Here is a 72,089-nt window from a genome sequence, read left to right on the forward strand (position 1 = left end):
GACCTGAAGAAAAATAGGAACTGGGCCGAATCTGGCCGGCCCAACAAGAGAAAAAAAACAAGAGGAGGGGGCGCTTGGGGGCTGCTCACCCTGGGCCTGGCCCAGTCGGTGGAAGGAGGGAGGCTTGGCGCTGGCTGGATCGAATCGAGGAGGTGGAAGGGGGCGCAGTCAACGGCGAAGCGGGACTTGTCGCTGGGTCTTTCTCCTCGCGCAAGGGCGAAGTAGAGGATTGGCACGGCGAGGGATGCGGGGCACAGGGAGGTGCGGCTCCGGCAAGTAAACAACGACGCAGCAGGGACACGGCGGGAACGGCGCATGAATGGAAGGCAGGGCACGGATCCGAGGCGCTCGTCCATCTCTGCTTGAACTGCAGCTTCCCGATGCAGCAGAAGCAGGGGCCGACAATGGGGACTGAGCGAAGGCGCGGCAGCGGGGACACGGCGCAGGTCTTGGGGCCCCGGCAAGGCTAACGGAGGCCGAACAGACCTGGTCGTTCCAAGGACAGGCGACGGAGCTTGCCTCCTGCAGGAACAAGGCAGCGGCGACGCTGCTCCTGTGGCTTGTACGACTGCACATCAAAACGGGAGAGAGAGAGGGAAATGAGCACGGGCAGCAGGTAAAAGAAAGAAGGAAGGAACGAGAGAGGAGGCGCGAGGTTGGCTCCGGTGCTGCTGCTGGTGGCCGGTGGAGATGACTCGGTGGTCGGCCTGCGTGAGGGAGACGAGGTGAGGAGGAGGCGCTCGGCTGCAGTCTCGATCCCATCTGGATTGAGCGCTGGGAGATGGCGCGCTGTGGGGGTTGGCTTGGGGTTCAGGCAGGATTGGTGGGGATGGATTTTTGGATCGGTTTGGTGGTTGGTTGGGTGAAGAGCTCGAGGTGGATTGGAAGGATGGCGGAGGCCGAGAGGGATCGATGGGACATGTCCAGATTAGGTTAGGGGTCTATATATAGTAAGTGGATTTTTGATAGGGGCATTTGGTCCCTTCGATCGGAATCGGACGATCGTGAAAAAATATGTTAGGTAGTCCAATTAACAAAACGGAGACGTTTTGTAGATGTTTGGGGATGATCCGGACACAACAGTGACGACTGCCCGGGTCGGGTCCGGGACAGCTTTCGGACGCGCGCGCGAGGAGGTCCGCGGGCTGACGAGAGAGGTTAGGTTGGGCCTGGCAGTGAGTAGTGGACTGTGTAGAGGGTCTCGAGCTGAGAGAAGAGAAGAGAGAGAGGCCCGGCGACTGTTTTCGGAGACCGAAAACGTCCGACGTGTGCCCGGCTATAATGCCGCTATAGTTTAACGGTTGGGCTATCAAACGAACTCCGAATGCGATGAAACTTGGCAGGCGGTCTATCTACACTATAATAAGACTGCACGCCAACTTTCAACCCATTCCGAGAACATTTTCCGGCCACTGATAAAATAATATTTCGGACATGCCATGGGCGCGTGCAAGTGTGTCTGCGCTCAGTACGGACAACGAAAAGAACGAGGAGACCGGGATAGATGCAAGTTTTGAAAACATGATGATGCAATGCACATGATGACATGATAAGATGCAACACGCAAGAAAATGACATGACAACGGCCACGAATAACTGGAAGACACCTGGCACATCGGTCTCGGGGCGTTACAGAGAGAGCCCCCCTCCTTCTTCTTCTTCCTTGACCTCCTCCCTAGATGGGAGAAGGGTTTCCCCTCTGGTCCATGGCCTCCATGGCACGGGAGGGGCGAGAGCCCCTCCGAGATTGGATCTGTCTCTCTATCTCTCTCTATTTCTGCGTTCTCAGATTCTTCCCTTTCACCGTTTCTTATATTCCCGGAGATCCGTAACTCCGATTGGGCTGAAATTTTAACACGATCTCTATCCAGATATTAGCTTTCCCACGGTGAAAGAAGGGCATCAACCGCCTTACAGGTGGCCCACGAGGGTCAGGGGCGCGCCCAGGGGGGCAGGCGCGCCCCCCTACCTCGTGGCCACCTCGGGCACCGTCTCGCATGGATTTTTCTTCCCAAAAATCTTATATATTCCAAAAAAATCTCAGTTAGTTTTTATTCCGTTTGGACTCCGTTTGATATGGATATTCTGCGAAACAAAAAAACATGCAACAAACAGGAACTGGCACTGGGCACTGGATCAATATGTTAGTCCCAAAAATAGTATAAAAAATTGCCAAAAGTATGTGAAAGTTGTAGAATATTGGCATGGAACAATAAAAAATTATAGATACGACGGAGACGTAAAATTTGGTTCTCTTGTGAAATCTGGATTCCTTCGCTAAAGCAATTGCTCCAGTATTGTCACAAAAGATTTTCATTGGACCCGATGCACTAGGTATGACGCCTAGATCATATATGAACTCCTTCATCCAGACTCCTTCATTTGCTGCTTCCAAAGTAGCTACTCCGCTTCACACGTTGATCTTGCCACGACGCTTAGCTTGTAACTGCACCAACTGACAGCTCCACCATTCAATATAAATACGTATCTGTTGGGGAACGTAGTAATTCAAAATTTTCCTATGATCACGCAAGATCTAACTAGGAGATGCATAGCAACGAGAGGGGAGAGTGTGTCCACGTACCCTCATAGGCCGAAAGCGGAAGCGTCTAGTAACGCAGTTGATGTAATCGAACGTCTTCACGATTCAACCGATCCTAGCACCGAGCGTACGGCAACTCCGTGTTCAGCACATGTTCAACATGATGACGTCCCTCGAGCTCTTGATCCAGTTGAGGACGAGGGAGAGTTCCGTCAGCACGATGACGTGGCGACGATGATGATGAAGTTACCGGCGCAGGGCTTCGCCTAAGCACTATGACGATATGACCGAGGTGGTAAATTGTGGAGGGGGGCACCGCACATGGCTAAGAGATGTCTGTTGTGCCTTTGGGGTGCCCCCCGCCTCCGTATATAAAGGGGGGAGGATGAGGTGGCCGACCAAGGGGGCATTCCATAAGGGGGAGTCCTACTTGGACTCCTAGTCCAAGTAGGATTCAACCCCCCTCCTTCCTTCCACCAGAGAGGGAAAAGGGGAAGGGGGAGAGAGGGAGAAGGAAAGAGGGGGGCTGGCCCCCTCCCCTAGTCCAATTCGGTTTGGGCAAGGGGGGCGCCCCTCTCACGCGGCCTTTCTTCTCTCCTCCAATAAGGCCCAATAGGCCTAATACTTCTCCCGGGGGGTTCCGGTAACCTCCCGGTACTCCGGAAAAATGCCCGAACCACTCGGAACCATTCCGATGTCCAAATACAACCTTCCAATATATGAATCTTTACCTCTCGACCATTTCGAGACTCCTCGTCATGTCCGCGATCTCATACGGGACCCCGAATAAACTTCGGTCATCAAATTACATAACTCATAATACAAATCGTCATCGAACGTTAAGCGCGCGAACCCTATGGGTTTGAGTACTATGTAGACATGACCGAAAAAACATCTCTAGTCAATAACCAATAATGGAACCTGGATGCTCATATTGGCTCCTACATATTCTACGAAGATCTTTATCGGTCAAACCGCATAACAACATACGTCATTCCCTTTGTCACTGGTATGTTACTTCCCCGACATTCGATCATCGGTATCATCATACCTAGTTCAATCTCGTTACCGGCAAGTCTCTTTACTCATTCCTTAATGCATCATCCAGTAACTAACTCATTAGTCACATTGCTTGCAAGGCTCATAGTGATGTGCATTACCGAGAGGGCCCATAGATACCTCTCCGATATACGGAGTGACAAATCCTAATCTCGATTTATGCCAACTCAACAAACACCATCGGAGACACCTGTAGAGCATCTTTATAATCATCCAGTTATGTTGTGACGTTTGATAGCACACAAGGTGTTCCTCCGGTATTCGGGAGTTGCATAATCTCATAGTTAGAGGAACATGTATAAGTCATGATGAAAGCAATAGCAATGAAACTAAACAATCATAATGCTAAGCTAATGGATGGGTCTTGTCCATCACATCAGTCTCTAATGATGTGATCCCGTTCATCAAATGACAACACATGTCTATGGTCAGGAAACTTAACCATCTTTGATTAACGAGCTAGTCTGGTAGAGGCATACTAGGGACACTCTGTTTGTCTATGTATTCACAAATGTACTAAGTTTCTGGTTAATACAATTCTAGCATGAATAATAAACATTTATCATGATATAAGGAAATATAAATAATAACTTTATTATTGCCTCTAGGGCATATTTCTTTCAGTCTCTCACTTGCACTAGAGTCAAGAATCTAGATTACATAGTAATGATTCTAACACCCATGGAGTCTTGGTGCTGATCATGTTTTGCTCATGAGAGAGGCTTAGTCAATGGTTCTGCAACATTCAGATCCGTATGTATCTTGAAAATCTCTATGTCTCTCTCCTTGACACTTTGCTTAGATCCCACCACGATGCTTTGCTTAGAACTGCACCAACTGACAACTCCACTGTTCAATAAAAACATCTATCCAGTTTGTGACTTAGAGTCATCCGGATCAGTGTCAAAGCTTGCATCAACGTAACCAGTTATGAAGAGGTCTTTGTCACCTCCATAAACGTGAAGCATATCCTTAGTCCTTTTCAGCTATTTCAGGATATTCTTGACCGCTGTCCAGTGATCCACTCCTGGCTTACCTTGGTACCTCACTGCTAAACTTATAGCAAGGCACACATTAGGTCTGGTACACAACATTGCATACATGATAGAACCTATGGCTGAGGGATAGGGAATGACTTTCATTTTCTCTCTATCTTCTGCAGTGGTCGGGCATTGAGTTTGACTTAACTTCACACCTTATAACACAGGCAAGAACCCTTTCTTTGACCGATCCATTTTGAACTTCTTCAAAACTTTATCAAGGTATGTTCTTTGTGAAAGTCCAATTAAGCGTCTTGATCTATCTCTATAGATCTTGATGCCCAATATATAAGCAGCTTCACCGAGGTATTTCATTGAAAAATTCTTATTCGAGTATCCTTTTATACTATTCAGAAATTTTGTATTACTTCCAATCAACAATATGTCATCCACATTTAATATTAGAAATGCTACAGAGCTCCCACTCACTTTCTTATAAATAAGGCTTCTCCAAAAGTCCGTATAAAACCATATGCTTTGATCACACTATCAAAGCGTATATTCCAACTCTGAGAGGCTTGCACCAGTCCATAAATGGATCACTGGAGCTTGCACACTTTGTTAGCACCTTTAGGATCGACAAAACATTCTGGTTGCATCATATACAACTCTTCTTTAAGATATCCATTAAGGAATGCAGTTTTGACATCCATTTGCCAAATTTCATAATCATGAAATGTGGCAATTGCTAACAAGATTCGGACAAACTTAAGCATCGGTACGGGTGAGAAGGTCTCATCATAGTCAACTCCTTGAACTTGTCGAAAACCTTTCGCAACAAGTCGAGCTTTGTAGACAGTAACATTACCGTCAGCGTCAGTCTTCTTCTTGAAGATCCATTTATTCTCTTTGGCTTGCCGATCATCGACCAAGTCAACCTAAGTCCACACTTTGTTCTCATACATGGATCACATCTCAGATTTCATGGCCTCAAGCCATTTCGTGGAATCTGGGCTCATCATCGCTTCCTCACAGTTTGTAGGTTTGTCATGGTCAAGTAACATGACCTCTAGAACAGGATTACAGTACCGCTCTGGTGCGAATCATACTCTGGTTGACCTACGAGGTTCGGTAGTAACTTGATCAGACGTTTCATGATCATAATAATTAGCTTCCTCACTTATTGGTGTAGGAATCACTGGAACTGATTTCGGTGATGAGGTACTTTCCAATAAGGGATAAGGTACAATTACCTTATCAAGTTCTACTTTCCTCCCACTCACTTCTTTCGAGAGAAACTCCTTCTCTAGAAAGGATCCATTCTTAGCAACGAATATCTTTCCTTCTGATCTGTGATAGAAGGTGTACCCAACAGTCTCCTTTGGGTATCCTATGAAGACACATTTCTCTGATTTGGGTTCGAGCCTATCAGGTTGAAGCTTTTTCACATAAGCATCGCAGCCCCAAACTTTGAGAAATGACAGCTTAGGTTTCTTGCCAAACCACAGTTCATATGGTGCGTCTCAACAGATTTTAGATGGTGCCCTATTTAACGTGAATGTGGTCGTCTCTAAAGCATAACTCCAAAACGATAGCGGTAAATTAGTAACAGACATCATAGATCGCACCATATCTAATAAAGTACAGTTACGACGTTCGGAAACACCATTGCACTGTGGTGTTCCAGGTGGCGTGAGTTGCAAAACTATTCCACATTGTTTCAAATGAAGACAAACTCAGAACTCAAATATTTACCTCCACGTTCAGATCGTAGAAACTTTAACTTTATTTTCTTATTACGATGATTTTCCATTTCACTCTGAAATTCTTCGAACTTTTGAAATGTTTCAGACTTATGTTTCATCAAGCAGATATACCCATATCTGCTCAAATCATCTGTGAAGGTTAGAAAATAATGATACCCGCAGCGAGCCTCAACACTGATCGGACTGCATACATCAGTATGTATTATTTACAATAAGTCAGTTGCTCGCTCCATTGTTCTGGAGAACGGAGTCTTAGTCATCTTGCCCATGAGGCATGGTTCGCAAGCATCAAGTGATTCATAATAAAGTGATTCCAAAAGCCCATCAACATGGAGTTTCTTCATGCGCTTTACAATAATATGACCTAAACGGCAGTGCCACAAATAAGTTGCACTATCATTATTAACCTTGGATCTTTTGGCTTCAATATTATGAATATGTGTATCACTACAATCGAGATTCAACAAAAATAGACCACTCATCAAGGGTGCATGACCATAAAAGATATTACTCATATAAATAGAACAACCATTATTCTCTAATTTAAATGAATAACCGTCTCACATTAAACAAGATTCAGATATAATGTTCATGCTCAACGCTGGCATGAAATAACAATTATTTAGGTCTAAAACTAATCCCGATGGTATATGTAGAGGTAGCATGCCGACGGAGATCACATCGGATTTGGAACCATTTCCCACGCGCATCGTCACCTCATCCTCAGCCAATCTTCGTTTAATCTGTAGCCCCTATTTCGAGTTGCAAATATGAGCAACAGAACCAGTATCAAATACCCACGCGCTACTACGAGCATTAGTAAGGTACACATCAATAACATGTATATCGAATATACCTTTCACTTTGCCATCCTTCTTATCCGCCAAATACTTAGGGCAGTTCCACTTCCAGTGACCAGTCCATTTGCAGTGGAAGCACTCAGTCTCAGGCTTAGGTCCAAACTTGGGCTTCTTCACTTGAGCAGCAACTTGCTTGCCGTTCTTCTTGAAGTTCCCCTTCTTCCCTTTGTCTTGTTTTTTGATACTAGTGGTCTTGTTAATGTAGGATCAAAAGTATGTCTAGAGGGGGGGTGATTAGACTACTTGACCAAATAAGAATCTATCCTTTTCCCAATTTTAATCTTTGGCAGATTTTAGCTATCTTTGCACAAGTCAAGCAATATTAACACAATTCAAGCAAGCATGCAAAGAGTCTATGAGCAGCGGAAAGTAAAGCATGCAACTTGCAAGAATGTAAAGGGAAGGGTTTGGAGAATTCAAACGCAATTGGAGACACGGATGTTTTTGTCGTGGTTCTGATAGGTGGTGTTATCGTACATCCACGTTGATGGAGACTTCAACCCACGGAGGGTAACGGTTGCGCGAGTCCACGGAGGGCTCCACCCACGAAGGTCCACGAAGAAGCAACCTTGTCTATCCCATCATGGCGACCGCCCACGAAGGACTTGCCTCACTAGCGGTAGATCTTCACGAAGTAGGTGATCTCCTTGCCCTTACAAACTCCTTGGTTCAACTCCACAATCTTTGTCGGAGGCTCCCAAGTGACACCTAGCCAATCTAGGAGACACCACTCTCCAAGAAGTAACAAATGGTGTGGTGATGATGAACTCCTTGCTCTTGTGCTTCAAATGATAGTCTCCCCAACACTCAACTCTCTATCACAGGATATGGATTTGGTGGAAATAAGATTTGAGTGGAAATAAACTTGGGAAGGCTAGAGATCAAGATTCATATGGTAGGAATGGAATATCTTGGCCTCAACACATGAGTAGGTGGTTCTCTCTCAGAAAATGTGTATTGGAAGTGTAGGTATGTTCTGATGGCTCTCTCCACGAATGAAGAGTGGGTGGAGGGGTATATATAGCCTCCACACAAAAACTAACCGTTACACACAATTTACCAATCTCGGTGAGACCGAATTGAGAAACTCGGTCAGACCGATTCAGCAAACCTAGTGGCCGTTAGGATTTTCGGTGGGACTGAGATGCAACTCGGTAGGACCGATATGGTTAGGGTTAGGGCATGACGTAATCTCAGTGTGGCCGATTACACAAACTCGGTGAGACCGATTTTGGTAATAAGCTAACCAGAGAGTTGGTCAGGTAAACTCGGTGGGACCGATCGCTCATTTCGGTGGGACCGAAATGTTACAAAAGGGAAACAGAGAGTTTACATTGCAATCTCGGTGGGACCGATCGCTCATCTCGGTAGGACCGAAACGTTACGAAGGGAAACAGAGAGATTACAACCCCATCTCGGTGTGACCGAAATCCCTATCGGTGATACCGATTTGCCTAGGGTTTGTGGCAGTGGCTATGACATCTGAACTCGGTGGCACCGGATAGAAAGAATCATTGGGGCCGAGTTTGACTTTGGGTTTAGGTCATATGTGGATGTGGGAAGGTAGTTGAGGGTTTTGGAGCATATCACTAAGCACTATGAAGCAAGAACCTCATTAAACAACACCTCATCCCTCCTTGATAGTATTGGCTTTTCCTATAGACTCAATGTGATCTTGGATCACTAAAATATAAAATGTAGAGTATTGAGCTTTGAGATTGAGCCAATCTTTTTGTCCTTAGTATTTTGAGGGGTCCACATTCCTCATCCATGCCATGCCATTTATTGAGCTATTCCTGAAATATTAATCTTGGAATATCATTAGCTCAATGAGCTATATGTTGTTAGGAATTACCAAAACCACCTAGGGATAGCTGCACTTTCAGTTAACCATCAACACTGGATGCCCCTTTGTAACGCCCCGAGACCGATGTGCCAGGTGTCGTTCAGTTGTTCGCTGTTGTTGCTTTGTCATTGCTTGCGTGTCATGCATTGCATATCATGTCATCATGCGCATTTCATTTGCATACGTTCGCCTCATGAATCCGAGCATTTCCCCCGTTGTCTGTTTTGCAATCCGGCGCTTCATTCTCCTCCAGTGGTCATTTCTACCTTTCTTTTCTGTGTGGGGATTAAACATTTCCGGATTGGACCGAGACTTGCCAAGCGGCCTTGGTTTACTACCGGTAGACCGCCTGTCAAGTTTCGTACCATTTGGACTTCGTTTGATACTCCAACGGTTAACCGAGGGACCGAGAAGGCCTCGTGTATGTTGCAGCCCAACACCCCTCCAATTTGGCCCAAAACCCACCTAACTCTGCTCCATCATCTCGGTCGTTCGATCACGATCGCATGGCCGAAAACCGCACCTCGTTTGGACTCTCCTAACTCCTTATGCCTATAAATACGTGATCCCTTCCAAAATTTCACGGTGCAACCCTAATCCTCTCCCCTCTGCCTCGTTTTCCGCGCCCGACCACATCGCCTCCGCCACTTGGCGCCGCCTGTGCGGCCAGCGCCGCCGCAGCCGCCGCCCTCCACCACCAAGCCGCCACGTCGCCCCTGTCCTCCCCCAACCTCCCGCGGCCCTGCCAGGCCCGAGAGGGGCCCGCGGAGCCCATCTGCAGCGCCGTCGCAGCCCACGCGCGCCCGCCTCCCCTTCGCCTTGCCGGATCTGCGCAGCGCCGCTGCCCCTTTGCCGGTCATCACCGGAGTTCCCCGCCGCCACCTTGTTCGTCGCCGGATCTTCACCACCGCGGCCAGATCCGGGCTCCCCGTGCCCGGATCCGTCCATTCCCGCAGGCCCCGCCATGCCCGCCTGCCGGATCTGCCTCGCCCCACCGCCTCAGGCCATCACCGGACTCTGCCGCCGCCACCATGGGTCGCCTCGGCCTCGGCGGGAGGTCGGGGAACAGATCCCCCTCGCACAGCCCGCCTCCCCTTCGCCAAATCCAGCCTGCCAGCTTCGTCCGGCCCAGCTCCCCTTCGTCCAGGCCCAACTCCCCTTCGTCTAGGCCCAGCTCCCCTACGTCCGACCCAGTGCGCCGCCCGCGCCTGGCCTGCCTCCTACGCGTCCCGGTCCGCGCCTCAAGGCCCAGCGCCTCCCAAGGCCATCTCCAGCTCCTGCCTCCTCCTCTCTGCTAACGGGCCGAGGCCCAGGGTGAGCCGCCCCAGCGCCCCCTCCTCTTGCTATTTTTTTCCCTGCTGCTGGGCTAAGCCAGATTTGCCTCGTGATGTTTTTTTTCCAGCGTCTGGACGATTTTTCTATTATCCTGAGACAGCAGTTTTGCAGTTTAGACCCTCATGTTCATGCATTTAATAACTCATGAACCGTGCATCGGATTAAAATGTTTTATATAGGAAACTTGCTTAAAATTTTGTGTAGATTAATAATATCCAACTTTCATCCATGTTTAAAATGTCTAAAATGTTGTTTGTTTAAATTTTGCTCCTATGCCATGTTAAAATGATTTATTTCATAACTAAATAACCGTAACTCCGATTTTAATAAACTTTATATGTAAATGGGGTAGAAAAATGCCTAGTTTAACATGGTGCACTCATATTGCATGTTTAACAACTCTAAAATAATGTTTAGGGCAGAACAGTACCAAACCTTAAATTATGCATATGAGGATTTTACGGAATTGTTGTTCGTTGCTTCCGGCCTCATTTAAACTTGTCTAGATAGGTAGTTTTGTTGTGCTTCACCTCTTGCCATGTTAATCAACATTTAATATTGTTGGGTACATAAACGAGATCAAACTAAATAATTGATGTGGTGTTCCGCCAATATGCAACTCGTGGCATATTGAGCTCCACTTAACTTGTAGTGTTGTTTGTGCTCTTTGCCATGCCATGCATACTTAAACCGGGCATGCATCATACTTGTTTGCGCATCATGCCATGATTATGTGGTGGTCGTTTACTATGATTGTTTGCTTCTTTCCGGTGTTGCTTCTTCGGGTTGATTCCGGTAACGTCGTGTTGTGAGGATCCGTTCATCTACGTCCGTTTGTCTTCTTCATGGACTCGTTCTTCTTCCTTGCGGGATTTCAGGCAAGATGATCATACCCTCGAAATCACTACTATCTTTGCTATGCTAGTTTGCTCGCTCTTTGCTATGCCAATGCTACGATGCCTACCTTTTGCTTGTCAGCCTCCCAATTGCCATGTCAAACCTCTAACCCACCATGTCCTAGCAAACCGTTGATTGGCTATGTTACCGCTTTGCTCAGCCCCTCTTATAGCGTTGTTAGTTGCAGGTGAAGATTGAAGTTTGTTCCTTGTTGGAACATGGAGTTCGTTCCTTGTTGGGACATTTACTTACTTGTTGGGATATCACTATATATCTTATTTAATTAATGCATCTATATACTTGGTAAAGGGTGGAAGGCTCGGCCTTATGCCTGGTGTTTTGTTCCACTCTTGCCGCCCTAGTTTCCGTCATATCGGTGTTATGTTCCCGGATTTTGCGTCCCTTACGCGGTTGGGCTATAATGGGAACCCCTTGACAGTTCGCCTTAAGTAAAGCTCCTCCAGCAATGCCCAACCTTGGTTTTACCTTTTGCCTCACCACCACCTACTTTTCCCTTGGGAGTCGCTCTCTCGAGGGTCATCTTATTTTAACCCCCCCGGGCCAGTGCTTGTCTAAGTGTTGGTCCGAACTGAGTAGACTGCGGGGCCACCTCGGGGAAACTTGAGGGCTGGTTTTACTCGTAGGATGTCTCATCCGGTGTTGCCCTGAGAAAGAGATATGTGCAGCTCCCATCAGGATGTCGGCGCATCGGGCGGTGTTGCTGGTTTAGTTTTACCCTGTCGAAATGTCTTGTTGTACCGGGATACCGAGTCTGATCGGAACGTCTCGGGTGGAGGTCTATTCCTTCGTTGACTGTGAGAGCTTGTGATGGGCTAAGTTGGGACACCCTGCAGGGATTTGAACTTTCGAAAGCCGTGCCCACGGTTATGGGCAGATGGGAATTTGTTAATGTCCGGTTGTAGAAAACCTGAAGTCAACCTTAATTAAAATGAATCAACCGCGTGTGTAACCGTGATGGTCTCTTTCCGGCGGTGTCCGGGAAGTGAACACGGTTGTTGGAGTTATGCTTGACGTAGGTAGTCTAGGATCACTTCTTGATCATACTTTTATCGACCGTGCTTTGCCTTCTCTTCTCGCTCCCATTTGCGAATGTTAGCCACCATATATGCTAGTCGCTTGCTGCAGCTCCACCTCATACCTTTACCTTACCCATAAGCTTAAATAGTCTTGATCGCGAGGGTGTGAGATTGCTGAGTCCCCGTGGCTCACAGATACTTCCAAAACCAGCTTGCAGGTGCCGATGAGTCCGTACAGATGACGCAACCAAGATCAGGAGGAGCTCGATGAAGATTTTGTCCTTTGTGTGGTTTCGTTCTAGTTGATCAGTAGTGGAGCCCAGTCGGGGTCGATCGGGGACCTTTGTCGCATTTGGGGTTCTTCTTTTATTTTGGTTCCGTAGTCGGACCATGAGTGTATTTGATTGATGTAATGTTTAATCATGTAATTGTGTGAAGTGGCGATTGTAAGCCAACTATGTACCTCTTTCCCTTATGTATTACATGGGTTGTGTGAAATTACCTCACTTGCGACATATGCCTTCAATGCGGTTATGTCTCTAAGTCGTGCCTCGACACGTGGGAGCTATAGTCGCATCGAGGGTGTTACAAGTTGGTATCAGAGCCTTCCCCGACCTTAGGAGCCCCATTGCTTGATCGTTATTAGTGGCCGAGTTGTGTCTAGAAAAATGTTTTGAGTCAATTAGGAATTATATATCGGAGAGTTTAGGAATTCTTTTTACTTCCCAGTCTCCTCATCGCTCTGGTAAGGCATCCTGACGTAGAGTTTTGTCTCTTCTCTTCTCAAATTTCACTAAATTTTTTTTTAGGATCACGCGGGTATCTTGGAATCGTTCTGATGGTTTTATGATGAGAACATTGTCTTGGTGCCTCCTGTCAGGGGTTTTGTGGAAGTGTCCCGGGGAGTTGAGCTCTGAGGTGTTGTCATCATAATTTTATCGTTGCAATTCTGGAATACCTGAGTTTAGTTCGCCGACATCGAAAATCTCTTTTATGCAGTTCGTTGGTGAGATAACCTCGACGCCACCCAGTACTGGGGCGGGAGTTCGGGAGTATCGCCATAACTTGTATAACGGATGCTTTTCGAAGGTTGAGGTACATGGTTTCCGAAGGTTTCTTGGTTATGTGTTGAAGGATGGATACAGCTGGATGTAGGATTTGCTAGTTTGGGTGAGATATTATGCTTCCCCTGTATCCCCAACACCTGATTGCATAACCGGAAAATTTCGGGAGTTTCCTAGGTGGGAATTCAAGTAGCTCTTAGGATATCTTTCCGAGAGATGTATGATATGAAATTGGGGTTCGACGTCTAGTGGTCCGCCTATTCACGGTCGGTTTTACAGTGGTCTCGTTGTGTCTTAAAGAGTCCTTGGCTATGCCGACTCGGGGACGCTTCGTATGTCGTGTGCACTGCCTTGTACATGATGGTGCTGTATGATCGAGCCCGTGTAGGCCCCACCACGAAAACTTCGGACGAAATCTCTATCATATGTTTGTTCCAGGTTATTCTGCAAGCCAATCCTTTGTTTTGTTTTGAGTTGTGGTATTCGAGTTGCTTCGAAGTCAAATGTTGATTCCATACCTTTCCTAAGTGGTGCTCTCATATTTCTATGTGGATACCAATCCTTCTTGATCATCGAGATGGTCATGTCAATTCTTTTTCCAACCGGCGCGTTTTCTCTTCAAGTGGATCCGATCATTTCAACATCAGCAAGATCAATTATCATTTTTCTCAACGGTGTTTGTTTCATCCGTCTCCAAGTTGCCTTTGTTTTTCCCGCCCTCCCTCCCTTGTTTTTCTTTAAGGACTCAAATTTCTTGATCAAGTATCCTTTTATTCATGTGAAGTCTCTTCTTTCTTTTCAATCAATGTTCTTACTCGGTGATTCTCATGAAGATCCTAACGGAGCCTCAAGTTCATCATTCTTCATTCTTTTTCTTCTCCGGTGGAACCAATTCAAGCTTTCGGTGTTGATCATATTCTTTTCCGTATTTCAATGTTTTTCTCATACCGTTGCACCTCATAATCATCCACCTCTTGCTATTTAATTGTTCCGGAGTTCTCAAGATATCTTGAAGATTCGTGTTTCCACTCTGCATTCGTTCAAGCTATTTCGAGATTGGTATCTCATTCAAGTCATTTAATCTTACCGGTGCAACCTCTCTTCTTAATCATTTCAACGGTGTTTCTCTTGAGTGGGCCCTAACCCACAGGTCTTTTCCCAGGATCTTACCTGACTCTTCTTATTTTACCGGAGGTATTCTCAAATTCTTTTCGAAGTTCGACGTAAGAATGATTTATCATCAGTCAAATGTCTTTCTCCAAGATCTTCCAAATTTTATTTCATCATTCGTTCAACTTTTCTATTCTTCTTTATTTCGGAGTGTCTAAATAATTCATGGTGGTGTTTCTCGTCATCATTCTCAACATTTAAAGACCAAGGAATAATTTTCTCTTCAATCATATCCATTCTCGTGAAGATTCGTGATTCTAGCTTTATATCATCCTCTCATAATTGTTTCTATTGTGAGAATTTTTTTACCCATCCGGAGTAATTCAAGAGTCTTCTCAGTTTTGTTATCCGGAGTCCATCAATTGAGGTTTATTCATTCTCAGCTGTCAGTTATCATTCTCCTATCTTACCGGCGCTTCATTCAAGTGATCTCTAATCAGTTCGTGATCCCTCCGTTCTCATGGATCTGAATTCTCTCATGTATCTGCGCTCATTTGTCAATTCTTACCCGGTGATTCATCCCTTTATTCCGTTCATCTCCAATTCTTACGGTGGTTCGTGCAAGACTCCTCTTCTTTCATTATCATATCAATTTATTCGTGTTTCAACCCTTCCGGTGGTTCGTTCAATACCTTCTCAAGTTTGTGCTATATCCATCTTAATCCTTTCTATGAGAATAAGTAGTATGCCAAATCCATGGTTTGTCATCAATTTAATTGGCGAAGGACAAGCATAATGTAATTCTTATTCTTGTTTCATCCAAGTGGTTAATTCTTTATTTCGGAGGCTCATCAAATTATCGGTTTCACTTGATTCATTTTTCTTTCCCGGAGTTCCAAGCTCTAAATATCACGGAGATCCATCTAAATCATTACAAGGTTTGACCTTGTGTTTTCAACTTCTCTTTCCTTTCGTTCGATGATTCTTTTCTGACCGGAGTTCTTCGTGGAGGCTCAACTTGGTGGTTCATCAAGGATTCATATTCCTTCTCGAAACGTTCATCAACTTTCTTTTCAGAGGAACTCAAGCTTTCTTCTTCTTGCAATCCGGAGTGCAATTCTTTCTTCCGTATCTTTGGAGGTGGTATCATGCCATTCTTCATAATTTGAGTTCATGTTTCATGATTCACATGTTATTAAGTATGTTGTATTTTAAATCCATCAATCTCTTTGTTGGAATTATCTTGGGTTATACTTCACCTAAAGCTTTCCCCTAAGGAGTAATGCTATTAATGGGGATAATATATGATCCAAGTTTTCATTTATCCTCCCGGTGAAATAAGTTTCTCGTATTTTTGTTCTTATCAATCCAATTCTTTTCCCATGAGTGGCAGGTTTTTCATCTCTTAATTTGAGAGGTATTCCGTAAGACCATATCAAGCTTATTATTTTCGTTGTGGGTTTTCCAACAACTCCGTTCTAGATTCTGTTGTAAGCGTGCTCTCTCAAGATCGTGTTTCCCTTAGTTCATTCTATTCTTACTTTTGTTCCGGAGGCATGGTGATGTTCATCTTTTCAACCCATCATATCGTTTGGCTAAGATCATGTTCTTTTCATGATTGCCCATTTAACCGGAGTGTCGTGCCCTCTTTTCAAGTTATATCACCTTATCAAGTTCTTATTCAATTCCTCTCTTTTCAACCGGAGTGCTACCCGAATTTTGGTCTTCCTTGATCCCCTTCCTTAACCGGCGTGTTTTTCTATATATATCTTCCCTTCAACCTCAAGGTTTCGCAATGCTCTTTGTCCCCCTTTTCTAACGGAGTGCTTTCGACTTTGTTCTCCTTCGTTGTATTCTTTTCTCGAATTTGTTAAAACTCTCAAGGTTCGTGGATTCACTCGTTTGTCAATGAAGCAACTTAGTTTTACCTCTTCTCTTTTCTCTTCCGTTTGTCCCTCCGGTGCCATTCTAGATCTCGGGACGAGATCCTCTCGTAGTGGTGGAGTGTTGTAACGCCCCGAGACCGATGTGCCAGGTGTCGTTCAGTTATTCGCTGTTGTTGCTTTGTCATTGCTTGCGTGTCATGCATTGCATATCATGTGATCATGCGCATTTCATTTGCATACGTGTTCGCCTCATGCATCCGAGCATTTTCCCCGTTGTCCGTTTTGCAATCCGGCGCTTCATTCTCCTCCAGTGGTCATTTCTACCTTTCTTTTCTGTGTGGGGATTAAACATTTCCGGATTGGACCGAGACTTGCCAAGCGGCCTTGGTTTACTACCGGTAGACCGCCTGTCAAGTTTCGTACCATTTGGACTTCGTTTGATACTCCAACGGTTAACCGAGGGACCGAGAAGGCCTCGTGTGTGTTGCAGCCCAACACCCCTCCAATTTGGCCCAAAACTCACCTAACTCTGCTCCATCATCTCGGTCGTTCGATCACGATCGCGTGGCCGAAAACCGCACCTCGTTTGAACTCTCCTAACTCCTTATGTCTATAAATATGTGATCCCTTCCAAAATTTCACGGTGCAACCCTAATCCTCTCCCCTCTGCCTCGTTTTCCGCGCCCGACCACATCGCCTCCGCCACTTGGCGCCGCCTGTGCGGCCAGCGCCGCCGCAGCCGCCGCCCTCCACCACCAAGCCGCCACGTCGCCCCTGTCCTCCCCCAACCTCCCGCGGCCCTGCCAGGCCCGAGAGGGGCCCGCGGAGCCCATCTGCAGCGCCGTCGCAGCCCACGCGCGCCCGCCTCCCCTTCGCCTTGCCGGATCTGCGCAGCGCCGCCGCCCCTTTGCCGGTCATCACCGGAGTTCCCCGCCGCCACCTCGTTCGTCGCCGGATCTTCACCACCGCGGCCAGATCCGGGCTCCCCGTGCCCGGATCCGTCCATTCCCGTAGGCCCCGCCATGCCCGCCTGCCGGATCTGCCTCGCCCCACCGCCTCAGGCCATCACCGGACTCTGCCGCCGCCACCATGGGTCGCCTCGGCCTCGGCGGGAGGTCGGGGAAGAGATCCCCCTCGCACAGCCCGCCTCCCCTTCGCCAGATCCAGCCTGCCAGCTTCGTCCGGCCCAGCTCCCCTTCGTCCAGGCCCAACTCCCCTTCGTCCAGGCCCAGCTCCCCTACGTCCGACCCAGTGCGCCGCCCGCGCCTGGCCTGCCTCCTACGCGTCCCGGTCCGCACCTCAAGGCCCAGCGCCTCCCAAGGCCATCTCCAGCTCCTGCCTCCTCCTCTTTGCTAACGGGCCGAGGCCCAGGGTGAGCCGCCCCAACGCCCCCTCCTCTTGCTATTTTTTCCCTGCTGCTGGGCTAAGCCAGATTTGCCCCGTGATGTTTTTTTTTCAGCGTCTGGACGATTTGTCTATTATCCTGAGACAGCAGTTTTGCAGTTTAGACCCTCATGTTCATGCATTTAATAACTCATGAACCGTGCATCGGATTAAAATGTTTTATATAGGAAACTTGCTTAAAATTTTGTGTAGATTAATAATATCCAACTTTCATCCATGTTTAAAATGTCTAAAATGCTGTTTGTTTAAATTTTGCTCCTATGCCATGTTAAAATGATTTATTTCATAACTAAATAACCGTAACTCCGATTTTAATAAACTTTATATGTAAATGGGGTAGAAAAATGCCTAGTTTAACATGGTGCACTCATATTGCATGTTTAACAACTCTAAAATAATGTTTAGGGCAGAACAGTACCAAACCTTAAATTATGCATATGAGGATTTTACGGAATTGTTGTTCGTTGCTTCCGGCCTCATTTAAACTTGTCTAGATAGGTAGTTTTGTTGTGCTTCACCTCTTGCCATGTTAATCAACATTTAATATTGTTGGGTACATAAACGAGATCAAACTAAATAATTGATGTGGTGTTCCGCCAATATGCAACTCGTGGCATATTGAGCTCCACTTAACTTGTAGTGTTGTTTGTGCTCTTTGCCATGCCATGCATACTTAAACCGGACATGCATCATACTTGTTTGCGCATCATGCCATGATTATGTGGTGGTCGTTTACTATGATTGTTTGCTTCTTTCCGGTGTTGCTTCTTCGGGTTGATTCCGGTAACGTCGTGTTGTGAGGATCCGTTCATCTACGTCCGTTTGTCTTCTTCGTGGACTCGTTCTTCTTCCTTGCGGGATTTCAGGCAAGATGATCATACCCTCGAAATCACTACTATCTTTGCTATGCTAGTTTGCTCGCTCTTTGCTATGCCAATGCTACGATGCCTACCTTTTGCTTGTCAGCCTCCCAATTGCCATGTCAAACCTCTAACCCACCATGTCCTAGCAAACCGTTGATTGGCTATGTTACCGCTTTGCTCAGCCCCTCTTATAGCGTTGTTAGTTGCAGGTGAAGATTGAAGTTTGTTCCTTGTTGGAACATGGAGTTCGTTCCTTGTTGGGACATTTACTTACTTGTTGGGATATCACTATATATCTTATTTAATTAATGCATCTATATACTTGGTAAAGGGTGGAAGGCTCGGCCTTATGCCTGGTGTTTTGTTCCACTCTTGCCGCCCTAGTTTCCGTCATATCGGTGTTATGTTCCCGGATTTTGCGTCCCTTACGCGGTTGGGCTATAATGGGAACCCCTTGACAGTTCGCCTTAAGTAAAGCTCCTCCAGCAATGCCCAACCTTGGTTTTACCTTTTGCCTCACCACCACCTACTTTTCCCTTGGGAGTCGCTCTCTCGAGGGTCATCTTATTTTAACCCCCCCCCCCCGGGCCAGTGCTTGTCTAAGTGTTGGTCCGAACTGAGTAGACTGCGGGGCCACCTCGGGGGAACTTGAGGGCTGGTTTTACTCGTAGGATGTCTCATCCGGTGTTGCCCTGAGAACGAGATATGTGCAGCTCCCATCAGGATGTCGGCGCATCGGGCAGTGTTGCTGGTTTAGTTTTACCCTGTCGAAATGTCTTGTTGTACCGGGATACCGAGTCTGATCGGAACGTCTCGGGTGGAGGTCTATTCCTTCGTTGACCGTGAGAGCTTGTGATGGGCTAAGTTGGGACACCCTGCAGGGATTTGAACTTTCGAAAGCCGTGCCCACGGTTATGGGCAGATGGGAATTTGTTAACGTCCGGTTGTAGAAAACCTGAAGTCGACCTTAATTAAAATGAATCAACCATGTGTGTAACCGTGATGGTCTCTTTCCGGCGGTGTCCGGGAAGTGAACACGGTTGTTGGAGTTATGCTTGACGTAGGTAGTCTAGGATCACTTCTTGATCATACTTTTATCGACCGTGCTTTGCCTTCTCTTCTCGCTCTCATTTGCGAATGTTAGCCACCATATATGCTAGTCGCTTGCTACAGCTCCACCTCATACCTTTACCTTACCCATAAGCTTAAATAGTCTTGATCGCGAGGGTGTGAGATTGCTGAGTCCCCGTGGCTCACAGATACTTCCAAAACCAGCTTGCAGGTGCCGATGAGTCCGTACAGATGACGCAACCAAGCTCAGGAGGAGCTCGATGAAGATCTTGTCCTTTGTGTGGTTTCGTTCTAGTTGATCAGTAGTGGAGCCCAGTCGGGGTCGATCGGGGACCTTTGTCGCATTTGGGGTTCTTCTTTTATTTTGGTTCCGTAGTCGGACCATGAGTGTATTTGATTGATGTAATGTTTAATCATGTAATTGTGTGAAGTGGCGATTGTAAGCCAACTATGTACCTCTTTCCCTTATGTATTACATGGGTTGTGTGAAGATTACCTCACTTGCGACATATGCCTTCAATGCGATTATGTCTCTAAGTCGTGCCTCGACACGTGGGAGCTATAGTCGCATCGAGGGTGTTACACCCTTCTTGATTTCTACCTCCATAGCCTTTAACATCGTGAAGAGCTCGGGAATTGAATTATCCATCCCTTGCATATTATAGTTCATCACGAAGCTTTTGTAGCTTAGTGGCAGTGATTGAAGAACTCTATCAATGACACTATCATCAAGAAGATTAACTCCCAATTGAATCAAGTGGTTGTGTTAGCCAGACATTCTGAGTATATGTTCACTGACAGAACTATTCTACTCCATTTTGCAGCTATAGAACTTATTGGAGACTTCATATCTCTCAATTCAGGCATTTGCTTGAAATATTAACTTCAACTCCTGGAACATCTCATATGCTCCACGACATTCAAACCGTCCTTGAAGTCCCGATTCTAAGCCGTAAAGCATGGCACACTAAACTATCGAGTAGTCATCAGCTTTGCTCTTCCAGATGTTCATAACATCTGGAGTTGCTCCTGCAGGGGGTCTTGCACCTAGCGGTGCTTCCAGGACGTAATTCTTCTATGTAGCAATGAGGATAATCCTCAAGTTACGCACCCAGTCTGTGCAGTTGCTACCATGATCTTTCAACTTAGCTTTCTCTAGGAACACATTAAAATTCAAGGGAATGGTAGCACATGCCGGTGATCTACAACAACATAGAGATGCAAATACTATCAGGTACTAAGTTCATGATAAATTAAAGTTCAATTAATCATATTACTTAAGAACTCCCACTTAGATAGACATCCCTCTAGTCATCTAAATGATCATGTGATCCATATAACCTAAACCATGTCCGATCATCACGTGAGATGGAGTAGTTTTCAATGGTGAACATCACTATGTTGATCATATCTACTATATGATTCACGTTCGACCTTTTGGTCTCAGTATTCCGAGGCCATATGCTAGGCTCGTCAAGTTTAACCCAAGTATTCTGCATGTGCAAAACTGGCTTGCACCCGTTGTACGTGGATGTAGAGCTTATCATACCCGATCATCACATGTTGTCTCGGCACGACGAACTGTAGCTACGGTGCATACTCAGGGAGAACAATTGTTCCTTGAAATTTAGTGAGGGATCATTTTATAATGCTGATACGTCTCCAACGTATCTACAATTTTTGATTCTTCCATGCTGTTATATTATCAATCTTGGATGTTTTATAATCATTTTATAGTCATTTTATGTCATTTTTTGGTACTAACCTATTGACATAGTGCCATGTGCCAGTTCCTATTTTTTCGTGTTTTTTACATCATAGAAAATCAATATCAGACAGATTTCAAATGCCCCGAAACTTTACAGAGATTTATTATGGACAAGAAGGAATGTGTTTGCGCCCTGGTTGCACCTAGGGGGGAGTCCCGAGGAGGGGACAACCCACCAGGGCACGCCAGGAGGCCCAGGCGCGCCCTGGTGGGTTGTGCCCACCCTGGGTGCCCCGGACCGCCTCTTTGCTCTATAAATACCCCAAAAATCTCGGAACCCTAGGGGAGTCGACGAAATATTCATCCAGCCGCCGCAGAGTCCAGAACCACCAGATCCAATCTAGACACCATCTCGGATGGGGTTCACCACCTCCATTTGTGCCTCTCCGATGATGCGTGAGTAGTTCTTTTTAGACCTTCAGGTCCGTAGTTAGTATCTAGAAGGCTTCATTATTCTCTTGATTCTCAATACAATGGTCTCTTGGAGATCCATATGATGTAACTCTTTTGTGGTGTGTTTGTTGGGATCGATGAACTTTGAGTTTATGATTAGATCTATCTTTTTATATCCATGAAAGTTATTTGAGTTTCTTTGATATCTTATATGCATGATTTCTTATAGCCTCGTATTTCTTCTCGGATATTTGGGTTTTGTTTGGCCAACTTGATCTATTTATCTTGCAATGGGAAGAGGTGCTTTGTAGTGAGTTTGATCTTACGGTGCTTGATCCCAGTGACAGAAAGGAAACGACGCGTATCTATCGATTCTACTAGGGATAAAACGATGGGGTTTACCTCTACATAGATAGATCCTGTCTATATCATGTGATCGTTCTTATTGCATTACTCCATTTCTCCATGAACTTAATACACTAGATGCATGCTGGATAGCGGTCGGTGTGTGGAGTAATAGTAGTAGATGCAGGCAGGAGTCGGTCTACTAATCTTGGACGTGATGCCTATATAATGATCATTGCCTGGATATCGTCATAATTATTTGAGGTTCTATCAATTGCCCAACAGTAATTTTTTTACCCACCGTTTGCTATTTTTCTCGAGAGAAGCCACTAGTGAAACCTACGGCCCCGGGTCTTCTTTTTCATATATTTGCCTTTGTGATCTACTTTTCTCTTGCATTTATTTTCAGATCTATTAATCCAAAAACCCAAAAATACTTTGCTGCACTTTATTTTATTTGTGATCTATTTATTTAATCTATTACAACTTTCTCCCGTCACGCACCAATTTCTGGCACCGTTACTCGAAAGGGGTTGACAACCCTTTAACATGTCGGGTTGCAAGGATTTGTTATCTGTGTGCAGGGGCTGTTTATGTTGTGTTTCTTGGTTCTCCTACTGGTTCGATAACCTTGGTTTCATATGTGAGGGAAATACCTACCGCCACTGTGCTGCATCATCCCTTCTTCTTTGGGGAAATACCGATGTAGCTTCAAGTGACATCAAAAGGAATTTCTGGCGCCGTTGCGGGGGAGGATCTTCAACATATACCAGGTTCCTAATCACAAATCTCATCTCCTTGCAATTTACATTATTTGCCATTTGCCTCTCATTTTCCTCTCCCCCACTTCACAAAAATTTGCCGTTTTATTCGCCTCTCTTTTTCGTTTGCCGTTCTCTTGTTTTCTAGTTTCGATGGCTAGCGTCCCTACTCCTCCTTTGTCACCAGATTTTGAAGTCCTTTACTTCAAGCAAGGACAAGGAGAAAATTTGAAAGATGCATGGTATAGGCTTATGGAATTGTATCATATTTACAACTTAAAGGGGGATGCTAAAGTTTTGCTTCGAAATTTTTACATAGGATTGGCTTTGCATCATAGACAACTTCTCAATTTTGCCGCTAAAGGAAACTTCATTGATTTTCATGCCAATGCTGCCTATGAAATCTCAGAGGGAATTTTGGGAATTCCACCTCAAAAGAAGGGGTTTCCTTTTACCCCCGAGGGAGCTCAAATGTTGGACAAACTTGGTGATTTGCATAAGCATATGGTTGAAATACAAAAATATAATGAACCCCTCAAACACCTCAATGGTAGTATCAATCGCATGAATGCCCTGATTACTCTTTGTAATAAGCGATTGGATATTTTAGATCTTAAGATGGTTTCTTTTCCGGGGAATTTAGGGAAGCATAAAGAGCCTCCCGGGTTTGAGAAAACCCTTACAAAAGTTTCCAAAACTTCAGAAGACAAAACTTAGATCCTTGCTTTATGCCTAGCTAAGGGCGTAAAACTATAACGCTTGTTGGGAGGCAACCCAATGAATAAAATTTATTTTTGCTTTTTGCTTCATGTTCTTGAGTGTTAGCAAAATTATGCTATTTTTATGATTGTGTTTTTGTTTTCATTAGTGTTTGTGCCAAAAAAAGCCTTTAGGATCTTCTTGGGTGATAGTTGTTTGATCTTGCTGAAAAAACAGAAAATTTTACGCTCACGAAATTAATTTTAATTTTTTACCAGAGAGCGATGAAATACCTATTCCACTTGCAGTAGATCAATATACAAATTTCTCAGGCTGTCCTAAATTTCCAGAATTTTTGGAGTTACATAAGTATTTGAAATAGTCAGATTGCTACAAACTATTCTGTTTTGACAGATTCTGTTTTCTTTGTGTTGCGTGCTTATTTTGATGGCTCTATGGTTTTATTTGATGAGTTTTTTCCATAGAAAAGTTGGAATACATTAGATATAATACAAAAACAAAATATGAATTGGTTTTATACAGTACTTATAGTAGTGATTTATTATTTTCTTACACTAACGGATCTCACGAAGGTTTTGTTAAGTTTTGTGTGATTGAAGTTTTCAAGTTTTGGGTTATCTTACGATGGATGGAGGAAGGATGGAAGAGCATAAGCTTGGGGATGCCCCGACATCCCAAGCTATTATCCCAAAATGAGCAACCAACTAAGCTTGGGGATGCCCCCGAGTGGCATCCCCGCTTTCTTCCAACGATCATCGGTATTTTACTCAAAACTATATTTTTATTCGTCACATGATATGTTTCTTGCTTGGAGCATCTTGTATGATATGAGTCTTTGCTTGTTTTCTTTTGTGTTTTAAGTTATCAATCCTTGCTGAACACACCTATTTGAGAGAGCCAAAATTATGTCATGACTTGTTAGAATTGCTCTATATGCTTCACTTAAATTTTTATGAGCAATGGACTTGCTCTAGTGGTTAACTTATATCTTTTTGAGCACGGTGTGCTTTCGTATTTTTGAAGAAATTCTCTCTTGATTCACTTAGATTTATTTGAGTGTTAGTAAAATTTTCAAGAAATTCTCTCTTACTTCACTTAAATTAATTTGAGAGAAAGAAAAATTATTATGCTCATGATCTTCACTTATATTTATTGGAGCTTGTCAAAAGCAATACATGAAAATTAGTCCCAAAGTGATAGATATCCAGGAAGGATATAATAAAAACTTTCATGAAGATCATTGGACAAAATAAACTTGATTCTTAGTAATAGTTTTGAGATATGATGATGTGATATGTGAGTCATCTTGATAACTAATTATGCTTTAGTAAGAATATTGGTGTTAAGGTTTGTGATTCCCTATGCAAGTATGAAAGTCAATAGTCATGCAATGAAATTATATCCTACTTATGGTGTATTATTCGATGTCATTTATGCTTAATGCTTGCTTATGAGATTATTCGTTTCTTAGTTGGTCGCTTCCCAATCTTTTGCTAGCCTTCATTTTGCACTAAGTATGATCACTACTTGTGCATCCAAAATCCTTTAACCCAATTTTGCCACATGAGTTCACTATATCTACCTATATGCGGTATTCTTTGCCATTCTAAGCATATTTGCATATGCCATCTCTAATTTTCAAAATAAACTTCTCTTTTGTGTGTTTGTTTCACTCACGGAGCAGTGAGGGGTGGCTAATATTTTCCATGCTAGATGTGTTATTCTCAAGATGAGTGTTTATTCACTCGTCATTGCACGAGAGTAAGGCAAAGGTATTAGGGATGCCCAGTCCCGAAATGCAAAAATGAATTTACTTTATGTTGCCAAATAATAAATTCCTTGGAAAGTGTTGGTATGGAGGGCACCCGTGGATACGGTTAGCCATGGAAAGTGAAAGTTATGGTGGAAAAAGGAATAAGCTTTATTTTCTATTTGGGAACCGCCTATGATATATCTATGCATGGAAAGTATTGGGAACTCGAAGTCGTTTTCGTTGGTGGGATGGATACACCTCTCAAAATGTTTTTATCTCTAAGTTTTTCGCTTTGAGCTCTGGCACCTCTACAAATCCCTACTTCCCTCTGCGAAGGGCCTTTCTTTTACTTTATGCAATTTTTATTTTGAGTCTCCATCTTCTCTTATAAACGCACCAACTAGGAGGCAATATGATCGTACTTAAGCATTGGGTGTAGCTAATATTCGAGTGTGTTTCATGAATGGATCAATGTTTGAGCATGATGGGCTAGGGATAACTTATTTTAGCGTTGATACTTTGAAAGACATGGTTGCTTGTTGATATGCTTGAGTATCTAAATAATCATGTCAAAACTAGACTATTGCTTTGAACAACTAAAAGTCCAATTGTCCTTGCTATAAAGAAAAGAATATGATATGACATGATAGGCAGCATTCCACATCAATTTTTTTATCACTTACCTACTCGAGGACGAGTAGGAGTTAAGCTTGGGGATGTTAATACGTCTCCTACGTATCTGTAATTTTTGATTGTTCCATGTTGTTATATTATCAATCTTGGATGTTTTGTAATCATTTTATATAATTTTTTGGTACTAACCTATTGACGTAGTGCCAAGTGCCAGTTCCTGTTTTTGCCGTATTTTTTACATCACAGAAAATCAATATCAGACGGAGTCCAAATGCCACAAAACTTTACGGAGATTTTTTATTGACCAGAAGGAACATGTTGGGCCCTGGTTGCACCTGGGGGGAGTCCCGAGGAGGGGACAACCCACCAGGGCGCTCCAGTAGGCCCAGGCACGCCCTGGTGGGTTGTGCCCACCTTGGGTGCCCACTGGACCGCCTCTTTGCTCTATAAATACCCCCAAAATTCCAGAACCCTAGGGGAGTCGACGGAATATTCATCCAGCCGCGCCGCAGAGTCCAGAACCACCAGATCCAATCTAGACACCATCTCGGATGGGGTTCACCGCCTCCATAGGTGCCACTCCGATGATGCGTGCGTAGTTCTTTGTAGACCTTCGGGTCCGTAGTTAGTAGCTAGATGGCTTCATGTCTCTGTCTTGATTCCCAATACAATGGTCTCTTGGAGATCCATATGATGTAACTCTTTTGCGGTGTGTTTGTTGGGATCGATGAACTTTGAGTTTATGATCAGATCTATCTTTTATATCGATGAAAGTTATTTGAGTTTCTTTGATCTCTTATATGCATGATTGCTTATAGCCTCGTATTTCTTACCCAATATTTGGGTTTTGTTTGGCCAACTTGATCTATTTATCTTGCAATAGCAAGAGGTGCTTTATAGTGGGTTCGATCTTATGGTGCTTGATCCGAGTGACAGAAAGGGAACGACACGTATGTATCGTTACTACTAAGGATAAAACGATGGGGTCTATTGTTGGGGATCGTAGCAGAAATTTAAAATTTTCTACGCATCACCAAGATCAATCTATGGAGTAATCTAGCAACGAGGGGAAGGGGAGTGCATCTACATACCCTTGTAGATCGCTAAGCGGAAGCGTTGCAAGAACGCGGATGAAGGAGTCGTACTCGCAGCGATTCAGATCGTGGTTGATTCCGATCTAGCGCCGAACGGACGGCGCCTCTGCGTTCAACACACGTACAGCCCGGGGATGTCTCCTCCTTCTTGATCCAGCAAGGGGAGAGGAGAAGTTGAGGGAGAACTCCAGCATCACGACGGCATGGTGGTGGAGCTTGTGGTATTCCTGCAGGGCTTCGCCAAGCTCTACGGAGGAGGAGGAAGAGTTGGAGGAGGGAGGGTTGCACCAGGGAAGAGGTCACGGCTGCCCTCCCACCCCTCCACTATATATAGGGTCAAGGGGAGAGGGGGAGGCGCCCTAGGGTTTCCCCTTGGGGGCGGCGGCTAGGCAGATTGGATCTCCCTAGGGAAAATCCTAGGGAGACTTGCCGCCCAAGCCAAGCAGGTGGAGGCTTGCCACCCAAGCCAGGTGGAGGCGCCCCAACCCCCCAAGTAACGTGGGAAAGGGTGTGGGGGGCGCACCACCCCTTAGTGGGCTGGTTTGCCCCTTCCCCTTTGGCCCATGAGGCCCTCCCACACTTGCCGGGGCTCCCGAAACACCTTTCGGTCATGCTGGCCATAGCCTGATACCCCCGGAACACTTCCGGACTCCAATACCCTTCGTCCAATATACCGATCTCACCTCCGGACCATTCTGGAGCTCCTCGTCATGTCCGGGATCTCATCCGGGACTCCGAACAACCTTCGGTAACCACATACTATTTCCCATAACAACTCTAGCGTCACCGAACCTTAAGTGTGTAGACCCTATGGGTTTGGGAACCATGCAGACATGACCGAGACAACTCTCCGACCAATAACCAACAGCGGGATCTGGATACCCATGTTGGCTCCCACATGTTCCACGATGATCTCATCGGATGAACCACGATGTCGAGGATTCAATCAATCCTGTATACAATTCCCTTTGTCCAGCGGTATTGTAGTTGCCCGAGATTCGATCATCGGTATCCCGATACCTTGTTCAATCTCGTTACCGGCAAGTCTCTTTACTCGTTCCGTAACACATCATCCCATGATCAACTCCTTGGTCACATTGTGCACATTATGATGATGTCCTACCGAGTGGGCCCAGAGATACCTCTCCGTTTACACGGAGTGACAAATCCCAGTCTCGATTCGTGCCAACCCAACAGACACTTTCGGAGATACCTGTAGTGTACCTTTATAGCCACCCAGTTACATTGTGACGTTTGGCACACCCAAAGCACTCCTACGGTATTCGGGAGTTGCACAATCTCATGGTCTAAGGAAATGATACTTGACATTAGAAAAGCTTTAGCAAACGAACTACACGATCTTGTGCTAGGCTTAGGATTGGGTCTTGTCCATCACATCATTCTCCTAATGATGTGATCCCGTTATCAACGACATCCAATGTCCATGGTCAGGAAACTGTAACCATCTATTGATCAACGAGCTAGTCAACTAGAGGCTTACTAGGGACATGGTGTTGTCTATGTATCCACACATGTATCTGAGTTTCCTATCAATACAATTCTAGCATGGATAATAAACGATTATCATGAACAAGGAAATATAATAATAACCAATTTATTATTGCCTCTAGGGCATATTTCCAACAGTCTCCCACTTGCACTAGAGTCAATAATCTAGTTCACATCGCCATGTGACCAACATCCAAGAGTCTACTAGACTCAATGATCTAGTTCACATCACTATGTGATAAACACTCAAACAGTTCTGGGTTTGATCATGTTATGCTTGTGAGAGAGGTTGTAGTCAACGGGTCTTGCCATATTCAGATCCCTATGTATTTCGCAAAACTTTATATCGTAGATGCTGCTACCACGTTCCACTTGGAGCTATTCCAAATTATTGCTCCATTGTACGTATCCGGTATCTCTACTCAGAGCTATCCGGATAGGTGTTAAGCTTGCATCGACGTAACTCTTTATGTCGAACTCTTTATCACCTCCATAACCGAGAAACATTTCCTTATTCCTCTAAGGATAATTTTGAATGCTATCTAGTGATCCAGTCCTAGATCACCTTTGTACCTTCTTGCCAGACATGTGGCAAGGCACACATCAGGTGCGGTACTCAGCATGGCATACCGTATAGAGCCTATGACAAGAGCATAGGGGACGACCTTCGTCCTTCCTCTTTCTTCTGCCGTGGTCAATCTTTGAGTGTTACTCAACTTCACACCATACAACTCAGGTAAGAACCCCTTCTTTGACTGATCTATTTTGAACTCCTTCAAAAACATGTCAAGGTGTGCGTTCTTTGAAAGTATCATCAGGCGTCTTGATCTATCTCTATAGATCTTGATGCCCAATTTGTAAGCAGCTTTATCCAGGTCTTCCTTTGAAAAACACTCTTCAAACAACCGTTTATGCTTTCTAGAAATTCTACATTATTTCGGATCTTACAATATGTCATCCACATATACTTATCAGAAATGTTGTAGTGCTCCCACTCACTTTCTTGTAAATACAAGTTTCTAGCAAACATTGTATAAACCTAAAAGCTTTGATCACTCCATCAAAGCATGTATTCTGACTCTGAGATGCTTGCTCTATTCCATAGAAGGATTGCTGGAGCAAGCATACCTTTTAGCATCCTTAGGATCGACAAAACCTTTTATTGTATCGCATACAAACTTTTCTTACGAAAACTGGTAAGAAAACTTGTGTTGGCATCCATCTGTCAGATTTCATAATCGAAAAATACAGTTAATGCTAACATGATTCCGACAGACTTAAGCATCGCTACGGGTGAGAAATTCTCATCGTAGTCAACTCCTTGAACTTGTGAAAAGACTCTTTCCCACAAGTCGCACTTCATAGACGGTAACATTACCGTCCATGTCCGTCTTCTTCTTAAAGATCCATTTATTCTCAATGGCTTGCCGATCATCGGCCAAGTCCACCAAAGTCCATACTTTGTTCTGATACATGGATCCTATCTCGGATTTCATGGCTTCTAACCATTTGTCGGAATACGGGCCCACCATTGCTTCTCCATAGCTCGTAGGTTCACTGTTGTCTAACAACATGATATCTAAGACAGGATTACCATACCACTCAGGAGTAGTACATATCCTTGTCGACCTACGAGGTTCGGTAGCAACTTGATCCGAAGCTTCATGATCACTATCATTAACTTCCTCTTCAACAGACGTAGGCGCCACAGAAAACATCTTTCTGTGTTGCATCACTCTCTGGTTGAAGTAAACGTTCGACAACCTCATCAAGTTCTATCTTCCTCCCACTCAATTCTTTCGAGAGAAACTCCTTCTCGAGAAAGGACCCGTTCTTAGTGACAAACAATTTGCCCTCGGATCTGAGATAGAAGGTATACCCTACTGTCACCTTTGGGTGTCCTAGGAAGATATGTTTGTCCGCTTTGGGTTCGAGCTTCTCCGGCTGAAGCCTTAAGCATCGCAGCCCCAAACATTAAGAAACGACAACTTTGGTTTCTTGCCAAACCAATGTTCATACGACGTCGTCTCAACGGACTTAGATGGTGTCCTATCTAAAGTGAATGCAGCTGTCTCTAACGCATAACCTCAAAATGAAAACGGTAGATTGGTAAGAGACATCATAGATCGCACCATATCTCATAGTGTTCGATTACGACGTCCGGGTACACCATTTATCTGTGGTGTTCCAGGTGGCTTCAACTGTGAAACGATTCCACAATGTCTTAAGTGTTTGCCAAACTCATAACTCAGAAATTCTCATCGATCAGATCATAGGAATTTGATCTTCTTGTTATGATGGTTCTTAACTTCACTCTGAAATCGCTTGAACTTTTCAAATGTTTTAGACTTGTTTCATTAAGTAAATATACCTATATCTACCCAAATCATCAGTGAAGATGAGAAAATAGCGATATCCACTGCATGCTTCAATTCTCATTGGATCACACGCATCAGCATGCATGATTTCCAACAAGTCATTTGCCCGTTTCATTGTACCTGAAAACGGGGTCTTAGTCATCCTGCCCATGAGGCATGGCTCGCATGTGTCAAGTGATTCAAAATCAAGTGACTCCAAACATCCATCGATATGGAGTTTCTTCATGCATCTTACGCCAATATGACCTGAGTGGCAGTGCCACAAAAAAAGTGGTACTATCATTATTAACTCTACATCTTTTGGCATGAACATGTGTATTACCATGACCGAGATTCAATGAACCATTCACATAGGGTGCATGACCATGAAAGGTATTATTCATGTAAACAGAATAACCATTATTCTCTAACTTAAATGAATAATCGTATTGCAATGAACATGATCTAATCATATTCATGCTCAACGTAGACACCTGATAACATTTATCTAGGTTCAATACTAATCCTGAAGGTTGATGGAGCGTGCGATGGTGATCTCATCAACTTTGGAAACACTTCCAACACACATCGTCACCTCGCCCTCAGCCAGTCTCCGTTTAGTCCGTAGCTTTTGCTTCAAGTCACCAATAATAGTAACTGAACCGGTATCCAATACCCAGGTGCTACCAGGAGTACTAGTGAGGTACACATTAATAACACGTATAAATTTTGTTGAAGTTGCCAGCCTTCTTATCTACCATGCATTTGGGGTAATTCCGCTACCAGTGACCGTTCCCTTTACAATAGAAGCACTTAGTCTCGGGTTTGAGTTCAACCTTGGGTTCCTTCACTGGAGCGGCAACTGGTTTGCCATCCATGAAGTTTCCCTTCTAGCCCTTGCCCTTCTTGAAACCAGTGGTCTTGTTAAACACTTGATGCTCCTTCTTGATTTCTACCTTTTGCGGTCTTAAGCACTGCGAACAGCTCCGGGATCAACTCCATCCCTTGCATGTCATAGTTCATCACGAAGATCTAGTAGCTTAGTGATAGTGGCTAGAGAACTCTATCAATCACTATCTTATCTGGAAGTTTAACTCCCACTTGATTTAAGTGATTGTAGCACCCAGACATTCTGAGCACATGCTCACTAGCTGAGCTATTCTCCTCCATCTTGTTGGCAAAAGAACTTGTCAGAGGTCTCACACCTCTCAACACGGGCATGAGCCTGAAATCCCAATTTCAGCTCTTGGAACATCTCATATGTTCTATGGCGTTCAAAACGTCATTGGAATACCGATTCTAAGCCGTAAAGTATGGTGCACTAAATATCAAGTAGTCATCAGGATGTGTCTGTCAGGTGTTCACAACATCCACAGACGACGTTGTAGGGGTTTGCACATCGAGAGGTGCATCAAAGACGTAAGCCTTCTATGTAGCAGTGAGGACACTCCTCGGACTACGGACCCAGTCCGCATCATTGCTTACAATATCTTTCAAATTAATCTTTCTCTAGGAACGTATTGAAACAGGGAGCTACAACGTGAGCTATTTATCTACAACATATTTGCAAAGACAATTTAGACTATGTTCATGATAATTGAGTTCATCTAATAAAATTATTTAATGAACTCCCACTCAGATAGACATCCCTCTAGTCATCTAAGTGAAACATGATCCGAATCGACTAGGCCGTGTCCGATCATCACGTGAGACGGACTAGTCATCAACGGTGAACATCTCATGTTGATCGTATCTTCTATACGACTCATGTTCGACCTTTCGGTCTTCCGTGTTCCGAGGCCATGTCTGTACATGCTAGGCTCGTCAAGTCAACCTAAGTGTATTGCGTGTGTAAATCTGGCTTACACCCGTTGTATTCGAACGTTAGAATCTATCACACCCGATCATCACGTGGTGCTTCGAAACAACGAACCTTCGCAACGGTGCATAGTTAGGGGGAACACTTTCTTGAAATTTTAGTGAGGGATCATCTTATTTAAGCTACTGTCGTTCTAAGCAAATAAGATGTAAAACATGATAAACATCACATGCAATCAAATAGTGACATGATATGGCCAATATCATTTTGCTCCTTATGATCTCCATCTTCGGGGCTCCATGATCATCGTTTTCACCGGCATGACACCATGATCTCCATCATCGTGTCTTCTTGAAGTTGTCTCATCATCTATTACTTCTACTACTATGGCTAACGCTTTAGCAATAAAGTAAAGTAATTACATGACGTTTATGTTGACACGCAGGTCATAAATAAATTAAGACAACTCCTATGGCTCCTGCCGGTTGTCATACTCATCGACATGCAAGTCGTGATTCCTATTACAAGAACATGATCAATCTCATACATCACATATATCATTCATCACATCCTTTTGGCCATATCACGTCACAAGGCATATGCTGCAAAAACAAGTTAGACGTCCTCTAATTGTTGTTGCAAGTTTTTACGTGGTTGCTATAGGTTTCTAGCAAGAACGTTTCTTACCTACGCCAAAACCACAACATGATATGCCAATTTCTACTTACCCTTCATAAGGCTTTTCATCGAATCAGATCCAACTAAAGTGGGAGAGACAGACACCCGCTAGCCACCTTATGCAACTAGTGCATGTCAGTCGGTGGAACCAGTCTCACGTAAGCGTACATGTAAGGTCGGTCCGGGCCGCTTCATCCCACGATGCCGCCGAATCAAGATAAGACTAGTAACGGCAACCAAATTGGCAATATCGACGCCCACAACTGCTTTGTGTTCTACTCGTGCATAGAAACTACGCATAGACCTAGCTCATGATGCCACTGTTGGGGATCGTAGCAGAAATTTAAAATTTTCTATGCATCACCAAGATCAATCTATGGAGTAATCTAGCAACGAGGGTAAGGGGAGTGCATCTACATACCCTTGTAGATCGCTAAGCGGAAGCGTTGCAAGAACGCGGATGAAGGAGTCGTACTCGCAGCGATTCAGATCGCGGTTGATTCCGATCTAGCGCCAAACGGACGGCGCCTCTGCGTTCAACACACGTACAGCCCGGGGACGTCTTCTCCTTCTTGATCCAGCAAGGGGAGAGTAGAAGTTGAGGGAGAACTCCAGCATCACGACGGCGTGGTGGTGGAGCTTGTGGTATTCCTGCAGGGCTTCGCCAAGCTCTACGGAGGAGGAGGAAGAGTTGGAGGAGGGAGGGTTGCACCAGGGAAGAGGTCACGGCTGCCCTCCCACCCCTCCACTATATATAGGGGAAAGGGGAGAGGGGGAGGCGCCCTAGGGTTTCCCCTAGGGGGCGGCGGCTAGGCAGATTGGATCTCCCTAGGGAAAATCCTAGGGAGACTTGCCCCCCAAGCCAAGCAGGTGGAGGCTTGCCACCCAAGCCAAGTGGAGGTGCCCCAACCCCCCAAGTAACGTGGGAAAGGGTGTGGGGGGCGCACCACCCCTTAGTGGGCTGGTTTTCCCCTTCCCCTTTGGCCCATGAGGCCCTCCCACACTTGCCGGGGCTCCCGAAACACCTTTCGGTCATGCTGGCCATAGCCTGATACCCCCGAAACACTTCCGGACTCCAATACCCTTCGTCCAATATACCGATCTTCACCTCCGGACCATTCCAGAGCTCCTCTTCATGTCTGGGATCTCATCCGGGACTCCGAACAACCTTCGGTAACCACATACTATTTCCCATAACAACTCTAGCGTCACCGAACCTTAAGTGTGTAGACCCTATGGGTTCGGGAACCATGCAGACATGACTGAGACAACTCTCCGACCAATAACCAACAGCGGGATCTGGATACCCATGTTGGCTCCCACATGTTCCACGATGATCTCATTGGATGAACCACGATGTCGAGGATTCAATCAATCCCGTATACAATTCCCTTTGTCCAGCGGTATTGTACTTGCCTGAGATTCGATCGTCGGTATCCCGATACCTTGTTCAATCTCGTTACCGGCAAGTCTGTCTACTCGTTCCGTAACACATCATCCCATGATCAACTCCTTGGTCACATTGTGCATGTTATGATGATGTCCTACCGAGTGGGCCCAGAGATACCTCTCCGTTTACACAGAGTGACAAATCCCAGTCTCGATTCGTGCCAACCCAACAAACACTTTCGGAGATACCTGTAGTGTACCTTTATAGACACCCAGTTACGTTGTGACGTTTGGCACACCCAAAGCACTCCTACGGTATCCGGGAGTTGCACAATCTCATGGTCTAAGGAAATGATACTTGACATTAGAAAAGCTTTAGCAAACGAACTACATGTGCTAGGCTTAGGATTGGGTCTTGTCCATCACATCATTCTCCTAATGATGTGATCCCGTTATCAACGACATCCAATGTCCATGGTTAGGAAACTGTAACCATCTATTGATCAACGAGCTAGTCAACTAGAGGCTTACTAGGGACATGGTGTTGTCTATGTATCCACACATGTATCTGAGTTTCCTATCAATACAATTCTAGCATGGATAATAAACGATTATCATGAACAAGGAAATATAATAATAACCAATTTATTATTGCCTCTAGGGCATATTTCCAACATCTATCTCTACATAGATAGATCTTGTCTACATAATGCCATCGTTCTTATTGCATTACTCCGTTTCTCCATGAACTTAATACACTAGATGCATGCTGGATAGTGGTCGATGTGTGGAGTAATAGTAGTAGATGCAGGCAGGAGTCGGTCTACTAATCTTGGACGTGATGCCTATATAATGATCATTGCCTGGATATCGTCATAATTATTTGAGAGGTTCTATCAATTGCCCAACAGTAATATTTTTACCCACTGTTTGCTATTTTTCTCGAGAGAAGCCACTAGTGAAACCTACGGCCCCCGGGTCTTCTTTTTCATATATTTGCATTTGCGATCTACTTTTCTCTTGCATTTATTTTCAGATCTATTAATCCAAAAACCCCAAAATACTTTGTTGCACTTTATTTTATTTGCAATCTATTTATTTAATCTATTACAACTTTATCATGTCACGCACTAATTTCTGGCACCGTTACCTGAAAGGGATTGACAACCCCTTTAGCACGTCAGGTTACGAGGATTTGTTATCTGTGTGCAAGGGCTGTTTACGTTGTGTTGCTTGGTTCTCCTACTGGTTCGACAACCTTGGTTTCATATCTGAGGGAAGTACCTACCCCGCCGTGCTGCATCATCCCTTCCTCTTTGGGGAAATACCGACGTAGCTTCAAGCGACATCAAATGCTACTGCCATACTAAGCAAAATAAGATTCATAAAGGATAAACATCACATGCAATCAAAATATGTGACATGATATGGCCATCATCATCTTGTGCCTTTGATCTCCATCTCCAAAGCACCGTCATGATCTCCATCGTCACCGGCTTGACACCTTGATCTCCATCGTAGCATCGTTGTCGTCTCGCCAACTATTGTTTCTATGACTATCGCTAGCGCTTAGTGATAAAGTAAAGCAATTACATGGCGATTGCATTTCATACAATAAAGCGACAACCATATGGCTCATGCCAGTTACTGATAACTTTTACAAAACATGATCATCTCATACAACAATTTATATCTCATCACGTCTTGACCATATCACATCACAACATGCTCTACAAAAACAAGTTAGACGTCCTCTACTTTGTTGTTGCAAGTTTTACGTGGTTGCTACGGGCTTCTAGCAAGAACCGTTCTTACCTACGCATCAAAACCACAACGATTTTTCATCAAGTTTGCTGTTTTAACCTTCAACAAGGATCGGCCGTAGTCAAACTTGATTCAACTAAAGTTGGAGAAACAGACACTCGCCAGCCACCTCTGTGCGAAGCACGTCGGCAGAACCCGTCTCATGAACGCAATCATGTAATGTTGGTCTGGGCCGCTTCATCCAACAATAGTGCCGAATCAAATTAAGGTGGTGGTGGTAAGCAGTATGACTATTATCGCCCACAACTCTTTGTGTTCTACTCGTGCATATAACATCTATGCATAGACCTGCACTACCGCAGGATGCTGCTAATGCGACACTACGATCAAAGACCCTTCGAAAAACTGTGTGCGATGAAATAATCGCAAACAGTGTTGTATGAAAACCGTCAGAAATGTATAAAACATTTGCGATGACAGATGCATCAAACACGGTTCAGGTTTTATTTGTGTGTGCTATGAAGGTCATACGGTTCAGTTCAATGAACTGTTTGCGATGAGGAGGAACAAAAGAAACGGGCAGCCAGATGAAGCCGTGTGCGATACACAGCATACGGTTCACTCGGATGAACTGTTTGTGATTAGGCAACATAAAAGAAACGATCAGCCAGATCAAAGGTGTGTGCGATATACGGCATGCGGTTCACACAGATGAACTGTTTGCATTGAGACATGAGAACAGAAATGGTTCAAATGAACAAGATGTGTGTGATACAAGGCAAACAGGTCTGTAATCGGAGACGTGTGCGAAGACCGATAACAACACAGACGATTACTGCTAATAAGTCGTGTGTGTTGTGAGACAACGATTGCTGGTATACAATTGTGAGTGATTTATGAAAACATCACCGACGGGTTCCATTACTTAGTCCATGTGCGATGTGATTTTCTTTGTCCGCACAACATCTATGCTCTGTCTACAGCATCAACATATATACTTAAAAAGACAACATTGCATAACCAAATTAAGCATACAATTACACAAGTGACTACACACATAACATTTCCACACACCAAAGAAATCAATTACATGCATACTAAAGTAGGAGAAACGAGGACCTAATTATCTACTTATTGTTGCGACGACGCTTGCCATTGCTCTGCTTCCGGCTGGATCCCTGGCCGTTTTGGGGAAGGAGGGACTTCCCCATGTCAACGATCCGCCTGTACATGTAGTAGCTCATGTATGCCTCCTTGGCCGCGTACATGACGTGAGCTTTGTCGAATTTCTCCATCCAGGCTGAGTGCCAGGCACGCTTGTCCTTGTTGCACGAATCCTTCATGTCTCTGTAGTAGGGGTCGATGATGGCCTCGGCGAGGTGAACCAGTCAGTCCTTATCATGCTCCTTGCTGCCCCTGATCTTGTATTAGCCCTGGATGTCGACAAGATCCTCGAGCGCCTTAACATCATTGGTGATGTCCACTGTAGCGAACATGTAGTGAGGGCTGTCGACAAACCTGGCGAAACGCTCGCAAGGCCTTGTGGCCAGGCAATAGTGGTAGACGAGGACGTGTTGGCGCACACACATCTGGGCGATAGCGACCTTAGGACGAGACACGACACGAGCGCGGGTGTACTCGAGGTCGAACCCGACCACCTTGTACTTCTCCTCGGCAAGCAACAGCTCCATGATATGGATGGAGTGCTCTGCCCAGACCGGGTCGTTGGTGTACACCACCGAGAGGTCCATGAACCTTCTGTGGGTGTCCACCATGGCACACATGGTGAACTGTTGCTCATCGTCGTCGACAGCCGCTCGGAGTGCCATTTGAGATGCGCAGGATACCCTCTAAGAATTTCTTGTGGTGGGTGTGCTTCTTGCAATGGTGGGGTGCGATCGAAAGGTTGAAGAGACACAAGGGTAGGTTAAATGGCCGCGGTAATAAATGGGGGCTGGCCGACCTGTAATCGTCACGTCTTGTCGCTACGTTCATAGCGGAGGATTCCAGAATCCAGTGCACGCTTGACAACACCGCACCCTAGGCGTGGGCTCGAAGAGCCTGTTTACCGTGCAAGCTTCCCACCCAGCTAGTTTGGCCATGCGTCGGCTAGAAGAGGGACAAATCGTGGGCGTTTACTGGCAAAAAGCTTTGTAAAATCGAAGTGTGTGGAATGATTTCGGTCATAAGTTTACCCTTGGGTGATGAGGTCAAAGTTACATAGAAGGGCGATGATGGACACTCGAGTGCGATAATTAATTCTACGCTCTACAGTGCACACGGTGGAAGAAACCTACTATGTGCAATATTGTCGAAGATCGCAGTCGAGTTAGCTATACAGATCCTGTGCTGTGAGATCGACAAGGTAAACTGATTTGAGAATGGTTAATAAAATCTAAGACCATTGCATATTAAGGTCAAAATAGTGCTAGCAATATACGAGTCTCATACGATGCTATTTCAACGATTGTACCACAAAAGCTCGAAATGTTACAAGGTTCAAATTCCAGAGTTATATGCCTCAAATTCGAAGATTACAAGGTTCAAACTGATATTAGAAATGAAATTCAGCTCATCAGCTGCAAATTCTCACACTAATGCGCTGAACATGCATGGATATCAGAGAGGTTTAAACTAATATCACCGCTTCTAAGTCTGGCTTCGAAACCTCACAATTTTTGCAAAGGGGTCAGCCACTGAGAAGTCATGTATGGGGTTGACCTGATGACTTCCGATTACTCTGTCATCTGAAGTTCCAAAATGAAATGAAGCATTTTTGGAGCCTACTCCATTCTGCCGCAGGTGCCAGCGCTGATCAACAGACCATTCATTTTTGCGAAATAAATGTAGGGCAAACCTCATTTCCTTCAGCACCCTTGCTCCGAGAACAAAGAACCTGGCGAATATAATCTCTGGTAAGGTCCCTCGGTAGGAGTTCAAAGTAACTTCTGAGAGATGCAAATCTAGGCATTTGACGTGATTGTTATATTGTATCACATTATCCACCACTGGGCCTAATATTATCTGCAAAAAAAGAAAACGTGTTAGTGCCTACATCCAGTTTTGAACATTACTACAGGACTAGCTATTTGGCTTGCAGGATTTGTAAAATGCACTAACATGCCATCTTCGATCTGACATGATTAACATGGGCATTTTATTACATTCTAGAAAAATGTAGCCTTCTTCACAAGAGGTTGGAGTGGATGAAAAGTTCCCTAAGAAAACTAGTACAAATGAATCCAAAGGAGAAATGCTTATTTAATGTAACCATATGGATCAAGCAACCAATATGGGGGGGCATGTATGTACTGAAACCTTCAAAAAGAACCTTGAGAAATTGTAGTACATTGTCATTGTAAACTTGGAAAAAGGTGTCACAAATTGAACTCCCTTATGGGTAACATTTAACAGGAAAGGAACATCACCTCGATATATAGCTTCTCTAGGCACAGAAAGCATCTCAGGAAACTGACAACTTGCTCCACGTTGGGCCCGATAGATTCTAGTGCCAAGACCTTCACTGTGCCCAATTTCAGGGTCAAGCTTGTCGAAATCATTTTCTGAATGATAGACGAACAAACATCTTCAAAATTAGAAATAATGTTAATTTGTAGAAGGATAGGTAGAAGGCGGTTGTTGTACCTGAACGGCTGTGGATCCAATAACAAGTTCAGAGTATTTGTCAGACGAGTAGCCCACCACTTTCAATTTTGATGCAGAAATGACATTGATTCTTGTTGGACCTTCTTGCTAAACTACAAGTAATCTCTCAAGTGCAGGTGTGTCTTGGATGACCATACCGTGGTCCACCTTTTGTGATGTCTTCCTGCCGCACCAGCAACACACATAAATAGTCCAGAGAGTCATGGAGGTGACGTGGAAGGTACTCAACCCATTGATCGCCTGAAGACGAAGGTACTCGAGTGCAGTACAGCCACGGAGCAGGCGATCCATGTCACCCTTCGAGAGGCAGACGACGACGAGCTCGAGGTGCTTCAGTCGTGGTAGAATAAGAACGGGCGCATCATTAAGGGGCGGGAAATGGCAGTTCCTGAACTTGGCGACGCACAGCATGGGCGCGAGGCGGAGTGCGGACGTTGGCAGCGACCTCATATGCCCATCATCAAAAGTGAGCTCCTTGAGCTGATCTCTAGGGCGGGGGATCGAAACCAGTCGTCAAGCTTGGCTCGGTCCTTGTCGTTGGAACAAAACTTGCCCATTCTAAGGCCTTTGGGTGGGCCAGGGTGACTGCCAAGGATCTTGGAGAACGCATCCAAGCTTTTGCGATAGCCATGGCAGAGCTCGTGGGTGTCAATGAGGTCGAGAGAGCGGGAGTTCCATAGGGGCACCACCACCGGGAAAGGAGGGTTGTCCGCGCCCCATATTTGATTGGGAGGAGGGAGATGATGACTCTCAACATATCATTGGGGAGGCTACCGATTAAGTCTAGGCCTACTGGAGTCGCTTGCGGTTCTAGCTTGCCCCGCCTCCGCTTGTTGGTAGCCCCGTTCTCCACCTCCGGAAGCTCCTTGTCAGCGGCACTTTCTGATAGAAATGGGAGTACAGGGAATATTTAGTTAAAACATGGCAATAGCAAGTGTATTGGTAACTAGAAGTTATTAGGTAGGAATATAGTAAGAAAAGGGAATAATAATTGGTTGCCTAAATACTACACAATTCATTTGACATTGCTGGGTAAGTCAACATATGCAAATAGTTGAAAAGAAAACTTACTTCGAACAAAGTATGGATGGATGATTTTGTCGACGAAGTTAGCATATATCTCATGACCAGGTCCTTCTATGTGCAGTGCAATTTTAGTGCCAGCTTTCAGTACATAAAACTTTGCAATTTCATTCCAAAAGCCACTGCCAAAATAGGAGTCACCACGTTCATCAAGTCTTACAGTAGCAACGATTGTAAATCCATGGTTTGTGTGCAGTATATGATGTATGTAAATGGTATGTAAATGGAAAAATTGTGCACTACATAACCTGCAGAAAATGGTAGGATTGTTAAAGAAAATACGGTAACATGCAAATATGGGCCCAAATTGAAAGAACTGTACAACAGTTGAAATTGAAGGACAAAAGTCTATAATTAAACAGATAGGGTAAACATGATGTCATGGAAATATGAGAGTAATCGAAAGAACAATACATCATTAATTTTCCTAATATAGAAAGAAGAGGGGGGAAAATCCTATTTGACGTATATGGTGCATGTGGGACCTTTTATGCAAATGTAGCAATATTTAGAATATGTTCATGAAAGTATGCCATGCCAACCGATTTAGGGTGAGATTGAACATACCGCGCGCGTCCTCAAGTTATCTGGTATGATGGGATGGAATCTCTGGCGGCGGTCGCCAGGTCCTGAAGTGTCGGCGCACTGTACATTCTATGAATGAAAGAAAACCCTCAAATCAGCTCGAATAAAAATGAATTCATGGCGATTTCCGCCTGGTGATTAAAGGAGGTAGATGAACTAGGATAAGAGATGAGATAATATCTCGTTAAATTAGTTACCTTGTTGTCCATGAGAAAGGACCCTCAGTACAGCAGATTCCGCAACCGAGCGGAGCTGGGTCGACTGCGAGCAGCGTCGAGAAAGTCGATGGCGATAGGCAGCGGCAAGCGGAAGTGGAGAAATGCGGTGGGCTTCGCCAGCAGCCTGGCAACAGCGGCAGGCAGCGAGCTAAGTGTTTACCACTACGATAGGCGGTGCCATGGCATAGACGCGGAGGAGCTTGTGCAGGTGTGAATGGGGAACGTACCGGAGGGGCCGAGGGGTGGCGGGCGAGGTGAGGGTTTTTGTGATGTGGGGATGGTGAGGGTTTTCTTTTTTGAATTGGGTGGTGAGGGTTTTCTGTCCCACAAAGAATTTTGGGGGCGACGGTTTGCTAGAGTGAGCCGTGTGTGATTGATGTAGCAGGCAAAATGAAAGTCATTACACACGGTTCCAATTTTGGGAACCGTGTGTGATTGACGTACTACCTCCGTCCTGGTTTATTGGTCCCCCGTTGTAATTTTTACCAAAATTTGGCGAAATATTTAACATACTCAGACATAGATAATAAGCGTACACGTACATAAGCATAGTTCAACCATAAGTACATAGTTCAACCGTCATTAAGCATACTCAAGCGTACATAGTTCGATCCATCCCACATCTCATCTCACATGCGGCCGACACGATCCTGAAGCTTCTGCGAGAATACTTCTGCTTGAAGGAGCCAATGGCCCGTCCTCTTGCATGTGCCATGACACTTAGATACGTGCTACCTCTTGAGCACTGCATTGGTTTTCCCTTAAAGAGGAAAGGGTGATACAACAATGTAGCGTAAGTATTTCCCTTAGTTTTTGAGAACCAAGGTATCAATCCAGTTGGAGACCACACACAAGTCCCTCGTACCTACACAAACAAATAAGAACCTCGCAACCAACGCGATAAAGGGGTTGTCAATCCCTTCACGGTCACTTACGAGAGTGAGACCTGATAGAGATAATAATAATAAGATAAATATTTTTGGTATTTTTATGATATAGATTGAAAGTAAAGATTGCAAAATAAAATAGATTGGAAACTTATATGATAGAAGATAGACCCGGGGGCCATAGATTTCACTAGTGGCTCCTCTCAAGATAGCATAAGTATTACGGTGGGTGAACAAATTACTGTCGATAAATTGATAGAAAAGTGCATAATTATGAGAATATCTAGGCATGATCATGTATATAGGCATCACGTTCGCGACAAGTAGACCGAAACGATTCTGCATCTACTACTGTTACTCCACACATCGACCGCTATCCAGCATGCATCTAGAGTATTAAGTTCATAAGAACAGAGTGACACATTAGGCAAGATGACATGATGTAGAGGGATAAACTCAAGCAATATGGTATAAACCCCATCTTTTTATCCTCGATGGCAACAATACAATACGTGCCTTGCTGCCCCTGCTATCACTGGGAAAGGACACCACAAGATTGAACTCAAAGCTAAGCACTTCTCCCATTGCAAGAAAGATCAATCTAGTAGGCCAAACCTAACTGATAATTTGAAGAGACTTGCAAAGATAACCAATCATACATAAAAGATTTCAGAGAAGAATCAAATATTGTTCATAGATAAACTTGATCATAAACCCACAATTCATCGGATCTCGACAAACACACCGCAAAAAGAGTTACATCAAATAGATCTCCAAGAAGATCGAGGAGACCATTGTATTGAGATCCAAAGAGAGAGAAGAAGCCATCTAGCTAATAACTATGGACCCGAAGGTCTGTGGTAAACTACTCACACATCATCGGAGAGGCTATGGTGTTGATGTAGAAGCCCTCCGTGATCGATTCCCCCTCCGGCGGAGCTCCGGAAAAGGCCCCAAGATGGGATCTCTTAGTACAGAAGGTTGCGGCAGTGGAAATAGGGTTTCGTGGTGCTCCTGGATGTTTTCGAGGTATATGGATATATATAGGAGGAAGAAGTAGGTCGGTGGAGCTGTGAGGGGCCCACAAGGGTGGGGGCGTGCCCAGGGGGGCAGGCGCGCCTCCCTGCCTTGTGGCTCCCTCATTTCTTTCTTGACATCCACTCCAAGTCCCCTGGATCATGTTTGTTCCATAAATAACTCTCCCGAAGGTTTTATTCCATTTGGATTCCATTTGATACTCCTTTTTTGCGAAACACTGAAATAGGAAAAAACGTCAATTTGCACTGGGCCTTGGGTTAGTAGGTTAGTCCCAAAAATAATATAAAAGTGTATAAATAAGCCCATTAACATCCAAAACAGATAATATAATAGCATGGAACAATCAAAAATTATAGATACGTTGGAGACGTATCAAGCATCCCCAAGCTTAATTCCTGCGCATCCTCGAGTAGGTAAATGATAAAAACAGAATTTTTGATGTGGAATGCTACCTAGCATAATTCTCAATGTAATTTTCTTTATTGTGGCATGAATGTTCAGATCCGAAAGATTCAAGACAAAAGTTTAATATTGACATAAAAATAATAATACTTCAAGAATACTAACTAAGCAATCATTTGTTCTCAAAATAACATGGCAAAAGAAAGTTCATCCCTACAAAATCATATAGTTTGGTCATGCTCCATTTTTGTCACACAAGAATGCTCTCATCATGCACAACCCCAATGACAAGCCAAGCAATTGTTTCATACTTTAGTAATCTCAAACTTTTTTCAACTTTCACGCAATACATGAGCGTGAGCCATGGATATAGCACTATAGGTGGAATAGAATATGATGATGGATGTTATGTGGAGAAGACAAAAAAGGAGGAAGTCTCACATCGACGCGGCTAATCAACGGGCTGATACGTCTCCAATGTATCTATAATTTGTGATTGTTCCATGCTATTATATTATCTGTTTTGGATGTTTATGGGCTTTATTATAGACTTTTATATTATTTTTGGGACTAACCTATTAACCGGAGGCCCAACCCAAATTGCTGTTTTCTTGCCTATTTTAGTGTTTCGAAGAAAAGGAATATCAAACGGAGTCCAAATGGAATGAAACCTTTGGGAGAGTTATTTTTGGAACGGAAGCAATCCAGGAGACTTGGAGTAGACGTTAGGGAAGCTTCGAGGAAGCCACGAGGCAGGGAGGCACGCCCTACCCCCTGGGCACGCCCCCCACCCTCTTGGGCCCCTCGTGGCTCCCCTGACCGACTTCTTTCGCCTATATATGTCCATATACCCTAAAAACATCGAGGAACAGAATAGGTCGGGAGTTCTGCCACCGCATGCCTCTGTAGCCACCGAAAACCAATCTAGATCCGTTCCGGCACCCTGCCGGAGGGGGAAACCCTCTTCGGTGGCCATCTTCACCATCCAGGCGCTCTCCATGACGAGAAGGGAGTAGTTCACCCTCGGGGCTGAGGGTATGTACCAGTAGCTATGTGTTTGATCTCTCTCTCTCTCTCGTGTTCTTGAGTCGGCACGATCTTGATGTATCGCGAGCTTTGCTATTATATTTGGATCTTATGATGTTTCCTCCCTCTACTCTCTTGTGATGAATTGAGTTTTCCCTTTGAAGTTATCTTATTGGATTGAGTCTTTAAGAATTTGAGAACACTTGATGTATGTCTTGCATGTGTTTATCTGTGGTGACAATGGGATATCACGTGATCCACTTGATGTATGTTTTGGTGATCAACTTGCGAGTTCCGTGACCTCATGAACTTCTGCATAGGGGTTGGCACACGTTTTTGTCTTGACTCTCCGGTAGAAACTTTGGGGCACTCTTTGAAGTTCTTTGTGTTGGTTGAATAGATGAATCTGAGATTGTGTGATACATATCGTATAATCATACCCACGGATACTTGAGGTGATATTGGAGTATCTAGGTGACATTAGGGTCTTGGTTGATTTGTATATTAAGGTGTTATTCTAGTATGAACGCTATGATAGATTGAATGGAAAGAATAGCTTCATGTTATTTTACTACAGACTCTTGAATAGATCGATCAGAAAGGATAACTTTGAGGTGGTTTCGTACCCTACCATAATCTCTTCGTTTGTTCTCCGCTATTAGTGACTTTGGAGTGACTCTTTATTGCATGTTGTGGGATATTTATATGATCCAATTATGTTATTATTGTTTAGAGAAATTGCACTAGTGAAAGTATGAACCCTAGGCCTTGTTTCAACGCATTACAATATCGTTTGTGCTCACTTTTATCATTAGTTACCTTGCTGTTTTCATATTTTCAGATTACAAAAACCTTTATCTACCATCCATATTGCACTTCTATCACCATCTGTTCGCCGAACTAGTGCACCTATGCAATTTACCATTGTATTGGGTGTGTTGTGGACACAAGAGACTCTTTGTTATTTGGTTGCATGGTTGTTTGAGAGAGACCATCTTCATCCTACGCCTGCCACGGATTGATAAACCTTAGGTCATCCACTTGAGGGAAATTTGCTACTGTCCTACAAACCTCTGCACTTGGAGGCCCAACAACGTCTACAAGAAGAAGGTTGTGTAGTAGACATCAAGCTCTTTTCTGGCGCCGTTGCCGGGGAGGTTAGCACTTGAAGGTATATCTTTAGATCTTGCAATCGAATCTTTTACTTTCTTGTTTTATCACTAGTTTAGTCTATAAAAGAAAATTAAAAAAATGGAATTGAGGATACCTCATGTGCTTCATCTTTTTAATGTCTTTCACGAAAATAAGGATTCCGATAATTGTGCTCAAGTGCTAGAAGAAGAATGCATTAGAATGTTTGGCACTAAATATTTGAATGATGAGCATGATTGCAATGTTGTTAGTATGAATTCCTTAAGTATACATGATGCTAATGATATGCAAAGCCACAAGCTTGGGGAAACTATGTTTGATGAAGATGATATTTTTTGTCCCCCAAGTTTTGATGAGAAAATTTATTATGATGATAGCATGCCTCCTATTTATGATGATTATATTGATGAAAGTGGGTTTGGAAGAGTGTCAACTTTAGGAAGTAATGATCCCACTATTCTGGAGGATGTTGAATCTTATTGTGATAATTATAAAAGTGGATTCGGAGAGGTCATGACTTTATTTAGTAATGATTCCACTATTTCGGAAGAGGTTCCAATTGATTATGGGAACAAAGTTGCTATCAATGATGATTATTGTGATGACACATATGCTATAAAAAGTAGTCATGATTACATTAAAACTTGTCATGATTATGATTACCCTTTTTCTGAACCTTACTCTTTTAATATGGAAACAATTTATAGTATTCGAGTTTCTTATGATACTCCCTGTTGGATGTGGGATTCCGGCAAACCCTTAAGGTTCGAACACTGGGGTGCGCGCGAAGTCTTTCCTTCCTACCAATCTACACCCTAGCTCACTAAGATCTCGCGGACGAACACGACGAACTCGCAACACAGAAAGACACAAGATTTATACTGGTTCGGGCCGCCGTTGTGGTGTAATACCCTACTCCAGTGTGGTGGTGGTGGATTGCCTCTAGGGCTGATGGAGAACAGTACAAAGGAAGAACAACCTCCTGAGGTTGAGGTGTTCTTGAGCTCGGTGAGCTTGTGTGTGTGAAGATGGTCTGAATGATCCCTCCCCTCTCTAAGGTGGTGGATAGTCCTATTTTTACTGGCCCTGGTCCTCTTCTCAAATATCGAGCGGGAAGGGAGCCAACAATGGCGGGCTAATTCGAAGGGGGGCAGCTAGTACAAGCTATCCTGACAAAAGTGGTCTTCGCCTGCCAAAGGCTCTGGTGGTGACGCCGTCTTGGGCTCCACGATGACCTCCGTCTTGCCGTCCTCCTGGTCTTGGTCTTGTTGCACCAATATAGCAACCTTTGCCTGATGCCTCGGTACTCTTCGCCTGCGCTGGCCTCCTTAGCACCAAAGAGGATACAAGGACGCTGCGCACGCTGGCGCCCGCCTGGCACCCGCCTGGTACTGTGCGTCATGGCTCATGTCATGAGGGTCTCGTGAGGTTTGCCCCGCCTTGATACCTCCGCTCCTCGTGAGCCTTCCTAGCTAGGCTACTCCCGAGGAGGTCTTGCGTCGTCCGCCTCGCGAGGATTGGACCCTCGCAAGGGTCTTGGATGCTTTGCTGGTGAAGATGGGATGTACGGCCTGCAGGCTCAGCCACGCCGCGGGCCGCAGGCAGGCAAGTCTGGGGACCCCCATTCGCAGGACGCCGGCACTCCCACTATTCGGAATCAGAAGAATTTTGCTTGTGTGGAGAGCAATAAAATTTCTATGCTTGTAGATCATGAAAAGAATGCTTTATGTGATAGTTATATTGTTGAGTTCATTCATGAATCTAATGAAAATTATTATTATGGAGGAATATATGCTTGTAGGAATTGGAATAATATCAAGTTTCCTCTCTATGTGCTTAAAGTTTTGAAGTTATGCTTGTTTTGCCTTCCTATGCTAGTTGATTATTGTTCCCATAAGTTGTTTGCTCACAAAATCCCTATGCATAGGAAGTGGGTTAGACTTAAATGTGCTAGTCATATTATTCATGATGCTCTCTTTATGTTACAATTCTTGTCATTTATGTGAGCATCATTGGAATCATCATGCCTAGCTAGGGGCGTTAAACGATAGCGCTTGTTGGGAGGCAACCCAACTTTATTTCTGTTCCTTGCTTTTTCTTCCTATTTAGTAGTAAATAAATCATCTAGCCTCTGCTTATATGTGGTTTTACATTTTTAATTAGTGTTTGTGCCAAGTAAAGACTTTAGGACCTTCTTGGGTGATTGTTATTTGATCTTGCTGTAAAAAACAGAAAGTATGCGCTCATGAGAATAATTTTCATTTTTACCAGAAAGCGATAAAATACCAATTCTACTTGAAGTAGATTAATAAACAAATTTCCTAGGACTTCCTAATTTCTGAGGATTTTTGGGGTTCCAGAAGTTTGCGTTAGTTACAGATTACTTCAGACTGTTCTGTTTTTGACAGATTCTGTTTTTCATGTGTTGTTTGCTTATTTTGATGAATCTATGGCTAGTAAAAGAGTTTATAAACCATAGAGAAGTTGGAATACAGTAGGTTTAACACCAATATAAATAAAGGATGAGTTCATTACAGTACCTTGAAGTGGTGTTTTGTTTTCTTTCGCTAACGGAGCTTACGAGTTTTCTGTTAAGTTTTGTGTTGTGAAGTTTTCAAGTTTTGGGTAAAGATTCAATGGACTATGGAATAAGGAGTGGAAAGAGCCTAAGCTTGGGGATGCCCAAGGCACCCCAAGGTAATATTCAAGGACAACCAAGAGCCTAAGCTTGGGGATGCCCCGGAAGGCATCCCCTCTTTCGTCTTCGTTCATCGGTAACTTTACTTGGAGCTATATTTTTATTCACCACATGATATGTGTTTTGCTTGGAGCGTCATTTTATTTTCTTTTGTTTTGCTTCCTGTTTGAATAAAATACCAAGATCTGAAATTCTTAAATGTTAGAGAGTCTTCACATAGTTGCATACGTATTCAACTACACAATGATCTTCACTTATATCTTGTGGAGTAGTTTATCGTTTGCTCTAGTGCTTCACTTATATCCTTTTAGAGCACGGCGGTGGTTTTATTTTGAAGAAATTGTTGAACTCTCATGCTTCACTTATATTATTTTGAGAGTCCTAAACAACATGGTAATTTTCTTTGGTTATGAAACTAGTCCTAATATGGTGGGCATCCAAGAGGGATATAATAAAAACTTTCGTATAAGTGCATTGAATACTAAGAGAAGTTTGATACTTGATGATTGTTTTGAGATATGGAGATGGTGATATTAGAGTCATGCTAGTTGAGTAGTTGTGAATTTGAGAAATACTTGTGTTGAAGTTTGTGATTCCCGTAGCATGCATGTATGGTGAACCGTTATGTGATGAAGTCGGAGCATGATTTATTTATTGATTGTCTTCCTTATGAGTGGCGGTCGGGGACGAGCGATGGTCTTTTCCTACCAATCTATCCCCCTAGGAGCATGCGCGTAATACTTTGTTTTGATAACTAATAGATTTTTGCAATAAGTATGTGATTTCTTTATGACTAATGTTGAGTCCAGGGCAATGAATCAAGAGTGACATGTATGATAAATTATGCATGGTGGCTTTGCCACAAATACGATGCCAACTGCATGATCATGCAAAACAATATGACAATGGTGAAGCGTGTCATGAATAAAATGGTGGAAAGTTGCATGGCAATATATCTCGGAATGGCTATGGAAATGCCATAATAGGTAGGTATGGTGGCTGTTTTGAGGAAGATATAAGGAGGTTTATGTGTGATAGAGCGTATCATATCACGGGGTTTGGATGCACTGGCGAAGTTTGCACCAACTCTCAAGGTGAGAAATGGAAATGCACAGTACCGAAGAGGCTAGCAATGATGGAAGGTGAGAGTGTGTATAATCCATGGACTCAACATTAGTCATAAAGAACTCACATACTTATTGCAAAAATCTACAAGTCATCAAAAACCAAGCACTATGCGCATGCTCCTAGGGGGATAGATTGGTAGGAAAAGACCATCCTCGTCCCCGACCACACTCATAAGGAAGACAATCAAATAACACCTCATGTTTCAAAATTTTTACACAACGGTTACCATACGTGCATGCTACGGGACATGCAATCTTCAACACAAGTATTTCTCAAATTCACAACTACTCAAATAGCACACCCTAATATCACCATCTTTATATCTCAAAACAATTATCAAGTATTAAACTTCTCATAGTATTCAATGCACTTTCTATGATAGTTTTTATTATACCTATCTTGGATGCCTATCATATCAGGACTAATTTCATAACCAAAGCAAATTACCATGCTGTTCTTCAGGACTCTCAAAATAATATAAGTGAAGCATGATAGATCAATAATTTCTATAAAATAAAACCACCACCGTGCTCTAAAAGATATAAGTGAAGCACTAAAGCAAAATTATCTAGCTCAAAAGATATAAGTGAAGCAGATAGAGTATTCTGATAAATTCCAATTCATGTGTGTCTATCCCAAAAGGTTTGTACAGCAAGGATGGTTGTGGTAAACTATAAAACAAAGACTCAAATCATACAAGACGCTCCAAGAAAAACACATATCATGTGGTGATAAAAATATAGCCTCAAGTAAAGTTACCGATGGAAGAAGACGAAAGAGGGGGTGCCTTCCGGGGCATCCCCAAGCTTAGGCTTTTGGTTGTCCTTGAATTTTAACTTGGGGTGCCTTGGGCATCCCCAAGCGTAGGCTCTTGCCATTCCTTATTCCAAAATCCATCAAATCTTTACCCAAATCTTGAAAACTTCACAACACAAAACTCAACAGAAAATCTCATGAGCTCCGTTAGTATAAGAAAACAAACCACCACTTAAGGTACTGTAATGAACCCATTCTTTATTTATATTGGTGTTAAACCTAATGTATTCCAACTTCTCTATGGTTCAGATCCTCCGATACTAGCCGTAGATGCATCAAAATAAGCAAACAACACACGAAAAACAGAATCTGTCAAAAACAGAACAGTCTGTAGTAATCTGTAGGTTTCGAATACTTCTGTAACCCCAAAAAATCTGAAATAAATTGGTGGACGTGAGGAATTTGTCTATTAATCATCTGCAAAAATAATCAACCTAGTCGCACTCGCCAGTAAAAATGGCAGCAAATCCCGTGAGCGCTAAAGTTTCTTTTTTTTACAGCAAGATCGCTAAAACTTCTCCCAAGTCTTCCCAAAGGTTCTACTTGGCACAAACATTAATAAAAAGTATAAAACCACATCTAAACAGAGGCTAGATGAATTATTTATTACTAAACAGAACCAAAAAGCAATAAACAAAAATAAAATTGGGTTGCCTCCCAACAAGCGCTATCATTTAACACCCCTAGCTAGGCATAAAAGCAAGAATAGATCTAGGTATTATCATCTTTGGTTTTAATTTTTTTAGCGGAGTCATTCTCGAATCCGGGAGGTTCTTTACGTTTCCCTTCATATTCGATTTTTTTGTGATCTAAATAATCCAACCTCTTATTGCAAAGGGTAATCAACATATTCATGCGGTGAAGGTTTCCGCTAACACTCAAGAGGCTCAAGAGACTTTTGTAAAAAAATTGTTACTTCGAAAATCTTTTCAAAAACTTGTGTCTCTTCCTGGGTATGATGTGACCCCTTTTGTTGAGGTAGTGCTCCCACTATTCCCTTTATGATTTCATGAGCAATACTGGGATCAATTTCGATAAAATTCCCTTTGGCAACGCAATCCAAGAGTTGTCTATGCGACATATTTATCCCAACATAAAAATTAAAGTAAAATTCTAAAATTCACCTCTAGGGTGAAATTACGATAAGATTCCATCATCCTAAACCAACATATTTTAAATTTTCTCCTTGTCTTTGTTTGAAGTGAAGAACTTCAAACTCGGGAGGCAAAGGGGCAGATAAGGGACTAGCCATGACGACACACGACGACACAAGAAATAAGCGAAAAAGAGGCGAATGAAAAAGAGGTGAGCGGAAAAAGAGGGCTAATAAAATGGCAAGGGTGAAGTGGGGGAGAGGAAAACGAGAGGCAAATGGAAAATAATGTACTGCAAGGGATAAGAGTTTGTGATGGGTACTTGGTATGTCTTGACTTGTGCGTAGATCTCCCCGGCAACGACGCCAGAAATCCTTCTTGCTACCTCTTGAGCACTGCGTTGGTTTTCCCTTGAAGAGGAAAGGGTGATGCAGCAAAGTAGCGTAAGTATTTCCCTCAGTTTTTGAGAACCAAGGTATCAATCCAGTACGAGACCACAAGCAAGTCCCTCGTACCTACACAAACAAACAAGAACCTCGCAACTAACACGATAAAGGGGTTGTCAATCCCTTCACGGTCACATACGAGAGTGAGATCTAATAGAGATAATAATAATAAGATAAATATTTTTGGTATTTTTATGATATAGATTGAAAGTAAAGATTGCAAAATAAAATAGATTGGGAACTTATATGATAGAAGATAGACTTGGGGGACATAAGTTTCACTAGTAGCTTCTCTCAAGATAGCATAAGTATTACGGTGGGTGAACAAATTAATGTCGAGCAATTGATAGGAAAGTGCAAAATTATGAGAATATCTAGGCATGATCATGTATATAGGTATCACGTCCGCGACAAGTAGACCGAAACGATTCTGCATCTACTACTATTACTCCACACATCGACCGCTATCTAGCATGCATCTAGAGTATTAAGTTCATAAGAACAGAGTAACGCATTAGGCAAGATGACATGATGTAGAGGGATACACTCAAGCAATATGATATAAACCCCATCTTTTTATCCTCGATGGAAACAATACAATACGTGCCTTGCTGCCCCAGCTGTCACTGGGAAAGGACACCGCAAGATTGAACCCAAAGCTAAGCACTTCTCCCATTGCAAGAAAGATCAATCTAGTAGGCCAAACCAAATTGATAATTTCAAGAGATTTGCAATGATAACCAATCATACATAAAAGATTTCAGAGAAGAATCAAATATTTTTCATAGATAAACTTGATCATAAACCCACAAATCATCGGATCTCGACAAACAGACCGCAAAAAGAGTTACATCAAATAGATCTCCAAGAAGATCGAGGAGAACATTGTATTGAGAACCAAAGAGAGATAAGAAGCCATCTAGCTAATAACTATGGACCCAAAGGGTTGTGGTAAACTACTCACACATCATCGGAGAGGCTATGGTGTTGATGTAGAAGCCCCCCGTGACCGATTCCCCCTCCGGCGGAGCTCCGGAAAAGGCCCCAAGATGGGATCTCTTAGGTACAGAAGGTTGCGGCAGTGGAAATAGGCTTTCATGGTGCTCCTGGATGTTTCCGGGTATATGGGTATATATAGGAGGAAGAAGTAGGTCGGTGAAGCTACGACGGGCCCACGAGGGTGGGGGCGTGCCTCCTTGCCTCGTGGCTCCCTTGTTTCTTTCTTGACATCCACTCCAAGTCCCCTGGATCATTTTTGTTCCAAAAATAACTCTCCCGAAGGTTTTATTCTGTTTGGATTCCGTTTGATATTCCTTTTCTGTGAAACACTAAAATAGGCAAAAAACAGCAATTTGCACTCGGCCTTGGATTAGTAGGTTAGTCCCCAAAATAATATAAAAGTGTATAAATAAGCCCATTAACATCCAAAACAGATAATATAATAGCATGGAACAATCAAAAACTATAGATATGTTGGAGATGTATCAATACGTGTCATAATCTTATGGTGGCAAAATGGGCATCCATAGCCATCGTTCCAGGTCCTAATACGCATGTTATGCATTCCCGTATAAAGCTCCCTCAGGATTCGCCTCTTGTACCTCCTCTGGGCACCAAATCACTTATTAGTAGGATTAGGAATTTATGGCTATTTATTTATACATATCCAGAGATTATGGTTCAATTTTTAAGCACAGTCGTCTATATACAGACCAATCTTGAAGAAAATAATGGCATAAACATAGGTAGGTCATTCAAAATCAATTGTCAAGTCCTGGCTAGGAATTATTAGCACGAACACTAACCCTAGTCGGATTACTAGCAGAAATCATTTGCACAGACGAAACAACTAATCACTTATCACCTGTACCATTCAAACAATCAATACACTACACAGATCTAACGAAACTTACTTAGATTTCATGGATTGGGAGAACATAACCACATGATTTCTATTCCAAAAAGGGGGAGGCAGGAGTAACCAGAGAAACCCTATGATATATTTGACACATAAATGGGTATAGATGACTAACCAGTTGTCCGTCGTCATCACCGGAGTGGTCGTCGGAGTCATCACCGGAGTGGTTGTCGGAGTCATCACCGGAGTGGTCGTCGGAGTCGGTGTGGAACTCTGCCTCCGGCTGTGGAAGCTCGACGTCGTCGACGACGTCAGGGTGCAGCGTTAACTCGTTGGTGGTGACGGCAACCTCTATCTCCATCTCCACGCCGTGCTCCGGTGCTTTAGCAGCCCTGGCATCGCCACTCCCTCCGATGGGGCGCTTCGGCGGCATCCTCATACACTGACGGCTTTGAGGACCGAGAGCAGTGTCAAGGATGCAAGCGAAGAGAGAGGATTGTGTGTGCATAGCGAGGATGGGGGGAGGGGGCACCATTAATATGGAGTAGTCGGAGTTGTGGGAGAGAGGCGGGCGGCGGTCAAACCGATGGCTCGCCTTCCGATGAGCCTGCGCACCGGACTACACGCATGCCTACCAAAGTTTCACACAGCTACTTGCACACCTCCCGATGACACTGCACAGCGAGCACACCTCCGTCAATTCACACCCCTGCATGCACGCCTCCCCATCTGCCTGCGCAGCGGACTGCTCGCATGCGTCCCATCAACTCACGCCTGCTTGCACACCACACGGGTCGCACAGCGGCATGTATATTGTTTTTCTATTTGGATGATTAATGCTGCCGCTTTATTGCTTAACCGAAGCATGACACGTATCTGTTCTTGGTCTAACGCTCACGGTTTGAATAAATAATCCATTTGGGGTATTGGTTCCCAATTATTAATAATCTCTGTCTGTAATTAGTTGAAGATTACATCAAAACTGGTCTCAAATTTGACAAAAAAGTACAATGCCACTTTGTATTGGTGTCCATATGACAACACGATAAGTTTCATGAACTTCAAATAAGTTTTGGATGTACTAGAATTTAAAAATCAAGATTCTCGATGTTTGAAATTTGTTGCACGAGGAGTAAACATGCACCCAATGAGACACATGTGTTTTTGCAATCTATTTAGGTGCACTATCACGTGTGCATGTAGCTCAAATTTGATTTCTACACATTATACCCATAGAAAATCAATCAATCAATGTACTAAAACGTCTTAATGATCTCTGTGAATTTTTTTTGAAATTAAAACGTCCCTCCTTTGGTAACATGTATGTTCACCGCGGGGTAATTTATTTAACATGCATCGCAGTTGTGGTGGATTCACGGTGTGTGTGTGTGGGGGGGGTGCATCTAGGGGTGGCGGGTGGCTCGCAGTACACTACGAGTTGAGCCACCGTGTGGGTTGGTCATTTTGTTAGGCAGGCTGGTGCCACATCAGTCGTGAAATCGTTATTTAAAACATTACACAGCCCTTTCGTAAATAAATGTTTTGCCACATGCAGTCGATGGTTGGCCTACACGACACTCGATACTCGCGTATGACGCTTTCTGTGGGTCCGCAAGGTCGTCGTCCATCACTTTGATGAACAGCCGGCAGCGAGGTTAATTTGACCAGCAAGGTAGAATCTTTTTTGTTTGTGTTATGGTGGTATATAGTACACGTCGAAGAGGTGGGAGGGGACTAGCATATATACTATACATATGCGTCTATGAACAAGTACACCTCACTCAGTGTCGGGACTTTTTGGTTACCGAGGCACGTGCCACATCAAAATTGTGAAATTGATTATTCAAACATCACACAACACCTTTTTGGGCCACATGCATATATATCATAGCTAGGGCACTCATGTGTGACGCTTCCATCTGTGCGCCCACGAGGCCATCGTCGATGCATGCATGCATGCATCACTTTGACCTACATCGGGAGAGGTTAATTAATTTCACCATCGATGAGGATTCTTTTGGGATGTAAATATATTACGGTAGGAGCATATAGTATGCGGTGAAGAGGGGGGAAGGGGACCGTCATATGTAGTACACTTGATATGAACCTCACTCTGTGTGGGTGCGTGGTTTACGGGTTTTGAGGCATGTGGCACATCAAAGTTGTGCATTTTGGGTATTCAACATATATATGTTTGGCCCACATGCAAAGCCGTGGTGGTTGTCCTCTCGCACCCACTTGAGCGGTTATCAGCGATATCAATGCTTTCCATCTGTGGGCCCGCTTGGTCCATCACTTCTTTTTACCTGACAACAAGAGAGGTTAATTTGACTTTGGAGGGGATTATTATTTTTGCTCTGGGATGACATGCATGATACACTTTGAGAACACACACATGCATGTGTACGCATGAATCCCTCCCATCGAGTCGAAGTGGCTAGTACAACGACACCATCATGAACCGATCTCGCTCTTTGTGGGGAGCTAGTGTATGATTTTTGACACACACGCCAGATCAATGTTGTGTATTCAAACATGCATGCCCGCATCACCTCCATACATATGCATGTAGTGGTTGCCTTCAAACGATACACTCCCTCGCGTGGTTATCGGCGACAAGCCTATATATTCGTGGGCTCGCGTGGACATCCATGATCACCTTGACCAACAAGAAGATAGGTTACCATGGCAGATTCTTCATTTGGTTCGTGTTATCGTAGTATAGGTCATGGTGAGATTCATACCTAATTAAGTTTGAGCGCATATACTATGCACGCATGCGTGCATATATGAATCCCCGTCATTGGCTTGAAGTGTGGTGTAACATACATATGCATCGTCAACCAAACCCTCACTCAGTGTGGGGATTTCTAGTTCGAAATCACGGTGCCACATAAAAGTTGTTCCATTGTTACTCAAAAACACACCTCTCCATACATATGTTTGGGCCACACACATGAAATGGTTGTCTTCGGGGACTAGCTACTTGCGTGATTATTGGCGAGCTAGCTCATCTCCAGGATTGCATGGACGACCATCACTTTGACCAACAACAAGAGAGAGGTTGTATGACCAAGGTGGGTTATTCTTGGTCCGTTTACGATCCATCTTGGTGAGATATATGCCTCTCTGGCCCGCCAACTGAAAGATGGGGGGGGGGGGGTTGCTACATCGCACTTTGCTAGGTGAACCTCGGTTGGGGGCATGCATTCATAGCTTAATTAGAATTCCCTTCGTGGCGACACGAGGGGGTGGGGGGCTGCTAGCTACTTCGCACTTTTCTAGGTGAACCTCGGTTGGGGGGGAGGGGGCATGCTCATAGCTTAGGATTCCCTTCGTGCCGACACGAGGGAGGGCTGCTAGCTACTTCGCAGTTTGCTAGGTGAACCTCGATTGTGGGGGCATGCATTCATAGCTTAGGAATCCCTTCGTGCCGACACAAGGGAGGGGGGCTGCTAGCTCTACTTCACACTTTCCTAGGTGAACCTCGGTTGGGGGGCATGAATTCATAGCTTAGGATTCCCTTCGTGCCGACACGAGGGAGGGGGGCTGCTAGCTACTTCACACTTTGCTACGGTGAACCTCGGTTGGGGGGCATGCATTCATAGCTTAGGATTCCCTTCATGCTGACACAAGCGAGGAGGGGGGCTGCTAGCTACTTCGCACTTTGATAGGTGAACCTCGGTTGAGGGGGAGGGGGCGTGCATTCATAGCTTAGGATTCCCTTCGTGCCGACACGATGGGGGGAGAGGTGGGGGCAAGCAATACCGTGTGCTTTGCGAGAGAGGTGCCGCATCGAAGTTGCATTTGGTATTTGAAAATCAAACCACCCTTTTGATACATAAATTTGGTCCACATGCAAGTGTGTTCGTGTTCTAACCATCTCCCGCGTCATTTTTCGCCAAATTTATGAATGTTAGACAAGTCGAATGACACAACAGACACGGTTCACTCACACTAACAGTGGGCCATGCCGGTGCACCTGTCATGCACACATCCGCACAGTACATTGGGCTCCACGAGGCTCCCCCTCTAAAAAAATATCTGCCCGCCTCGAGGGGTTTTCTGTTTCATAACACACGGTTGTTATCTTCGGACCATGTGCGATGTTTCTTGTTCCCAATCCCGCCTGCATCCCTAGAAAATATCTGCCCGCCTAGAGGGTTTTTCTGTTTCATAACACACGGTTGTTATCTCCGAACCGTGTGCGATGCACTATCATCGAAATTTTCAATAGCACGGCATTTTCACTCCCGCCTTTGACTCCCGCGTAGTAAAATTTTCAGTACACGTGTCATTTCCTCAAACACCCCGCGCCCCCTCCACAGACACACACACCAAAACCTCCTCGGGCATGCGCGCGCATGCGCGCGCGCGCACGCACTCACACACACACCCTCGCTCCAAACCCTAGCAAAGTCCCCGTCGCCGCTGCCGCCGCTAGGCCTCCATTGTCCACATCTGTCAGTTTGTCCGTGCAGCTTACCCACCGATCTCCATACCCGAGCTGCCCTGAGTTTCTTAGATGACACCTGCCAAACACCCCCTTTCCCACAGATCCCCATCCCCATCCCGATCCCCCACTCCAGAGCGTCTGAAAGTGAAACTATCCCTGGGCGGTTTTGGTAATTCCTAACAACATATAGCTCATTGAGCTAACATTATTCCAAGATTAATATTTCAGGAAAAGCTCAATGAATGGCATGGCATGGATGAGGAAAGTGGATCCCTCGAAATTCTAAGGACAAAAAGTTTGGCTCAAGCTTCAAGATCAAGACTCTACATTTTATATTATAGTGATCCAAGATCACATTGAGTCTATAGGAAAAGCCAATACTATCAACGAGGGATGAGGTGTTAATTAATGGCTTGCTTTCTCAAAATGCTTAGTGATATGCTCCAAAATCCTCAACTACCTTCCCACATCCACATATGACCTAAACCAAAAGTCAAACTCGGCCCCACTCATTCTTTCTATCCGGCGCCACCGAGTTTCAAATGTCATAGCCACTGCCACAAACCCTAGGCAAATCGGTCTCACCGATAGGGATCTCGGTCTCACCGAGATGGGATTGTAATCTCTCTGTTTCCCTTTGTAACGTTTCGGTCTTACCGAGATGAGCGATCGGTCCCACCGAGATTGCAATGTAAACTCTCTGTTTCCCTTTTGTAACATTTTGGTCCCACCGAGATGAGCGAATCGGTCCCACCGAGTTTACCTGACCAACTCTCTAGTTAGCTTATTACCAAAATCGGTCCCACCGAGTTTGTGTAATCGGTCACACCGAGATTACGTTATGCCCTAACCCTAACCATATCGGTCCTACCGAGTTGCATCTCAGTCCCACCGAAAATCCTAACGATCAATAGGTTTGCTGAATCGGTCCGACCGAGTTTAACCATTCGGTCCCACCGAGTTTGGCAAATTGTGTGTAATGGTTAGATTTTGTGTGGAGGCTATATATACCCCTCCATCCACTCTTCATTCGTGGAGAGAGCCATCAGAACATACCTACACTTCCAATACACATTTTTTGAGAGAGAACCACCTACACTTGTGTTGAGATCAAGATATTCCATTCCAACCATATGAATCTTGATCTCTAGCCTTCCCCAAGTTGCTTTCCACTCAAATCTTCTTTCCACGAAATCCAAATCCTGTGAGAGAGAGTTGAGTGTTGGGGAGACTTTCATTTGAAGCACAAGAGCAAGGAGTTCATCATCGACACACCATTTGTTACTTCTTGGAGAGTGGTGTCTCCTAGATTGGCTAGGTGTCACTTGGGAGCCTCCGACAATATTGTGGAGTTGAACCAAGGAGTTTGTAAGGGCAAGGAGATCGCCTACTTCGTGAAGATCTACCGCTAGTGAGGCAAGTCCTTCGTGGGCGACGGCTGTGATGGAATAGACAAGGTTGCTTCTTCGTGGACCCTTCATGGGTGGAGCCCTCTGTGAACTCGCGCAACCGTTACCCTCCGTGGGTTGAAGTCTCCATCAACGTGGATGTACGATAGCAGCACCTATCAGAACCACGACAAAACATCCGTGTCTCCAATTGCGTTTGAATCCTTCAAACCCTTCCCTTTACATTCTTGCAAGTTGCATGCTTTACTTTCCGCTGCTCATATACTCTTTTGCATGCTTGCTTGAATTGTGTGGAGATTGCTTGACTTGTACTAAGATAGCTAAAATCTTCCAAGAACTAAAATTGGGAAAAGGCTAGATTTTAATTTGGTCAAGTAGTCTAATCACCCCCCTCTAGACATACTTTCGATCCTACAGCGTCGCAGCCTAAGCCCGGCTACGCTTCCCGTGGAGCTCGAGGAGCGACTGCCCAAAAGAGGTGTATAGCCGTCTCTTCGCCTGACGTCGCCGAGGAAGCTGACGACCATTACTGGCGGCAGGCACTCAAGCAGCGGGCTAGAGTATGCGGGCATGTCTCGTCCGCCGGATACGACATCGAGGTCATCGACAGCGACGCCCTGAGGCAGGCTATGTTACAGGTTAAGTGGCCCACCCCCAACCCCTCGGGTTCAACCGTCATGGATCTCATCCATGGCCCCGCCGCTGATCTCCTCTGGCTCGCTGTCAACAATTTGCCAGTCTACATCGCCATCGAGCCCCTTTTGTCATTTCTGAAGGACACGTTCTACAACGCTGGCTTGGGATCCACTGCTTCCAAGTCAGACCTCATCGACGGCGACCACGTGGAGGGTACCCTCTCCGACTCTTCCAAGGGGAAAGAGCCCATCTGCTCTTCCAAGGGGAATGCGCATGTCTGCGACATCAGGGAGGGCACCCTATAGCCGTGCTCCTCCAAGGGGAAGGAGCCCATCTACGACAATATGGAGTGCATCCGGGGTCCCTGCTCTTCCCATGGGAATGAGCCCATCCGTGACAAGTGAGGAAACCCATGATTTGTTTTGTCATGCCTCTTCACAGGGGGGAAACCCATGATTTGTTTTGTCGAGTCCCTTTTGTAGTGTAGTGAGAATATGTCCAGTTTTAATTGCTATATCTGGTTGTTTGCAGTATGCCTTGTTTATTTCAGTTGTTCACAATGTGATGCTCTATATGTGCAATTATTTACTGTGCAGTACATTTCATCAATCCAATTTAAACATACCGATAGGAATGCATGTATTTGCTTGTTGTTAAGCCTGTTATAGTTAGCATATGCCTCTTTTAAAGTTTTTTGATTGTTCGGTTGTTTGTAGTTAGCACATGTTTAGTTTCAAATGCTATGTTTGGTTGTTCGTAGTATGCCTTGTTTATTCCAGTTATTCACAACGTGATGTTCTATATGTGCAAGTATGAACTGTGCAGTTCAATTTCATCAGTACTAGTTTCAACAATACCAGTTTCAACATTTGGTTGCTGCATCTTGTAGTTAACACACCTTTCCACTTGTTTTGCTTTACTAGCGTGCTTAAACCTGCACACTAAAGCTATCTTTTGGAGATTATTTTGTCTGCCATGTGTAATTTTGGTTGATGCTTAGCCTGTTGTGCTTAACATGCTTCTTGATGTACCTACACAGGACAATTTTGGGAACGACTGTTGTTTTCCATCGAGGTTAGTTTCATCCCATGGCTTATATCTGCTCACTGTTCAGGATATCGGTAGCTGGTACCATATAGGCCGACGGCTGATAAGGGACTAATCGGTGAATCAGACTTTTAATTGAATATATCTGCAACCCATTTTTCCTTAGGTTAACTAGGGCCATATGTGATGTATCTGAGGCTACATAGCAAGATGCACTGTACTTAATGTCTAAATATGCAATCCTAGGCTACATAGCAACAAGGAAGAGTGTTACATTAATGTTCTAATGATGTCTAGATATACGTAGAAGAGCAGCAGCAACAACAACTACAACACAACCCTGTTTGGATACTCAACTTAGCTAGTGGTTAGAGTTAGTTTCTAGCTCATTACCAACCCTGAACTAACTCCATCCAAAGAGTTTTTTGGATGGCAGGGTTAGATTGACAATAAATGCACTAGGAGAACTAGCTCCAATTAGCACCTCTTGGGTTGGATACTAGTTTATTTGGGTGGGTTATAGATGCAACTAGATCAAACTAGCCCTCTTATTTAGAAATACTTTGGGGCTATTTGAGCTCGGACTAGCTCAAACTAACTGTAACCAGTGGATACAACAACAGATAATTTGTAAGAATGAACTAAACTCCTTCCGACCCATAACATAAGATGTTAATTCATCTAATATGTGAGTATATTGGATGTTATAAGATACTCCCTCCATTCCTAAATATTTGTCTTTTTAGAGATTTCAAATGGACTACCACATACGAATGTATATAGACATATTACAAAAGAGTGTTGTACTACATCATTGTGCAATTGATGTTTAGCTTCTAATATTAACATGGTGCTTTTAGGTACATATGTCAGTGGTAAAGATCCGCGTTTCGACCCTTTCTGCATATGGGGCAATGAGATATCGATGAACCAACATAAAGTGAGGAAGCTGATAAAGATTGTTAGTAAAATGGGTCCATAGATGGCAATTAAACTATTTGTTTACACTTTATCCAAGACAACAGCGAACTGCAGGATGGTAAGTAAGAACTCCGCAACCTTCTTTTTACTGCCCATAATGAGTTGTGTTAGACGACAATGTCTCAATCTTTTTCCTTGCAGTGGTTGCCAAAGCAGTTTACTCAAGATTACCTCTCAAACTACATGATTGGTGGGCATGCAAAGGTTAAAGTATTTCTACCAGAACATGATGATTATCTAGATGTTTTCATTAAGACCGTGAAGGATGGGCGGTCGGCCATCACAAGGGGTTGGACTAGAGTCGCGTGTGCCTTTTCCATGGAGGAGGGAACAATATGGGCATTCCGCTTCACCTTATTCAGCAAGCAGAATATATTTCGCCTCTTTATTTACCGTCTTTAATAGTACAAGTATACAACTGTGGTTCATCATTCTTTATTTGGTTCTTATGTAATTCTTGAACATATGTACCTATGAATCGAATAATGCATTGGTTGTTTGAACCTGATGGATATGAATAAAGTTGTAGCATACATTCAAATTCAAATCCAAATCCGGTACAATTTGGAAAAGCAGCAATTAAATTACGGTGAAATTACACTCTCCAGGTTATTACAGCACACACAGTTGGTAAAACACAAAGTTTCCGATATGTACCATAATCGGAGACGGTTCACAGAGAGGAAACGCGTGCAAGCATGCACACAGTTGTCGTTTGCAAAGCGTGCATGATGTCAGACAATATCACACACGGTGCGAGCAAACTAAACGTTTGTGTTAGTTGCCTTATCGTACACGATTCGCAACCATGAACTGTTTCTGATGAAGAATGCATCGTAAACATTGCCCCACAGAATAGCATGTGTGATAGTTGTCGTGTACAACGATGTTACGATGGTCCGACAGTTCGTAATCCTGTCCGACACTCATAGACAATTGGCTAATCTTCTTAACGGTGAACCGTTTGTGCTGGACTGCGCATCATACACGTTCTATAATAGTGAACTGTTTGTGATGAGCCGCGCATCATAAACGTAGCACCACGGAATACCGACTATGATGGCAATGCGAGCAGAAACGAGTAGGAGTACTGTAGGGGCCCTATCCCCGACGGTTTATGGGTCGTGTGGGAAGGACCCCCCTATCGCCCACACTCACTTGGCGATGGTTCCAAATGCCGTCACGGAAAGGGGTTTTAAACAATTTGTTTAGGACCGACGCGCACCAGTGCTGCCTCGGATGCCACTGTTGGGGAACGTAGTAATTCAAAATTGTCCTACGATCACGCAAGATCTAACTAGGAGATGCATAGGAACGAGAGGGGAGAGTGTGTCCATGTACCCTAGTAGACCGAAAGCGAAAGCGTTTAGTAACGCGGTTGATGTAGTTGAATGTCTTCATGATCCAACCGATCCTAGCACCGAACGTACAACACCTCCGTGTTCAGCACATGTTCAGCATGATGACGTCCCTCGAGCTCTTGATCCAGTTGAGTACGAGGGAGAGTCCCGTCAGCACAACGGTGTGGCGACGGTGATGATGAAGTTACCGGCGCAGGGCTTTGCCTAAGCACTACAACAATATGACGGAAGTGGTAAACTGTGGAGGGGGGCATCGCACACGACTAAGAGATGTCTGTTGTGCCTTTGGGGTGCCCCCCGCCTCTGTATATAAAGGGGGGAGGAGGAGGTGGCGGCCTAGGGGGGCGCGCCATAAGGGGGAGTCCTACTTGGAATCCTAGTCCAAGTAGGATTCGGCCCCCGCTCCTTCCTTCCACCGGAGAGGGAAAAGGGGAAGGGAGAGAGAGGGAGAAGGAAAGAGGGGGCCGTTCCCCTCCCTTAGTCCAATTTAGTTTGGGCAAGGGGGGCCTCTCACATGGCCTTTCTCCTCTTCTCCAATAAGGCCCAATAGGCCCAATACTTCTCCCGGGGGGTTCCGGTAACCTCCTCGTACTCCGGAAAAATGCCCGAACCACTCGGAACCATTCCGATGTCCAAATGCAACCTTCCAATATATGAATCTTTACCTATAGACCATTTAGAGACTCCTCGTCATGTCCGTGATCTCATCCGGGACACCGAACAAACTTTGGTCATCAAACCACATAACTCATAATACAAATCGTCATCGAACGTTAAGCGTGCGGACCCTGCGGGTTCGAGAACTATGTAGACATGACCGAGACACATCTCTGATCAATAACCAATAGCAGAACCTGGATGCTCATATTTGCTCCTACATATTCTACGAAGATCTTTATCGGTCAAACCACATAACAACATGTGTCATTCCCTTTGTCATCGGTATGTTACTTGCCTGAGACTCGATCGTCGGTATCATCATACCTAGTTCAATCTCGTTACCGGCAAGGTTCTTTACTCGTTCTGTAATGCATCATCCCATAACTAACTCATTAGTCACATTACTTGCAAGGCTCATAGTGATGTGCATTACCGAGAGGGCCTAGAGATACCTCTCCGATACACGGAGTGACAAATCCTAATCTCGATCTATGCCAACTCAACAAACACCATTGGAGACACCTGTAGAGCATCTCTATAATCACCCAGTTATGTTGTGACGTTTGATAGCACACAAGGTGTTCCTCCGGTATTCGTGAGTTGCACAATCTCATAGTCAGAGGAACATGTATAAGTCATGATGAAAGCAATAGCAATAAAACTAAACGATCATAATGCTAAGCTAATGGATGGGTCTTGTTCATCACATCATTCTCTAATGATGTGATCCCATTCATCAAATGAGAACACATGTCTATGGTCAGGAAACTTAACCATCTTTGATTAACGAGCTAGTCTAGTAGAGGCATACTAGGGACACTCTGTTAGTCTATGTATTCACACATGTACTAAGTTTCCGGTTAATACAATTCTAGCATGAATAATAAACATTTATCACGATATAAGGAAATATAAATAACAAATTTATTATTGCCTCTAGGGCATATTTACTTCAGTATCCGGTTTGCGACTTAGAGTCATCTAGATCAGTCTCAAAGCTAGCATCGACGTAACCATTTACGACAAGCTCCTGAGGTCGGGCTGCAGGCTGGGGCTCCCATGGCCGAGGGCTGCGGGAGTTCCTCCTGAGGCTGAGTCATGCTTGAAAGAGGTGGCGAAGTTGATGGCTCGAAGAGCCGCTCTTCGAAGACGACGGGCTCTTGCGGTTTCCGCTTGGATGCTCTCCTGGTGATGTCATCGGCTTCCTTGTTGGTGCCCCGGGGCACGTGCTGCAGCTCCAGGCCCGAGAACTGCTTTTCCATCTTGCGCACCTCCGCGAGGTAGGCCTCCATGTGCTCGTCCTTCGGCTCGTATACCTTGTTGGAAAAGTTGACGAGGAGCTGCGAGTCGCCTTTGACGGTGAGGCGCTTCACCCCTAGAGCCACCGCAGCCCTCAGGCCAGCTATGAGGGCTTCGTATTCTGCGATGTTGTTGGAGACCTTCTCGTCGTGCTGAAAACAGAGTTGCACGGCGTAGTAGAGCTTGTCCTAAGTGGGTGAGATGAGCACTGCTCCAGCCCCCGCGCCCTGATGCGCGAAGGCGCCATCGAAATACATGACCCAGCCGTCTGGTGCCTCGCTTCCTGGGGAGGTGGACCGGTCTTCTCATTCCTCAAGAGCCGGGGCATCTGTACATTCTGCCACAAAATCAGAGAGCGTGGCTCCCTTGATGACCCTAGTAGTGCTGAACTCCAACTGGAATGCTTGTAACTCGATGTTCCACTCAGCAACCCTTCCGGATGAGTTAGGGCTCCTGAGCACCCTCTGCAATGGGTAGGCTGAGACGACCTTGATGGGGTGACCCTGGAAGTAGTGCCGCAGCTTGGGCGAGACCACCAAGAGTGCGAGCTGGAGCTTTTGCGGCATGGGGTAGTGCGCCCTCGTGTCCCGTAGTACGGTGCTGACGAAGTACACCGGATGCTCGATGAGGGCTGGCACACTGTCGAGGCTCGGGTCCCGCGGAGATTGTGGCATATCCTGAGGTGGTGGGTTTCCTGAGACCTGGCCGTCCCCAGGAGCTTCTGCGATGTTGCCCTGTTGAGCTTGGTCGTCCGCCGCTGATGGCTTTGCCGTGCCTTCCTGGCCCCGCGCTGCATCAGCTGTGGCTTGGCGCAGCACACCCTTGCCTTGGCGCTCCTCTCGAACTGCCACCAGTGCTGCGCTGGCAGAGTACGGGGTGGCGGCAAGGTAGAGCACCAGAGGCTCGAGAGGCCGCGGTGCCACCATCACTGGGAGGCTGGTGAGGTATTTCTTGAGGTCTTGGAAGGCCCGGTCGGCCTCCGAGGTCCACTCTTATGGGCCCTTCTTCTTCATGAGCTTAAAGAAGGGTAAGGCACGCTCGCCTAGCTTGGAGATGAAACGCCCTAACGCGGTCAGCCGCCCTGCTAGCTTTTGCATTTCCTTGAGGGTCTGTGGTGGGCTCATGTCTTCGATGGCCTTGATCTTCTCCGGGGTCGCCTCGATCCCTTTGTGGGATACGAGGAACCCCAGTAGCTTGCCAGAGGGGACGCCAAACACGCACTTCTCCGGATTAAGCCTCAAGTTCACTTGGCGCAAGCTCTCGAAGGTCTCCCCCATGTCTTGAATCAACGTCCTCGGCTCACGATATTTGACCACTATGTCATCAACGTAGGCCTCTGTGTTTCTGCCGAGCTGCAGCCCCAAGGCGATTTGCATCAACCGTTGAAAGGTTGCACCCGTGTTGCGCAGCCCAAAGGGCATGCAGGTGTAGCAGTACACCTCGCATGGTGTCAGGAAGGCTGTCTTCTCCACATCCTCCACCGCCATCTTGATTTGGTGGTATCCTGAGAAGCATCCAGGAAACATAGCAAGTCGCACTCGGCGGTGGAGGCGACGATTTGGTCGATGTGCGGAAGCAGGAACGGATCTTGGGGGCACACTTTGTTAAGGTTGGTGAAGTCGATGCACATCCGTTCCTTCCCGCCTTTCTTCGGTACTACGACGGGGTTCTCCAGCCATTCGAGGTATCGAACTTCTCGGATGGTACCTGCTGCCTCCAGCTTGCGTGTCTCTTGGACGATGAAGGCATGCTTCTCTGTGGACTACCGTCTTACTCGCTGCTTCACGGGGCGTACGTTGGGGCACACCCTCAGATGATGCTGGATTACCTCTCTCGGGACTCCTACCAGCTGATTGGGCTCCCACGCGAATATCTCCTTGTTCACGCGCAAAAACCTCACCAAAGCTTCTTCTTGTCCCGGGTCAAGGCCGGTTCCTATGGTGAAGGTGGCTCTTGAAGACCCGTCCTCGTCGACCGACACCTGCTTGGTCTCCGCCTTGTCATGAGTGAATAGCTGCTTCTTCTTGGTGGGCGCGGTTTCCTTGGCCTCGGGTGTACCGACGCCGACTGGCTATGTTGCTGCCGCGGTCTTGAAGGCGAGCCTGAGCGCCGCCACGGCCGCCTTAGCGCCCCCCTTGATGGTGAGGACGCCCTTGCTCCCTGGCATCTTCATGAGGTTGTAGGCCAGGTGAGTCGCCGCCATGAACTAAGCGAGAGTCGGGTACCCGAGGATGGCATTGTATGGGAGACCCTTGTGGGAGATGTCAAAGTCCACCAGCTCGGTGCGATAGTTGTCTCGCGTGCCAAAGGTGACAGGGAGGCGGATCTGCCCCAGAGGGTGAGCAGCTCCACCACCCACTCCTGTGAAGGGCTTGCTGAGGCCGAGCCATTCGAGCGGCACATGAAGAAGGCTGAAGGGTTCCACGGAGAGCAAGTTGAGGCCGGCGCCACCGTCAATGAGGGTCTTGGTGACGGCCACATTGCAGATGGTGGGCATGCAGAGCATTGGGAGCATCCCGGAGCCGGCGGTGGAGCCGAGGTGGTCTTCCGAGTCGAAGGTGAGGTCGGCCTCCAGCGCAGCCCAACCCGGCGGAGCCCCTGGGCGCTTGCAGGCTGCCCCAATCTGACGAAAGAAAGGCTTGACGTGGTGATCTGAAGGAATTGCTTGGGAGCCACCCAGTAGTGCTGCGACTGCGTGTGTGCCGGCGCCGCGTAGCGCGCTGTGAAGAGGTCGCGGAGTCCCCCCCAGGACGTCACCATGGATCCCGGGAGGTTGAGCAGCCAGGCGCGCGGCTCGTCGGCGAGGGCCAGGGGTAACAAGTTTGCCATGATCTTGTCGTCGCCTCCGGCTTCAAGGACGGCCTCCTCGTATGCTAACAGGAACAGCGTCGAGTCTGCCGCGCCATCATAACGCGGCGGCATCTCCGGCCTGAACTTGGCCAGCCACTACACTCGCCGCAGAGCGGGGGCCAGGGCTCGGTACCCAGACTCCATGCTGTTGGTGTTGGCCGCAGAGGTTGGTGTCGGGGCACCTACCATGGGAGCGTAGTGCGGAGGTACGGGGCGCTGATTGGTGGAGAGAAGCCCCGACGCAACCCTACTTGGCGCGCCAAATGTCGGATGTGGGGTTCCGGCAAACCCTTAAGGTTCAAACACTGGGGTGCGCGCGAAGTATTTCCTTCCTACCAATCTACGCCCTAGCTCACTAAGATCTCGCGGACGAACTCGACGAACTCGCAACACAAAAAGACACAAGATTTATACTAGTTCGGGCCGCCGTTGTGGTGTAATACCCTCCTCCAGTGTGGTGGTGGTGGATTACCTCTAGGGCTGATGATGAACAGTACAAAGGAAGAACAGCCTCATGAGGTTGAGGTGTTCTTGAGCTCGGTGAGCTTGTGTGTGTGAAGATGGTCTGAATGATCCGTCCCCTCTCTAAGGTGGTGGCTAGTCCAATTTATACTGGCCCTGGTCCTCTTCTCAAATATCGAGCGGGTAGGGAGCCAACAATGGCAGGCTAATTCGAAGGGTGACAGCTAGTACAAGCTATCCTGACAAAAGTGGTCTTCGCCTGCCAAAGGCTCTGGTGGTGACGCCGTCTTGGGCTCCACGATGACCTCTGTCTTGCCGTCCTCCTGGTCTTGGTCTCGTTGCACCAATATAGCAACCTTTGCCTGCTACCTCGCTACTCTTCGCCTGCGCTGGCCTCCTTAGCACCAAAGAGGAAACAAGGACGCTGCGTGCGCTGGCGCCCTGCTGGTGCCCGCCTGGTGCCGTGCGTCATGGCTCACGTCACGAGGGTCTCGTGAGGTTTGCACCGCCTTGATATCTCCGCTCCTCGTGAGCCTGCCTAGCTAGGCTACTCCCGAGGAGGTCTTACGTCGTCCGCCTCACGAGGCTTGGACCCTCGCGAAGGTCTTGGATGCTTTGCTGGTGAAGATGGGTCGTACGGCCTGCAGGCTCAGCCATGCCGCGGGCCGTAGGCAGGCAAGTCTGGGGACCCCCGTTCCCAGGACGCCGACACTCCCACTATTCGGAATGAGAAGAATTTTGCTTATGTGGAGAGTAATAAAATTTCTATGCTTGTAGATCATGAAAAGAATGCTTTATGTGATAGTTATATTGTTGAGTTCATTCATGAATCTATTGAAAATTATTATGAGGGAGGAATATATGCTTGTAGAAATTGCAATAATATCAAGTTTCCTCTCTATGTGCTTAAAGTTTCGAAGTTATGCTTGTTTTGCCTTCCTATGCTAGTTGATTATTGTTCCCATAAGTTGTTTGCTCACAAAATCCCTATGCATAGGAAGTGGGTTACACTTAAATGTGCTAGTAATATTATTCATGATGCTCTCTTCATGTTACAATTCTTATCTTTTATGTGAGCATCATTGAAATCATCATGCCTAGCTAGGGGCGTTAAACTATAGCGCTTGTTGGGAGGCAACCCAACTTTATTTTTGTTCCTTGCTTTTTTCCTGTTTAGTAATAAATAAATCATCTAGCCTCTTCTTAGATGTGGTTTTATGTTTTAATTAGTGTTTGTGCCAAGTAAAGCCTTTAGGACCTTCTTGGGTGATTGTTATTTGATCTTGCTGTAAAAAACAGAAAGTATGCGCTCACGAGAATAATTTTCATTTTTCACTAGATAGCGATAAAATACCAATTCCACTTGAAGTAGATTAATAAAAAATTGCCTAGGACTTCCTAATTTCTTAGGATTTTGGGGGTTCAGAAGTTTGTGTTAGTTACAGATTACTTCAGATTGTTCTATTTTTGACAGATTCTGTTTTTCATGTGTTGTTTTCTTATTTTGATGAATCTATGGCTAGTAAAAGAGTTTATAAACCATAGAGAAGTTAGAATACGGTAGGTTTAACACCAATATAAGTAAAGGATGAGTTCGTTACAGTACCTTGAAGTGGTGTTTTGTTTTCTTTCGCTAACGGAGCTTACGAGTTTTCTGTTAAGTTTTGTGTTGTGAAGTTTTCAAGTTTTGGGTAAAGATTCGATGGACTATGGAATAAGGAGTGGAAAGAGCCTAAGCTTGGGGATGCCCAAGGCACCCCAAGGTAATATTCAAGGACAACCAAGAGCCTAAGCTTGGGGATGCCCCGGAAGGCATCCCCTCTTTCGTCTTCGTTCATTGGTAACTTTACTTGGAGCTATATTTTTATTCACCACATGATATGTTTGCTTGAAGTGTCATTTTATTTTCTTTTGTTTTGCTTGCTGTTTGAATAAAATACCAAGATCTGAAATTCTTAAATGTTAGAGAGTCTTCACATAGTTGCATACTTATTCAACTACACATTGATCTTCACTTATATCTTGTGGAGTAGTTTATCGTTTGCTCTAGTGCTTCACTTATATCCTTTTAGAGCACAGCGGTGGTTTTATTTTGAAGAAATTGTTGAACTCTCATGCTTCACTTATA

This window comes from Triticum urartu, chromosome 3A, assembly GCF_056163025.1.
Source record: "Triticum urartu cultivar PI428250 chromosome 3A, HENAU_Tu73, whole genome shotgun sequence".
Taxonomy (NCBI): domain Eukaryota; kingdom Viridiplantae; phylum Streptophyta; class Magnoliopsida; order Poales; family Poaceae; genus Triticum; species Triticum urartu.